The sequence below is a fragment of the Glycine soja genome, chromosome 18, assembly GCF_004193775.1.
Source record: "Glycine soja cultivar W05 chromosome 18, ASM419377v2, whole genome shotgun sequence".
NCBI lineage: Eukaryota > Viridiplantae > Streptophyta > Magnoliopsida > Fabales > Fabaceae > Glycine > Glycine soja.
Window position 1 is genome coordinate 21,925,453 of NC_041019.1, and position 72,089 is coordinate 21,997,541.

At 33.5% G+C, this 72,089-nt stretch overlaps 4 protein-coding genes and 1 long non-coding RNA gene across 7 annotated transcripts; 2 read left to right on the plus strand and 3 right to left on the minus strand.

Moving 5' to 3' along the window:
- Positions 1-915: 915 nt before the first annotated feature.
- Positions 916-1,290, plus strand: LOC114397094. Its single transcript, XM_028359217.1, has one exon. It carries the CDS (start codon positions 916-918, stop codon positions 1,288-1,290), a length of 375 nt encoding a protein of 124 aa, XP_028215018.1.
- Positions 1,291-25,230: 23,940 nt separating this feature from the next.
- On the plus strand, positions 25,231-27,824 carry LOC114394503. 2 transcript variants are annotated; one of them, XR_003662782.1, is made up of 6 exons: positions 25,231-25,397; positions 25,491-25,578; positions 25,728-26,437; positions 26,884-26,983; positions 27,057-27,123; positions 27,334-27,824. It is a non-coding gene; the product is annotated as an uncharacterized LOC114394503 (long non-coding RNA). The 2 variants fall into 2 exon arrangements; XR_003662781.1 differs by having other exon boundaries at positions 25,231-25,578.
- An 8,263-nt stretch (positions 27,825-36,087) lies between these two features.
- Positions 36,088-36,950, minus strand: LOC114395747. Its single transcript, XM_028357592.1, has 2 exons — positions 36,607-36,950; positions 36,088-36,534 (listed from the first exon to the last, which is right to left on the minus strand). The coding sequence occupies exons 1-2, from the start codon at positions 36,883-36,885 to the stop codon at positions 36,148-36,150; spliced, it is 666 nt and encodes a 221-aa protein (XP_028213393.1). The 5' UTR covers positions 36,886-36,950; the 3' UTR covers positions 36,088-36,147.
- A 7,163-nt stretch (positions 36,951-44,113) lies between these two features.
- On the minus strand, positions 44,114-48,235 carry LOC114395390 (cysteine-rich receptor-like protein kinase 3). 2 transcript variants are annotated; one of them, XM_028357157.1, is made up of 9 exons: positions 47,720-48,235; positions 47,192-47,610; positions 46,105-46,218; positions 45,880-46,019; positions 45,722-45,805; positions 45,595-45,616; positions 45,272-45,506; positions 44,910-45,054; positions 44,114-44,778 (listed from the first exon to the last, which is right to left on the minus strand). In XM_028357157.1, exons 1-9 carry the CDS (start codon positions 48,097-48,099, stop codon positions 44,452-44,454), a joined length of 1,866 nt encoding a protein of 621 aa, XP_028212958.1. In that variant the 5' UTR covers positions 48,100-48,235; the 3' UTR covers positions 44,114-44,451. The 2 variants fall into 2 exon arrangements, with proteins under 2 accessions (XP_028212958.1, XP_028212957.1); XM_028357156.1 differs by having other exon boundaries at positions 45,595-45,805; positions 47,720-48,234.
- Positions 48,236-58,757: 10,522 nt separating this feature from the next.
- LOC114394706 (high affinity nitrate transporter 2.5-like) lies at positions 58,758-61,878 on the minus strand. Its single transcript, XM_028356376.1, has 2 exons — positions 60,265-61,878; positions 58,758-59,320 (listed from the first exon to the last, which is right to left on the minus strand). The coding sequence occupies exons 1-2, from the start codon at positions 61,422-61,424 to the stop codon at positions 58,948-58,950; spliced, it is 1,533 nt and encodes a 510-aa protein (XP_028212177.1). The 5' UTR covers positions 61,425-61,878; the 3' UTR covers positions 58,758-58,947.
- Between the last annotated feature and the right edge of the window lie 10,211 nt (positions 61,879-72,089).

Below are 72,089 nucleotides of genomic sequence, written 5' to 3' on the forward strand. Positions count from 1 at the left end.
TGACCACTTGTCAAGACTAGTAAATGAGGAAGTGACCTTGAAGGAACTGGAAATAAGAGATGAGTTTCAAGATGAATCGCTGTTAGTGGTGAATGAAAGGCCATGGTTTGCTGATCTGGCCAACTTTAAGGCAGCAGGAATCCTTTCAAAGGATTTGACATAGCAGTAGAAGAAGAAATTCTTGCATGATGCTCGCTTTTTTGTCTAGGATGATCCACACTTGTTTAAGATTGGAGCTGATAATCTTTTGAGGAGATGCGTAACAAACGAGGAGTCTAAAAGCATATTGTGGCACTGCCATAATTCACCTTGTGGAGGCCATTATAGTGGAGACAAAACAGTAGCCAAGGTCCTGCAATCGGGATTCTTTTGGCCATCACTTTTCAAGGATGCCCATGAACATGCAACTCAATGCGATCAATGTCAAAGAATGGGAGGAATCTCAAGGCAAAATGAAATGCCCCTACAAAATATCATGGAGGTAGAAGTCTTTGACTGTTGGGGTATTGACTTTGTAGGTCCACTTCCTCCATCTTATGGGAATGAATACATCCTTGTAGCTGTTGATTATGTGTCTAAGTGGGTTGAAGCAGTGGCTGCCCTTAAAGAATGATGCCAAAACTATTGTAAAATTCTTGAAGAAGAATATCTTTTCTCATTTTGGGGTGCCGAGAGTCCTAATTAATGATGGAGGCTCTCACTTTTGCAATAGCCAACTTCAAAAGGTGCTAGGTCATTATAGAGTCACACACAAGGTGGCCTTACCATACCATCCATAGACAAATGGTCAAGCTGAGGTTTCCAACAAGGAACTGAAGAAGATTCTAGAGAAAACTGTGGCCTCTACTAGAAGACATTGGGCAAGTAAGCTGGATGATGCATTGGTGGGCTTATAGGACTTTCTTTAAAACCCCCATGGGACTATCTCCATTTCAAATGGTTTATGGCAAAGCCTGCTACTTACCAATAGAGATGGAGCATAAGGCATATTGGGCTTTGAAGTTTCTGAATTTTGATGAAGTTCTATCGGGAGAGAAAAGGAAGCTGCAACTCTTGGAGTTGGAGGAAATGAGGTTGAATGCATATGAATCATCCAGGCTATACAAGCAAAAGGTGAAGGCATATCACGATAAAAATTTGCTGAAGAAGGACTTCCAGCCTGGCCAACAAGTTCTGTTGTTCAACTCAAGGCTAAAGCTGTTCCCAGGCAAATTGAAGTCTAAATGGTCTGGACCATTTACTATCAAAGAAGTGAAGCCATATGGAGTAGTGGAGCTAATAGATCCTTAGTCAACAACTCCTAAGAGAAGCTGGATTGTGAACGGGCAAAGATTAAAGTTGTACCATGGTGGGAACATTGAGCGATTAACTACCATCTTGCATTTACAGGACCCTTAGAGGTGACACACGTCAAGCTAGTGACGTTAAAGAAGCACTTGCTGGGAGGCAACCCAACTTTTCTTATCTTCCTCAATCATTTTATGTTGTTTTAATGCATATTAGTTAGGTTGTGTTCATTTGATAGTGCTTAGAGTAGAGTGAAAAAACATAAACTTAAATGAAAGGGGTTAGCAACAAGCTTCTATGAAGTTAAGGATGGGTTGAGACTTAGAAAATTTTTTCAGTCATCCAACTCGCTCAACGCGACACCTACGCTAAGCGAGACATAGCCTATGTGCTGAGCGAGTAATACTCTCGCTAAGCGTGCCAACCCCTCATCTAGTGGTTGATGGGGCCTCGCTAAATGAGTACATGCGCTAAGCCCAAAACCTTCTCGGGTTGTGCATTTAATGAAATTGAGCTAAGCGAGCCAGCTCGCTAAGCGCGTCAAATTGCCTCGCTAAGCGCACCTACGCGCTAAGTGCAAAACCCTCTCTATCTAGGCCTTAATGATACTTGGGCTAAGCGAGTCTGTCTCGCTAAGCCCAAAAGTCTCTCTGGAATGGCAATTGTACTAAGCGAGACTACCTTGCTAAGCGCACCCCCACTACTGCATCAACACTCATTTAATCCACTAAGCGTGCCAAGGCCCGCTTAGCGGAAGTTGCAGGCCAATCAGAGCTATAGAACTCGCTAAGCACGCATCTATGCGCTAAGACTAAAAACCTCTCGGGTTAACATTTTAGATAATTGGGCTGAGCGAGTCTGTCTCGCTAAGCGCGTGAATTCAAATTCTGAAAATTTAAACGTCCAAGAGTGCTCACTTAGTGTGACACTCGCGCCTAGCAAGCAAATCGAAACCGCAAAGGGAAAACATAACTGCCTTAGGGCAATTACATTACCATTCTCTATAACTGCACATCATTCCCTTTTTCTTCTGCTCATCATTCATATTCTGCTTTCGTTGCATCACACTACTCCATACAGTTCCAAGTAAGTTTTTTTTCCCTCTTTTCTTTTGTTAATTTCTGTATTGAAACCTTAGGGTAGAGGACTTTAGAAGTTTCCTTTTGATTATGTAATTGTGTATGTTCTGTTGATTGTTAGTATTTGTCTAGTTAATGTAATGTTAGGTCTATGCTTTAGGTTGCAATATGGTTTGGTTAGAAGGGCTAAGCCTCAAGCTTCCAAGCCTGAATAGTGGCTTAGGAAGTTGAGGCTGACAAGCCCCAATTTTTGAGTTTTGCGATGAACTCGCTAAGCGAGGGTGCTCGCTAAGCGAGTTCATATGTTTTTTTGAATTTCTGGGTTTCAGGATGAACTCACTAAGCGCGCCCTGTTCCACTAAGCGAGTTCATCAAGTTTGTTTGAATTTCTGCAATTTAGGATGAACTCGCTAAGCCATTGCACTATGGCTTAGTGAGTCCTTAATGTTGGCTTATATTTTCTAGGTTTGTATGAACTCGCTAAGTCGACCATCTGTGCTTAGCGAGCATACTTAGATTGTCTGAAACTTAGAGGCTTTTTGCATTCCCTCTGCGGCTTAGCACGTCACACGTGCTAAGCCCAATTTTGCCTCTGGAATAAAATTGGGCTAAGCGAGCCTGTCTCGCTAAGCCCAAGGCAATCTAGTCTTTTGCATGTTTGTTCGCGTGCTAAGCGCAAATAGCTCTCTGTCATGGAATAAGGCTTAGCGAGGCTACCTCACTAAGCCACCAGTGTCATTCATAGTAAGTCTTGCTAAGTGCCCATTGGCGCTAAGCTGAGTTAGATAGATGCGCTAAGTGCAATACTGTTATTTCTGTAAGGCGCGCTAAGCGAGCCCATCTCGCTTAACGCCCACCCTATGTTACCTCTTATTTTTCTTAGGACAGTTTTCAATAAAATCCTTACTAACTTTAATCTTTTTCTGTGTTTTGGTGCATATGGCTTCCAAAAAGAGATGTGCTTCCTCTTCCAGGCCTCAGGAGCCTTATGACATGTCCAGATTTGTGTTTGAGACCGCATGGGAGAGATTTAAGATGAACGTGCATCATAGGAACATTCTCCCAGAGAGAAACATGGAGTTAGCTTACTCCCATTATGATGAGTTCCTCCGGGAGCTGGAGCGCTGTCAGTGGCATAGGAATCTCACACGCCTGATGGAGAATCATATTAACCTGGCGTTGGTTAAGGAGTTCTACTCCAACCTCTATGACCCAGAGGATCGCTCCCCCATACAATGTAAGGTGCGGGGGAAGACGATCAAGTTTGATGCCTCCATGCTAAATACCTTCCTGGAGACATCGGTGGTACTCGAACCTAGGGAGAGGTACTCAGCATACTCCCGCTTCTGCCACACATACCCTGACCCTCAAGCTATTGCAGCCAAACTTTGTTTACTAGGGCGTAGGTTTATCCTAAATGTTGAGGGGGCACTGTGGAAGCTGCTGAGGAACGATCTGACCACTCTCGCTCAAACATGGAGTGTCCTATCCTACTGCAACCTCGCTCCTACTTCTCACACGTCTGACCTTAAAATGGACAGAGCAAGGTTGGTGTACGACCTCATCATGAAGATGGACATGGACCTGGGCTCAATCATTTTAGGACAGATTTCTAAGATGGCCCAATCCAACTCCCCTAGGTTGGGCTTTCTTGCCCTTATCACAGCCTTATGCATAGCCAGAGGAGTAGTGTTTGATTCTCTGACTTTCGAGTCTCTTAACCCAGCCATTAATTTGGCCTATATCAGGAAGAACTGCTGGAACTCGGAGGATCCTTCCATCACATTCCCTAGGTCCCACAAGGCCAAGGCCCGAGCCCCTTCAGACGTTCCAACACCAACACCAGTCCCTCCACCTCTAGCACCTATTTCTGCTCTAGCCAGCCCCTCCGCACTGAGCAGTGATGCAATCGTGCCCATGCTGTAGAGCATTCATCACGACCTTATCACACACCATTGGAGGCTGCTTATGAGGGAGTCTCAGGCGCAATAGAGGCAGATATTAATGATGACTATGTAGAAAATGTCACTGCGGCACAGGGGACTTGGGACCCATGGCCCACTCTAGGTCAGGATGATTGAAGCTTGATAGGACCCTATTTAATTATTTTGTTTTTTGAACAATTTTTTTTATTATTCTAGTCATTTAGTTATTTAGTATTTTACTGGTTTTGAAGTATTTTACTGCTTTGGAAGTTGAACAGTGGTTTAATTTTGCATTTCATGATTTTATTCAGCAGTGGTGTTTGTTTTGATATTTGATTTAAACTGAATTGATTGCATGATATGAGTGACTTATGCTGCTAAATCATATACCTAGAATAAGTTTGCTTTATGTAGAAGAGAAAGGGCATGAAAATTAGGGGCGTGAGTGAAAATATTAGTTTGCATGACAGGAAAATAGTGAAGGTGTAACCAATTGCTATAACCTAGTGAGTTTAGTGAATCTAAAACTATGAGAGGACGACTAGCATCAAGTACTGATTTTTGCATGAATCTTTGAATACTGAATGAATGCATGATTTGGAAATGATGAAGGCCATGTTGAATTGATTTAGCCACTTAGCCAAATAGCCTTACCATGTTTATGAATGATTAAACCCTTGCACCCCTTTTGAGCTTAAATATGAATGAATGAGTCATTGAACCATGAACCTAAATGTAAATGTTATCTTTGTATATCCTATCTTAGGTTATAGGAGAGCATTGTATGGTTTAAGAAAAATTTGTCCCAAATTTGGAGGAGTGTGTTTGGGTGAATTATATTTTAGGAATGTAAGTAACAGCTACACAGAGAGTCAAAATCTCAACCATTAACAGTAATTATAAACTGCTAAAATAAAATAAAAAAAAGAGAAGAGAAAAAGAACATAAAAAACAAAGGAAGCTTTGTGTGTTATTAATTGCGCTGCTGACTGTGGCATGTCAATAAAAAGTGATCTATGGATGAATGCTCTCCTAAAACCAAAGTTTTGCATCCTAGAAAAACCATAAATTGTTCTTAGCCTAGCCTCATTACAAGCCAAAGGAAGTCCTTTAGATTCATTTTGTGTGTTTATGACTGTATGGAATGAGATGAAATGCAAAAGTTGTTAATTGTGTTAGTTGTCTATCTCAAGAACTACTTGAAACACCTGTGCATATGAGAGAAACAGTGGCTGTGAGGATTAAACTTGGTTGACCTTCCTTGATACTTGTCATGCCTACTAGCCTATTTCATTTTTGCTACTTAATGCACATGCTAATGTCTTTGAATATAATGCACTTCATTTCGGAAGGTTATTGGTTGATGCATGTTTAGTCATCTCTGTTTGTGTGATTGATGCATACGAGACAAGCACCATTTTGGTTAACCACTATTGATTCCTTTTGCTTGAGGACAAGAAAACTGTTATTTTCTTTGCTTGAGGACAAGCAAAACTGTAAATTTGGGGGAGTTTGTTAATTGCTATTCATGAGCTTTTATTGCATTAAAAAGAAGTAAAAAAAATAGCAATGTGCCTCTAATTTACGGTTTCTTTTGTGAAGATTGTAAATATTTTCATTCTTGTATGAATTTATAAAGTAGAAACTCCATTTTTGTGAACTAATGTTGAATTTAACTCAGTCTGTAGGCTAAAGAAGGAAAGGTATGAAATGCTGCTGAAGAACTCGCTTCGCGAGCCAGATTGGTTAAGCGCGCCTTATTCGCTTAGCGAGGCAGCTAGTTCGCTGAGTGAATGCAAAACCCTAGAAGATGTTTAGTTAGAGAGCAGTGCACTTAGCGTATAGCTAGCCCGTCCAACGAGGACATTGTCTCTACTCACGTTTAGCGTGCCCAGGCTCGCTTAGCGGATATTCACTTACTCTCGCTGAGCACACCTTCATGTGCTGAGAAGTCCAAAAGCCTTTAAAGCACTGAGTTGGTGGGAAATGAAGGGACACCAAGCATATAATACGTGAAACTGAAGGAAGAGGGCACTTAGGCTGGAGAGAAGACATTTTTCTTCATCCTTTACCATTTTCTTTCACAAAACACTATTTTCCTCTTTGTATTAAGTCCTCCTTGTTAATGGAGGGCTAGGAACTTCATTGTTGGGGAGTTATTCTACTGAGCACTCTTAATGTAAACTTCTAACTATCTATTTAATGTTATTTTCTGGTGTTCTTTGCTTCTATCTACATTTATTTTACATGTTAGTGGCTTGATCATCCATTTGTATGTTTAGTTAGGTTTTTAAGTGTTGGAAAATGCTTGGAATCCTTAGGACTTGATAGAGCAGCTAGGGGTCTGTTTATCTAGGAATAAAAGGTAGTAATCTAGTGTATTTTGTACTGTGTGCATACTGCAACTCCCTTAGAACGAGTTTGTTGAGGAATCAAGAACAAAAACTAAGAGAGTTAGGCTCATTCTTATGAGGAATCATGGTCTGAGTAAATAGGTGGTGCAAGAGCGCTAAAATAACGTTAGATAGAGAAAAAAATTTTACTACGGCAAGAGAAAGTTTAGTAGAAGACTCCCCGATGCTTTTACCTTGATAAGTATCACATTTTACAGGTTTGTGTTTATTTCGTAAGTTGATAAGTAGAGTAATTAATTACAGAAAATCAAATCATTGTTGAACCTTTTATTTCATTTCCAAAGTTAAAAGTGTTTACATACTAAATATTCAGCATCTAAGTGAAACAAATTCCATGTGGATACGATACTTGGTCTTACCGTTTAAATACTACTTGTGCAAATTGGTACACTTGCCAATAGGTTAACAGGTAGCCCCTTTACCATCTCTTATGATTCTGATGACTTTGATGATGAGTTCCTAAGGAAGCTAGATGAAGAAACTACCAAACAAAGAGGGAAAAATTTAAAAGCTGAAGCACTTGGCAAAGCCTTTGGCAGGGAAAATGTCAAAGTCTAAAGAAAGCAAAATCTGAGGGGGAGCTGAGCTTTTATGTTTGGAGGAAGTACAATATAAGTGGGAGCTCTTATAGTGAATTTTGTCCTATTTGTTTATTCTGTACTCCAAAACACATATCCTTGGTGTGAAAATATTTACATGAATAAAAGAGAGGAGAAATGTTTTTTGTTACCTGTTCAGACTTTGTCTTGATGTCTTATGATGCTTTAAGTTTTCCTTTTTGTCTTATACTTTCTTGCATCTAATAAGACTACTAATGTTTTTTTCAATGAAAGTCTTTAAGTTAGTATTCATCTTCTACATTTGTAATTGTTTGACATCATAAAAAAAGGGAGATTGTTGAGTCAAAAGGACGTCTTTTGTCTTAAAGATGAATCAAGATCCTTAATTATTTTGATTACATGAAAACAAATACAAAGATAAAATGTTGTGTGGTATTCGGTTGATATCTTTCTAACATCTACGTCTAATGTTTTTCAGACGATAGACAATTAAAGTCATGATCTGTTACAACGTGTGGTATAATCGTTAAAACTTTATTTATTACTCTGTATTTGAAATTTTGTTTCCAAAAACATTCTCTTAGGATCTGCTGAATCTTATGAAGAATAAATGAAGTCAAGATCTGATATGTCATCTTCATTATCAAAATAAGAGCTTTATTACGCAGGACCTGCTCTGACACAAAGATGTCACTTCTTGCTGAAATTTCTTGTACACCCAAGCCTTAAACAAAGATTTCTCTACATGAGGAAAGGACGTGCATTAAATGCAACCAATGACCCTTTTTTGTCAGACGTGGATCAGATGAAGATTTACCCGTTATGGGACAACATATACTTAAAGATGAGGCCTATATAAACTAGAAGCTTTGAAGACCAAAAGATTTGATCTCACACAAATATTTCTTACTATTCTCCTTTAACAAGACTCTATGTATACTCTTGCAAGACTAGAAAAAGCTCTCAAAACACCTTGAGTAAAGGACTAAGTGTTGATTTTGTTTATGCATCTGTAAGACGATTCTGTTTTAGTCTCTAAGTAGTCCTTAACCATAAATCTTGTATGATTTGTTTAGAGTTAGCAGTGACGAAAAATCTTGTCTGATAGAACAAAGAATAATGGGTGTTGATCAAACTTATGGTAGAGTTTCATTTGTAAGAGTCAGAAATGGTCGTAACATAATACTTGTAACTTGTGAAAAGTTAGTGGAACTTGGTGATTTTCCAAGAATTGGACATAGTCTCATTGGTAGAGACGAACCAGTATAACTCTATGTGTTTGTTTACCTTTTGCTTTCTTTCAACTTTTAACTGACCTTGGGTCTAAATTGTGTTTTAGTCATTTTAAGATATACTGTGTTTTTGTGAACTTGTTTTTCTTATCATCTGAAGCGCTCTTGTAATAAAGGTTGTTACATTTTCTTACAAAGTTATCTTCACAGACAAAAAACCTTGTCGATTTGAAATTTTATTTTACAATTGACTTCTTTAGCAACTTGCCTTTGTCTAATAGACCTTTTTGCAAGCATATACTTAACTAAATAGGTTGTGAAACCTCAACCATAACAAAAGAGTCAACAACATCATCAACTAAAGGATTACCAACATCCATTGCAGGAAATGTGAACTTAACCAGGTTAAAGTAACATTAACTTTATTTGATGGGATGGCAAGGTATGGTACATTAAGCTTCAGGAACTTAGTATACTTGGAATCCATAGTCTCAGTTCTCTTCATCATATCTTTGAGTGTGAAGTCACGCCTTTCAACCACACAATACAATACAAAACTCCTAAGCATGATATATAGAGGACCTATTATACTATTATATGAGTATGTAAATTATCCCATATGTTGCCCTGTGGCAGCATATTTACCATAATATTCCTTTTGAGGAAGGTACATATACTACATCGTTAAAAAAAAGGTAAGATCCAAATTTTGAGACCAAGCTAACGTCTTTCACTATTTCCATACCTACTTCGAGTTATGGGTTTCAAAACAACTATCACCTTAATAAGAGTTAATAGGGACATATATACTATGGCAAAATATAGTGTAAGAAGTAAGGAGTTATCAATGATGAGGCCAATATAATAACACATTTACCTTTGGGCTAAATGCACTTGTTGGGAAGATTCGAGAAATTCTATTCAGATAGGGAAGCATAAATGATAGAAAGGGGAGAGAGAGATCGTACAAAATATTTAAGTTTATTGTGAATAATAGAATTTACAATGAAGGGGTTCAAAGCACTCTCAAGCTCTTTGAATCTAGAATACAAAGCTTCTTATAAAGGAGACAACAACTAACTGTCTAATAAAAAATGGTTACAACAAAAAATAGAAAACAGTTACAATTACAACACAACTTATGTTAATGAACCACCAGCCTTAATGCTCCCTTCTACACGATTGGACGCTCCACCAGAAGATTGGATGATTAATACAAAAGAAAAGAGTACTGACCAGACAACCACTATTATTCACCCTATCTCTATTGTCTATCATCCAACAATCAATAGTTTCTACCTTGGTTCAATAACATTTCTAAATTACAAATATTTCAATTCATTTCCAACAATCTATGTTAAGTAGATCCAGACAATGCACAAACTTGCTTCTCAAAACAACCTTTGTAAACATATCAGTTGGATTCTCGCTCGTATCAACTTTTTGGACTTCGACTCTTTTCTTAGTATGGATGAAGTGATATCTAATGCCAATGTGCTTAGTCCTTTCATGATAGACTTGATCCTTGGCTAAATAGATTGCACTAAGAAGGTCACATAAAATGATTGTCTTTTCCTGTGGAAACCCAAGATTTCTAATCAAACCCTTTAGCCAGATCCCTTCCTTTGTTGCTTCTACCAGAGCCATTACTCTACCTCTATAGTGGATAAAGCCACTGTGGTCTGAAGTGTTGCCTTCCAACTGACAGCGAGAGCACATGGTTGTTGGATCGAGTGGCCTCAGAATAATTAAGAAGGGGGGTTGAATTGATTATTCCTAAATCTTTACTAATTAAAAATTTACTCTTCTAAGGCTTTTACTATGTTGTTAAGTAAATGAAAGACAAAAAAGAATCTTAACCAAAAGTAAAAGCGGAAATTAAAGTGCACAGCGGAAATTAAAAGAGTAGGGAAGAAGGAGACAAACACACAAGAGTTTTTATATTGGTTCGGCAACAACCCGTGCCTACATCCAGTCCCCAAGCGACCTGCAGTCCTTGAGATTTCTTTTCCAACCTTGTAAAAATCCTTTTACAAGCAAAGATCCACAAGGGATGTACCCTCCCTTGTTCTCTTTGAACAACCTAGTGGATGTACCCTCCACTAGAACTGATCCACAAGAGATGTACCCTCTTTTGTTCTCAGTCAAACCCAAGTAGATGTATCCTCTACTTGTACCGCAAAGGATGTACCCTCCAATGTGTTAAGTCAAAGATCTCAGGCGGTTAAACCTTTGAAACTTTATGAATGGGGATACAAAAGAATTCTCAGGCGGTTAGTCCTTTGAAATCTTTTGTATATGGGAAAGGGAAGAATCAAAAGAATTCTCAGACTGTGTCGTTTTGAATTCTTTGACAAGGGAGAAGGGAGACACAAAAGAATTCAGGCGGTTAGTCTTGGGCGAATTCTTTTTGGCAAAGGGAGAAGAGAATGAAAAGGATGAATAGCACAAGTTTTCAAGGTTTAGAAAACCAAAAAACTTTTGGAAAGCTTTTGGCACAAGAAGAAGAAGAAGTTCAAAGAGATTAAAAGATTGTAAAGGATTGTATTGTAAAGGTTGTTCAAGATTATTGAAATGCAAAACAAAGCCTTGCTTTTATAGACTCTTCATGTCTGGTTAAGAGAACCATTAGAAGAGTTATAACTTTTAGAAAAACTAACCAATTTGAAAAAGTCAAAAACTATTTGAAGAGTTACATCTTTTGATTTGTTTAGAAACTATTACTGGTAATCGATTACCAAATCAGTGTAATTGATTACACAAAGCTCTTTTTGTGAAAGAATGTGACTCTTAACTTTTGAATTTGAATTTCAACGTTCAAGCACACTGTTGTAATCGATTACAGCTTTTTGAAATCAATTGGAATGTTGTAAATTTAGTTGAAAACTTTTTCAAAAACATTTTGCTACTAGTAATCGATTACAACAATCTGGTAATCGATTACCAGAGAGTAAAAACTCTTTGGTAAACAAGTTTTGAGAAAAATCCATGTGCTACTCAGTTTTTGAAATAAATTTTTTCATACTTATCTTGATTAATTCTTCTATTTATTCTTGAATCTTGAGTCTTGAAACTTGATTCTTGATTCTTGAAATCAAATTTTCTCTTTGAACCTTGAAGTGTTCTTGATTCAATCTTGATTCTTGAGATCATCATGAAGTGTTCTTAACCTTTGAGCTTTTTTTCATCACCTTTGTTATCATCAAAACTTCTTTGAATCATTCTTGATTCATCATGAAGCTTGCTTCTACAATGGCGTGTCTCCATAGAAGACAAGTCTAATATCAGTTTTACCCTTAAGGTACCTGAGTATACATTTCATAGGTTACCAATGTCTTTTCCCAGGATTACATATATACCTACTCACAATACTGACTGCTTGTGTTAGGTTCGGTCTAGTGCATACCATAGCATACATGAGATTACCTACATGACTTGCATAAGGAACATGAGACATGTATTCCTTCTATGATTCTGATTGAGTAGTATTGAGTCTATAGACGAATGGACGCTATCAAAGGAGTACTTAATGGTGTTGTGGATGCCATCCCAAAATGACTCAACACTTTGTCAATGTATTCCTTCTGATACAAAAAAAGCTTATTCTAGACTCGATCCCTCTTGTTCTCTATGCTTAGAATCTTTTCAGTAGCTCCCATGTCCTTCATCTCAAATTCACTACTATGTAGTGACTTCAACTTCTGAATTGTCAAAAAAAATTTAAGATGCTTTGAGTATGTCATCCACATAGAGTAGTAGATAGATGTGGAAACCAGCCTCCACCATCCTATGATAAACACATGAGTCATAGGGACTTTTGATGTACCTCTAAGAGACAATAACTCATTAAATCTCTTATACCACTATCTTGGTGATTGCTTCAGCCCATAAAAAGATTTCTTCAATCTACAAACAACATTTTCCTTTCCTTCCACCTCAAAACCTTCAAGTTGTTGCATTAGAATGTCTTCCTCTAGTCTTCCATGAAGAAAGACAGTTTTGACATCGAGTTGCTCTAACTCTATGTCTAGAGTTTCCACAAGGGCCAGCAAAACAAGGATGGACGTGTATCAAACTACTAGAGAGAATATCTCGTTGTAGTCCATGCCTTCCTTCTGATTATAACCCTTAGCTACTAGACTTTCTTTATAACAAATTAATTCTTTAATGGACAATCTAGATTTCTTTTTGAAGATCCACTTGCACCCCACTACTCGTCTGCCTTTAGGTTGCTCAACTAAATCCCAAGTTTGGTTCTTTTGACGAGATTCCATCTCTTTATTCATAGCCATCGTCCATTCTTTAGCTTCAGATTAGGAAATTGCTTCTTGATAAGTGGTTGATTTGAATGAATCAATGTCTTTTGCTACCTATAGCGCATAAGACACTATATCAAAGCCATATCTTTTAAGAGCTTTGATTTTCCTTTATGACTTTGTAGGTGTTGTGGTTTTGGGCAGCTTCAGATGGTTTTGACATGTCCAATCAGTCCCCCAATTGATGTTGAGAGTGCATTAGAAGATCCTGATCAGTCTCATTAGGTGTTTCAAACTGCTTTTGATCACTAATGTTTTTGATTGTGGTGTTCTCAAACTCCACCTGCTTAGTAATGTCCTCAACCTTGCCCAAATTTTCATCGGATTTAGAATGAAGCATAAAGAGTCCTTCAAAGAAGACATCTCTATTGAGAATGATCTTTCTTTCAAATAGAGACTAGACTTGAAATCCTTTGATTCCATCTCCATAGCCTATAAAGGAGCCATTTTTGGCTCTGGGCTCCAGCTTACCTTCACTTACTTGCTAGTATGTCGAGCATACATACACCTTCAACATTGAGTATTCAGTAGGTTTGTTAGACCATACCTCAATAGAGGTCTTAAAGTCTACAGTAATGGACGATGAATGATTTAGGAGATAACATGTTGTGTTGATTGCCTCAGCCCAAAAACTCATATTCAAGCCTGAATTGGATAACATGCATCTAGACCTTTCCAATAAGGTCTTGTTCATTCTTTTAGCTACTTCATTTTGTTGTAGAGTATAACATACAATATATTGTATTTCTATGCCTTCATCTCTACAGAATTCATTGAATTCAGTAGAACATAATTCCAAGCCATTGTTAGTCCTAAGACACTTTACTGTCTTTCATGTCTAATTCTTTATAAGAATCATTCAATGCTTGAAAAAAATTCAAAGCTTCAGATGTTTGCTTTGTCATGAATACCCATGCCATCTTGGAGTAATCATCGGTGATGGAGAGGAAAGACCTTGCCCCTCCCAGTGATGGAACTCTCTCGAGAGCCCCCAACAGTCAGAATGGATATAGTCCAATGATAGAGCATTTGTAGTTTAATATTTTTATATTCTTATTAGACCAATTGACATATCTTTGACTCTTATTTTCTCACCTTAACCCAATTTTGGTCTAAGGCAAATGATTGAACTTAATTGAGAATTGTAGCTAAATTTCAGATTTTGTGCATGACCTATCCTCCTTGTGCAGGGCCTAGAGGACACTACCAAACTTCAAAATGGAACGTGTGAGTAGTCCCTGGAAAGATAAGAAAAGGATATTCAACTTCGTTACAAATAAGCTTTGGCCAATTCTACCATCTTGAGGGTCAAATTGAGCTTGGAAGACAGAGCCTTTGCACTTGAAGAATTGGGCTGCGAGTTTGGGCTTTTGTTTTGTGTAGTTAGTTAGGTAGTTAATTAGTTAGTTAGGTAGTTAATTAGTTAGTTAGTTACTAACACTCTATATATTAGTGTTAGATAGTTAGTTAAGAGTGAACTCCATTTTGGAGAAATTCATTGGGAGAAACACTTCACTACACTTCATTTTGTACTAAACTTGTTGTGCAAGCTTTCTCTTTTCTCTCTTTTTCTCTCAAGTGTTCTTCATTCTTCTTCAACTTTTCACTTCTGTTCCACCATTTTCTTACACAAATTTTGTGGCTTCTCCATTGGTGATGATCATGGAGGGCTAAACAGTTAATCAATCCAAGGATCCACTTCAAGCAAAGCTGATTTTGAGTCTTAGTTTGAGATTTCTACTCTTTGTGAATGTTCTTCTTTCTCTTCAATCCTATTTTCGTTTTTCATGATTGTGATTACGTTTAGTATTGAAAATGGATTAGTTTATGGATTCATTTCCTAATTTTGAAAATTAATCACAAATTGTTTGGATGATTGTCCACTCTAATTTGTGATTTCAAACAATTTAGAGATTTGATTCGATTGAACTTTCTCTAATGCATTTGAGTGAACTTTCACATTGAACATCATCTGTAGTGACTGTGATAATTCTAATTGCATTGGTTTGGCGAATTGGATTGATGCTTTTAATCTTGAATTGTATCTTGTTCTTGTTTTGTTTTGTTTCTTCAATTCTGTTTTTGTGTTTTCATATTCTTTTAGAGTTGCTCACAAACTGTTTGACAAAAATGCCCCTTCCTGTTTATAAGTGAATGAATGTAGGAACCATATTGAATCATATTTTTGAGTTCGACCTAGGCTAATCTTGTGCTACAGAATTCCTTGGTAAATTTGTTTTTAAATGATTCAACAATCGTTATCATCCAATATTGCCTTTGTTGTGTGCATAGCCTTTGGAAACTTTGTCTAATGTTGCTTCCTATAGACGCATTGCTCACAAAACTGAAGAGGTTCCACCTTTTCATTTCCAAGTAAGGCTTGCTTGCTAAGAATATCCAGACCTTTTCCACTCATGTGGCCAAGATTTAGATGCCACAGAGAATTATCAAATGAGTCATTGGACGCATGACTTTTAGATTGTGAAATAGTAGAGACAGAGCCTGCCACAGTGGACCCCTAAAGGATGTACAAATTTTCTTGCTTGGTTCACTGCATTACCATAGACTTTCCTTTCCCTTTGATCTGCATAACTCCACCTTCAACCCAACAAGAAAAAACTTTCAAATCCATGGCACCTATAAATACAACATTTTTCTTAAGCTCATGAACGTGATGAACTTCAGTTGAGGTTCTAACAACACCATTAATCATTTTGATTTGTATAGAACCTATACCTATAGACTTATAAGGAGCATCATTACCCATGAGAATGTTACCACCAGACATCTTCTCATATGTCACAAACAAATGTTTTTGTGGACACATATGATAAGAACAACCTAAGTCCAATACCCATTGTTTAAAATGTTATTGTAGTTGTTCACCAACAATCAGAACCAAATCGCTTTCTGATGAAGAGTCATCATGAACAAGAGCAACAACAAAATCTTTCTTTGGACAATCTCGCTTCTCGTGACCTAGTTCTTTGCAATAATTACAAATGTTCTTAGGATCAGCTTTACTCTTCCCTCCACCTTTTCCTTTCTTCTTTTACCCTTTAGTAGAATTAGTCACCGATAATCCAAAAGCAAAAGATAAAGTAAATGTTAGCATATATTTATAATATATAAAATCAGAGTAATGAAATGTCACGTTGCCATCCCAGATTTTTAGAAATACCACATTCTTCCAAATCAGCCTTTTTGCTTACGTGGCATAGTACTCCTCCCATTTCTCAATCTGGTATACCCTGTTTAGACTTTATGGCATATAGGTTACTATTTTTTTTCAATTGACAGTGTGAACCAAATGTTTTTCATTGGTTACTAAATTTCATTGAAATCTTCATCGTTTTCTCATGCATCTCTTCCTATTTCTCCACCTTCTTATGTTTTCCTAACTCCTCCATCATCTCTCTTTCCATTGATTCCATAGCAAAATGCTGCAGAATGTCACAAATTAAAGCAACCCTCTGCAGATAAAATTCAAGAACAGGTAAGCTTTCTCTTTATCCAGTCTCATTTTTGGCAATTGGATGACACATATATACACTAGACAGAGGATTACAAACAGGATATAGTTGGATTGTAATTTAATTTTCTCATTGGTCTCTTTCTATTTTGTATAAACCTGAAATCCAAATGGGGATTGAGGTTATGTTTAGCTGTACATACTTCCTTGAATATATTTTTTGAAAAAATACAGGGTGGCTAGGTTTAACTTAAGAGTGATATCTATAGATGTGGTTGAATATGATGTCTCTTTCTACTGGTGTAGGTGATATGACTCTTGTTCTGTGCCAATCTAGAGGTATACACCAAGAAATTGCATTTGAATTGGCACCAACAACAATATCTCCGAGGATTTTTATCCTTTATAATAATAATATGGCATTAGCAACATTAGTATTTCAAGGTAGTTTCAACTTTTCCTCAAAACTTCAAAATCTTAATTTTAAAAAATTGTAGTCTAATGGATGAAAGTATCCTTATATCATATACTTCCATTATGAATTGTTCATCTTCCCTTGTGTCCCTTGATCGCTCCTCAAATCTGTTGAAATCATCGACTATATTTTATTGGCTCTTTAACACACCTCGACCAGTCTTTTTACCCTTTATTACCTTTATAATAACATCATTCCACCTTTTCAATTACAATCCTTAAGACTAATTTTTGTCGATTATGGCAAACTACCTCTGCTTTTGGTCATGTGCGGACAACACACTAACACTTCACTAAAATGGTTGGGTGAATTTGCTAGGAATTACAAGTAGGCTATCCCATCCTAGGCGAGGACTAAAGTGGAGAGCTAATATTTCTATTTATACTCCACGTGATAATGTGGTTGCATTACATAATCTACTATTTTTTTGGTTTTGTACTGGAGGTTGTGTAGCCCAGTTCATTTATTTCTATAGGTAATTAGATTTAGTTTCCCATCTATTTCCATTGTTCTTTTATACGTTAAACTCATTGTCACTGTACCCAAACCTTGTAGTACTTGCGTTGATTTGTTTCATTCAAATAATATGATAATTGTCATTGTTATGTGTGATTAAGAATAGTTATTATTGAATAACTGATAATTTGAAATTGCATTTAACTAGTAGTTATATATATTAATGATTATATTAATTTATAATTAAGATATTGAATTCGATTAAAATGTCAGTTATAGAGAAATAATAAATAATATGTATACTAAAAATTTAGACTTAAAAAAATTGTTTGAATAATGATGAATTGCATATTCAAATTCCTTTTAACATTTTTTAAATTTTATATTGCTCGTATATTCATTTTTTTTAATGGATTACTGGTATATTCGTTAAATTCTTTTCAAATAATTGTTATCTATTTAAAGCTATCATTTTATGTCTCAAATTTTTTCTTATAATTTTCTCTTCATAAAACCTTAAATCAAATTCATTATTATTGCAATTCAAATAAAATGAATATAATTTTTTGTTATTGTAAGTAGGGGTGGGTAAGCGGGCCGGCCCACCCCGCGTAAGGCCCCCGCATAAACCCGCATTGGCAACGGACTGGGTCAGTCTGTCCCGCTTCTTCACGGACCAAATAAATTGGTCTGCCCCGCCCCGCGGACCCTGCGGGTCAAACAGACCGGTCCGTGGGCCTAATTGTAAAAGAATTTCAATTTTAATAAAAATACAATACAATGAAATTAAGTTCAATACAAATGTAAATAAAATCTCAATAACTCGTCAATTACATCAATAAAATAAATAATGTCTTAACAAAAGAAAATCCAAGCAATAAATCTAAAGTATGAAATTTAAACATCTTCATCTCTGATGTAAGCTATTTTTTATAATAAAAATATATTGAAATATCTTTAAAAATATTTATTTAACAATTATTTTTGACTTAAATGATAAGAATTAATATTTTTATTATTTATGGCTTGCAGACATGAAAAGAATAGATTAAAAGAGAAAAAAGATCGAGAAAATATCAAAAAGGAAGATTTTTAGCATGTTATCACTTATCTTTTTTATCTTAATCTTTTATTTTTATTATCTATCTTATTTTTTTTTATATTTATCATCTTTTAATTTAAATCTTTTATTTTTATCTTTAAATCTTTATCTTATCTAATATATTTCTTTATCTGTTGTTTTAAAAGAAAAGTTTAAAGTGAAAAAGAGAAAATTAAACCTAATATAATTGGGTCAAGGTCACATAAATCAAACCTAATGCGGGCTGCGGGCAACCCGCGGATCCCACAGGTCAAACCCGCATAGTTCGCGGGTTAAGCAGGGCAGGCCCAAAAATATGACATAACCATAGACTGTTTTAAAAAATTGGTCTGTAACCCGCGTGGACCACGGGTCCCGCGGACCAGTCCATGGACCTGAGCTAGTTTACCTACCCCTAATTGTAAGAGAGAGGGGCAAGAAAAACACAAAACTGAAAACTCGTATAAATCTAATATTACTAATAGTTAACAATAAATATTTGAAATCTAGATATGGAAAGATATCATTTGTTCAAGACTTAATAATATATTTTACATACATTTTTAATATATCGCTCATCTTGTGTCATATCTTCTAATAATTAAGAAAAAAAACATGCTTATATAAGACTTTGATAAAAGACATAAACTAAATCTCTTCCAAAGGTGACTTTGTTTAAATTTGAAAAAAAAAACAATTTAAAAAAAATACTTTTTAAAAAAACACTTTTTTAGGAAGTAGATAGAATTTGTTTTTTTTAGAAAAACAGAAAATAACTTATTTTTAGCAAAAACCGATTAAACAAAAATACTAAAAAATAAAAACTTGCTTATTTTATTAATTTTTTTTAACAAATAAATTTAAATAAATGAGCCCACTGGTAGAAAAAGCAGTTTCAACAACGGTGGAAAGAGACAAACAACGACGGTGTTTGACCGTCTTTGAATCTAATGTCGTTGAAAGTGTGTCACTTTCAAAGACGGTCGAAAGGACACCGTCTTAGAAAATATCAACTTTCAAAGACGGTGATGACATCATGACCGTCTTAGAAAACCAGGCTTTAAAGACGGTATCACTAAAAAGGACCTATCATCCAATGAGCTTAGTCAGTATCTATGCACTACACACATGTGTCCAATATATGGACTGTGACCCTGGACGCAAGTTTAGTGAAACATAGCATTTTGAGTGCACATGTGCTAAGACAACTGAAGTGAGTTAGATCTAGTTTGAAAAAGCCCATATCTTTTCAACTTCCCCTACGATCTCTTTCTCTCTCTTCACCCTAAACACTTAAGCATCACCATCATTCATCATCACATCCTTTCATGATCAAACCCTTTGCAAACCCCTTACATTCTCTTTCAGAAACCTCTCTGCAAACCCCTGACTAAGGATGATGTATATAATGTTGGCATGATAATGCTGCAATGTGGGTTGACAGATCAATGGCCAAGCTATCCTCCAGGTTTCCACATCCGATGCACAACTTCTATCAAATTCATGCCTAATAGAATAGCTCCAAGATTACCACCGTTGGACCTATGGAAGAAGAAAGGAAAAGTTCTTCCCCATAGCAAGGTTACGCCTAATCAAGGTTCAAAAGACAAGGTTGCCTTGTGTCCAATTCCTTATGAATGGAGTAGGCACTTTACCAAGGATGCGGCTACAAAATCTGTTGTGTTAAAGCTAGGCATTGAGTTTAATCAGAATGACACCATGCTCTTTTACTATAAAGACATGTATGAGAACTCTCACCTTTCTTCCACCTCTGACTACGATAAGGAAGAAAACTCCAACCACATGCATATGGTGCAAATCTTGCATCCAACCAAGACGTATCGCTTCAACAACTGACAAATGTGTTTTCTAAGGAAAAAAGGAGATAATGAGTTCTATCAACATCTAATTCATGATACTCCTCCTCTTTGCTCTCAGTTTGTCTTCAACTTGCATAGGTATTATGAGGATGCAATGAGAAGAGTCATGATCACTATCTGGGCAAGGTTTCCTACCCTTCAAGAACATCCATACTCTTCTTATAAGAATCCTTGGGTTCCAGGTCAAGGCATGGCAACTGAGCTTCAATGAAAACAAGACAAGTTGAACCGTTAGTTGATGGAGATACAAAAAGAGGCTGAAGCAAAACAAAAATAGAAGAAGCTTGAATCTAAAGAATTGTTCAACCATCTTCATGCACATCTTAGACCTTAAGTCGATGTTATTGAACCTCCACTAATTGAAGTTACTTTACAACCTCCACCAGTTGTGGATGATACCTTAGCCACCATTAGCACTTCCAGTACTCCTCGTGAGATAACTCCTTTGATCACATTTGCTCCAAGTGGTGTGGATGAAGAAAGGATTCAAGAACTATTGTGCCTTCAACAGGCCAACTTGGAAGAAACTATGGAACGAAGATTCATTGCTAAATGCATGGAGACCAACTTGTTGATCGAGAAAACTTTGGAGTCTTCACTCAAATCCTTCAACGATTTTGTTCTCTACAACATGAATCTGCTGATGCAACAAAGGTTGCCTTCATCTGTCCAACAACAGTATGCACCCACACCTCAACCACCTCTACCACCACCAACCACTATTGTGCAACCTCATCCTGAGGTTCCTGCACCCATGGTTCCTTCATCAGAGGCTACAATATTTGAAGATCATATGTCTGCACCATTGCCTTCACCATCAAAGTCATCACCTCCTATCCCTCAACCACCATCCACTGAAGGTTCACCATGATAATCAAGTCATTTCATCTTTCTTTTTGAGCCCGTGTCTTTTGATAATGACAAAGGGGGAGAAAATAGAATAGGAATTTTGATTTGAAAACACTTGTACTCATATGCCAATTTTAATAAAACAAGTGTTCTGGTGGTCACATATGTGTGTTTTCATGTTTTAAAAAAAATTTCTACACATATGCTTTGATATCTATAACATGCATGCTCTAATTGACACATATTCTCTAATACATGCATAAGGTAATGAACTCAAGGAGAGTTTCATATATCACAACATAATATGCTCATGTATACAGATAACATGTTTGCTCTGATTATGTTTTTGAAAGCTCTTATTATCCTCTGATGCTTGTTGTATATCAAAGTTACATTCTTTAGATACACAAACAAAGAGCAAGTGGTGTGCAATAGTGCACTCAAAACACTTATGGTACCTTGATCTTAATCTCTTCATCTTATCTTTCTTGGTATCAAAATTTATATTGTTTGTCATCATAAAATAAAAGAGATTGTTAAGTTTGATTGCACCAAAGTCACATTGAACTGTACCAAACAATTAAGTCCTTAAAGGTTTTGATGTTAACAAAGTACAAATTTAATGTGTTTACCTTTCATTCTTTAGTGATAGATTTTATCTATCTCTACAAAATACAAGCAGAATGCATGATTAGAAAGGCTCTCGATGATAGCTGAAGTGCTAGTCATTGGACAATACTACCTCAACGTCCAGTCCTAAAAAGACAAGTGTTTTAGCACTTGCCTCATAGTCCAAGGCAACGAAATAGTTACTCGATCCTCAAGAACTAAGAAGTTATCACCAAAAAGTAACGTTCATGGTTTAGTAAGCAATTCATGCCATGGTGCATAAAAAGGAAGTTTTGAATAGTTTTGCCTTGACATTCTTTATTCCTTTTCTCATATGCTAGTAACGATGTATTTAAATTGTACACTGAGAGCCAGCTTTGAACACATGGCGACACTAGCAAGATGTACTTCTCTAAAGATACACTCCAAAAGATGTTTATGGTCCCCCCACACTCTGTCTCTCAACGGATCGAAACTTTGAAGTCTATATAAAGCTTGAAGATGTTCATAATGAAGTTGTCGAATCACTAGAGAATCTTCTGAGTTAAAATGAACAAAGTGTTGTAACACTGTTAGTTTAGTTGGATGAAATAAACTTGAGCGAATAGAGTGAACCTTAGCTCTACTAAGTTAGCAAGTTTCCATTGTATTCGAACTTACTTTGTGAACACTCTTTGAGTGATTAGAGTACATATTCTATCAAACATTTATTGTTTGTGAAAGCCAAGAGTGACTTTGTGACAAAAAAATACTTTGGTCTTAATCTCAAGGGGAGATTAATGGTAGTGCCAGAAGTGGCCTAGAGAGTACTTGTTCTAGCCAGGAGAGGCATAGAGAATACTTGGTTGTAATCAAAGTATTGATTAGTGGAATCCTTCAAGTTTTGAATGAGAACTGGACATAGCCAAAAAGTTGGGGTGAACCAGTATAAAACCTCTATGTTTTCTTTACTGCTTCTATATAATTAGTTCCTTTCTATAGTTTACTTCTACATTATTGTGTCCAAAAGTTTTGGGAACTAGTTTTAAACACAAATTGATTTCGAATGCCTTGGACGAGACCCATCATCCATTGATATCTGTTCGAGAAAATCTTTTTAATTTTTGGAAAGTCTAAGGTTTTATCCATCAATTTTAAATTACATAATCATCCCCCCCCTATTTCTAGTGTGTTTCAGGTACTTCAATTTTAAATTCCATAATCATACTCCCTCAAAGTATCATAATGATCTTCCCCTATGGTAAAGTACATTGTCTACATAGAACTGATGCTAAGTTAAGTCTAAGAACATGAAAAGTGTAATATTTGCAATGGTGAATGAAGGTATGATGCTTACATTGCTGGTATGTAGTCCCTAGTGAGTTAAGTGAGGTCCTTTGTTGAACCTAAAGCTCTATATGTTACTTTAAGTACCACCAGTACCATAGTGTTATCTCTGTTGTAAAAAAAAATTCTAGTTTGAGAGAACTTAGTATATTTTCGATAGCAACCATTTTGACAATAAGGGATGATGTTAACTAAAAGTAATAGATGCAAGATGTCAATATTCCTATTGAAATACATTTTGATAAAGGTAGGTTTTCGATAATCCACTCAGCACGTGAAGAATGAAAATGCTCAAATGGAAAGTTCAAGTTTGAATTTGAATTCAAATTCAAAAAGGAAGTTGCTCCAGTTGGTGACAGAGATCAAGCAAAGACAATCAGATGTGCCAAGATTTAAGTAGTTAAGAAATTATTGTACACATGTCGAAATTCTAGAATTCAATCGTTATTAGTATGTCTATAAATAAGGTCACTGACAATCATTTTTCGTTGGATTGAATCACTACCAGTCAAATCCTCACATACTTTAATCACGCTGCTCACACAAAAATGGCTATTAGTTCAAAGATCACAGTCTATATATTCATCTCACTTTTAATGAAATTTTTTTTGTTTACTTTCTTATATCTTTGTGAACCATTATCTCTTTTCAATCACTATTTCTTCTCTAAACTTTGTTCTTATCCAATCTCAATCACTTATTACTATCAAAATTACTAGTAGTATTGTTATAAAATCTATTACTAAGTTTATCATCAACATTATTACTATAAAAAAATGTTACTATCAAAATCATTCTAATCTATCTATTGAAATTACTTCTATAAAAATTATCAATATGGATATTTTTATGTCTCACACCTAAACATTTATTTGTTAATAAAATCATTAGCGTGAAAATTATTGATTGAAGTAAAAACTCTTTTCGAAAGCTATTTATAATTTTAAGGATTAACACATAACCTTTAGAGTTGTTTGAAAATTCTAATGAATGATATTCTCCCTTATGTTTTGTGTGGATGAATCCTTGTACAACTACTATTGTTATGTGTTGTTTTTTAACCCTTAAATGTTGTAGTGCTTTCCCTATACTAATAGACTTGTAAAACATCCTATGCTTAGTGCCACTTATAAGGTTTTGCGAAAGGATTAAGGTTTAGAAAGAGAGAACGAACCCTCTAAAATGCGTTAAGTAAGTTAAACATTAGCTGGATCAATGTGAGTTTTAGGAATGGTTGACTCCTTGTGAGTTATAGGATTAGTTGACTCAATGTGAGTTTCAAGAATGGCTAACTCCATGTGAGTTATATATAGGATTAGCTGAACTGGCTCAATATGATACCTAGGGAATGGTTTTCATAAGTTATTGGATGGTTACCTCTTTTCAGAGTTACAGGATGACAATTCAAGTATAAACAATACATACATGTCGTAGCACAAGCTTACACTTATTCCTTATTTTCATTCTTGGTGTCAATACTATGTGGTTGTGAATATTGTGGATGAGTATGATGAGAAAAGTAATGCATAAGAATTGTGATGTTTGCCTTTGAATATCTAAACATGCGGTAACCTATGGGTCACTTGTCCTTACATTCTTAATTGTGTAAGATTAGACTTAATTGGCTTAATCATGTTTCACGTATTAAGAATATATGATGCAATGATTAGGTTAGCCATATGATTTATAATAATTTTGGGCAAGATTAAACTTAATTGGCCTAATCATGTTTCATTTAACACCAAGGCATATTTATAAAAAAAAATTTAAAACGTTAGAAAAACACAAAGGTAACAAGAACTCAAAACAATCTTAAAAAAAGAGAAAACAAGAACTCAAAACGTAGAGAAAAGGACAATGAACCAATGAGCATAGGGACGAATGACAGATAGAAGTGAAACCCACAAGTCACAACATAGCAAATACAAAAGTGTTTTTTCTCTTTTTAATGGGTTGGAGAACTGTAAGAGAGAAGCTAAATTTATACGGTAAATGTGAATGAAAAGTTAAAAGAATCTAACTTTCAAATAAGATCTATATATAATAATATATAATAAGTCTTATAAATGAGATGTCTATGGAAAAGACTATTGTGCCCATACCTAGGAGCCTGACACGTGTACCCCTGTAGTTGACAAAATTGGAATTTTGAAAAACTTGCAAGATTGACACGTGCTTTGCTTATTTCCATTTTTCTCTCTCCCGTGGAGTCTGGAAAGCTTTCCACGTGCTTTGCTTTTTTCCATGTTTCTCTCTCCCGTGGAGTTTGGAAGTGTGCGTTCCCAAGCCTTTTCGCTTTCCATTTTATCTTTCCATTTCTCTCTCTCCCGTGCTTTCTAGAGCTAGTACTCTGGGAGGAGTAGCGATTTGGCGATTGAAGATGCGAAGGAAGGCACCACACTAAGTAAGGTTGCGAGAATGGAAAGCGTTTTAGAGGTTGTTTCCTTTTTGTAGCATTTTGGTGTTTTTTGTCTCTTTATTTTGACCTATTTACAAAATTCGTTGTTTTGTGCTTTGTTCTGTGTTCAGAGTTTCATGGGGGCACAAAAAAAGTTTTATTTTTGTTGATAGAGGGTTTTACTCGGTTGAAACGTTGCTGCTTCTGCTCGCTCTTAAGGTGATATTTTATTCTTTTTTCTATATATGTTGAGATCTTATAGAAGAGGCAGTGTGGTATAGTCTTATTATTAATACACAGAAGAGGCTGTGTGGTAGTCCTGTAATTTTGACATGGGTTGAATTCGATCTTTTTGTGATGATGAGCAGGACCCAACTCAACATACTGCTATTGACAACTTAATGGTTCAACAGCTTGATGGAACTGTTAACGAATGGGGTTGGTGCAAGCAAAAGGTGCTTAGCTGATGGAACTGTTATTCCACGTTACCACGGGTTTGAATAATCATTTTGTTTATGAATGCATGTTTGGATTTCCTTTTATTTTTTTCCAATTATATAGGTAACCCTTAAATTTTCCCTTCAGTTTATGCATGTTTGAATTTCCTTTTATTTTTTCCAATTATATAGGTAACCCTTAAATTTTCCCTTCAGTTTATGCATGTTTGGATTTCCTTTTATTTTTTCCAATTATATAGGTAACCCTTAAATTTTCCCTTCAGTTTTTTGAGTTTATATATGTATTCCCTGAATTGATCTAACATGAATAGCTTTCTAAGGGTACTCTTCTCGGGATGAGGCAAACCATTTTTGAGTTTATATTTGATTCCCTGAATCGAAGGTACCCTTCCTTCAGTTTTTTGAGAATATATATGTATTCCCTTTTGTGATCACAACAATTTGGTGCTGTCAAGTGGGTTGGTGTTCTTTTTCTCAGGGGATTGCAACAGCCATAGATGTTTAAACACATAGATTGCTAACCAAGATAGCATTGCTGGAATTTCTCGCATGAGGTTTGTCTGCACAACTCTAGGATCCGCAGCACTAATATGCAACAATACAGAAACTGAATGTAAAAGGTGAAGTAGAATCCATGAGACAAGAATAAAGCTTTATACAAAAAAGTTTAATACATTTTGCACCTCTTTTTCATTTGTCTCATTTTTTTATTCACTTTCACCCAGAAGATTGGATCCTCTAATCTAGCGACCCAAACCCACTCCAATAAAGCCATGATTAGTTGTTACTTAGACAAATTTAGCTTAAAAACTGATCAAAAGTGGATTTATATAAGTGTAGCAGGTGCTATTTAAACCTTTTTTCCTATCCAACTCATTGGATGATTATGCAGTTACAATCTGGTGCATTTCTTGTGGTATCACTTAGTTTTAATAAAAATTATTACCTTACTAGAAAAACCACTTTTCAAGCAACTCATTTTTCCTAAATATTCTTAGATGTTATCCCGATAAATTAACAGTGATTTCCCGATTAAAACATTATTCAAAGGAACTATTATTTTCAGAGAAACCTTCCCAACTGGATTCCAATGCTCTATGTATTCAGAGGATGCAGTTCATAATGGAATTAGAGATTGACCTTCTAGCTTTGGATCAATCGGAGAGGTAATGGAAAAATTATTGGTTGTTTTTCTATTTCATTAATTTGCTAAGCATTGATGGATTTTGTGCTTTACAGGCTGCAGACATATTTTCTGGGCTGGAATCTCTTAATGATTTTCTCACCTAAGCTGCCACTGATAGAGGTGAGTTACTATATTCCTTGTAATTTCCCAAATTACATCAAATCTCTTCATACATCTTAATTTTAGCTTTCAAGAGCATCGCTTTATTGTGTTGGTGCCTTTAAATCTCACTATTATGGTTGACTGGCTCCCAACCAACTGTAATTTGTAAGTATGTCAGACATTGTTCTCCTGTTACTAACTGGCTCCCAATCAATCGTGCCTTTTCAGGAACATTTGGTCCATTTTGAATTATCCATTCTGCAAATTGTGTTTTAAAGTCTGAATTTGCAGTTCTAGACTTCTGGTATGGATTTATTTGGGGAAAATAAAGATCTATATCTTGATGGACTAATTTGATAAGACTAGGAAGTTAACTTTAGCTTTCTAGAAAAAAATAAATAAATATGTCAATTCAACTATGCACACTTCTTTCAAACTACAAATTTTACCTCTTGGCTACCTTGGTTGGATTTATGCAGGCCATGTTGAATTAAATTGTGGCTGAGTTGAAAGGAATTGTATGATTTTGTTGCCAAATCTATAGATGATTTAAGGAGATAATGTTACATGATGCATGTTTTTCCTATGTCTAAGTTGGTTTTTCCTAGAAATGTTCTAAAGAATCATCAACGCATGTTGCGCGCACCTGGGAGGCTGAGACAAACTCATCCAAACATTGTATCTCAAGAGAATAGTGCACCACCATTTCCTTCTATTTTTTAAGTCTTTACTTCACCTTAATAATTGAAATGGAAAATAATATAAAATAATGTTAAAATACAAACTAAATTAAAAGTTACAGATACAATAAAAGGATGAGGAAAGTAAAATGAAAAAAAAATCTCAAAAGTTTCAAATTACACTCTTAAACTCTACGGTCAACATATTACATGAGAGAAAAAATGAAAAGAAAAGCCATAAAATTTTAAAGATTACATAGATAATGACACTCTTAAACTTTGCTATGAAGTCAAAATTAAAAATTAAAAAATGGAATGATTAAAAATTAAACAATCAATTCGAAATTCTCATGTGAAGAAGGAATTGGTTGTTTACTCAGTGTATTTATAACAACAATTGAATATTTTGAACTGAATAGTTTGATTTTACTCTTAAATGCATATTTCTTTGCCTTAATTTTCGTTTTAACCCTTAGGTACCCATACGTGACTAGATCCTCTGTAGTCACTATCAAATACAAAGATGGGATTTGTGACACCCTCTACCCCTCACATATATATTAATAAAAGAATAAAAATTCAAATATTAATTAAAAGTATTTTTAAAACATTTTTAAATACAAGCCTTTCAAATGGGTAAAAGGCTCACATTCACTTTCTTCTACATCATATTCAAACATGTCCAAATAAATAATAAAGTCATCTCGACTCAAAGAAGGCCATCTAAGTTTCATGCAATATAGAACCTATATCCTAATGTCACATCCAATCAGAGCATTGTGTCCCGACGTCCTTCAACACAATATTCCTTAAAGCAGTTCACCTAGTCATCTGCTCCCCCGAACCCAAAGTTCAAGATCATCACAGGATCCAAACACAAACAACAAACTGGGAGTGAGTTATCACATTCCTAACTAATAGAGAAACAAGACAACTAGATATACATATCATATAAACCAAATAAAACTTACTTACATGTAATTCACGTAATTCCACCACTTTGTCATTCAAAGTTCACTTTTCATCCATCAATCACATTTTTCAATCATCAATCACATTACACAAGAATCACACGCTCTGATCAAGACATAATAACACCTCAATTTCATAATAAACAATTAGCAAGCGCATGAGACAATTATGCTAAGACTCAAGCCTACATGCAATGTGGTACCATGTCAGTGAAAAACCACCCTGGGGCGCTTAGGAGTACATAACAAGACACACCACACAATGGGTTTGCCAGGTCACTCTCACTATGTAAAATCATAGGGAGACCAGTTAGGGTCACGATGTTTTGCGAGAATGCTCCAACCATATGGGATCAGCATAGGCTTAAAGGAGCACTCAAACCCGGTGACCCCCAAGGCCTACACTCCGAAGAGTCCGTCAGGGCCTCTCCCTCTTGATTCTGGTCCAACCCCTAAAATCATTTTAGCACACAGACACTGCTCGTGAATTATACAATACCCATGACCTCAAACTCGTGTGTTAAACACGTACAACATATTGCGCTACAATTTAACACTGGTTCCTAAATAGGAAACCTACACTTTCTCTTTAACACTGCGCATTTACACTTTTCTCAAGATAACACTGGTCGGGTTATTGTACAATTCACAGCTTACAACACAAAAAATGTCACATCAAGAGTTAATCACACACTTATTTACAACCAAGACTTATTCACAATTTCACATCTCATAATGTCACAATCCACCATCACATGTTTTCACATAGCTCACAATTCAACACATGTTCTACTTTACACTTTTACTCAATCTCAATAACAATATTATAATCTTAAGGCAACATGTTATTTCACAATTTATCACATATTCCATTTATAAACACTGCTAGTGAATTACACAATACCACGACCTCACACTCATGTTTCAACACATTTAACACTGGTTCCTAAATAGGAGACCTACACATTCTCTTTAACACTGCGCATAAACAATTTTCTCAATATCAACACTGGTCGGGTTATTGTATAATTCACAGCTCATAACTCAATACACACATCTCAATACACATGTATCTCAAATTTAAACATAGTATTCTCCAACTCCAACACTTGAATAATTTTTGGAATCACACAATAACAACACTATAACATTATTTACATAAAATATTAATATAAATAAATATATAACTAAATCTATATATATAAATCCAGCAACGTATATCATATTTGATCATGAATTTAAAGAAAGTTTTCAATGTACCAATTCTAAATAATTATACAAACGCTTTCTCATATATATAAGTATACATGAATTCATATATATATTATCTAAGAATACAACACATAGTCTATTAGAATTCCTTTCTCAATTTCAAATATAATATCAATTTTAAACTATAAAAAAAACTAAAAAGCATGAAAAGTGGAAAATACAAACTCAATATCTCCTTACTTAATTTCATCAATTCATACTACGGTTCACACTCAACACAAGAGCACATTAATTTCAAAAAAATTTCTTATTGGGACATCAAATGATTCATCAAACATATATAATTTATATATAACTCATAGTTATAATTAAAAGGATAAAGTAAAAATTGTAGAAACACCCCAAAACTCATTCCAATTGATACTTTAAGGATCTCTGCACATGTTCTTACTAATCCCCAATCGTGAATAACTCATCCCTTACCTCTGGGCGGACTCATGTGTCTTTAGCCAGCGATAATAGCATCTCTAGTGGTTCCTTGAGATTCCTTCAGTTATTCCTTCGACTGCTCCGATTGAATTCCCAAACGTCAAAGAGACGGAGAAGAGATTGAAACCTTCACTTGTACTGTCTTCATGCGATTCTTTTTTCTCCCTCCACGATTATTATCTCGCAAATCTCAACGGTGGAAGTGTGCGTAATTGAATTTCTAACAACATATCCAAATTTCATGACAATCCAACGGTTAACGAAACCGGGATCATAGTTTTACCGAGACAGTTTTGGGTTTCTGCGGGAAATTTAAAGGCTATAATGAAAAGGGTTTTCCTATAAGCTCAGACATGATTTTGAAATCCCCAACGGCGGGAATGCTCGTAATTGGGTTGTGAACCTGGTGTTTGAATTTCACGACGATCCAACGGTGAACGAGTACGAGATCGTCGTTTTTCTGAGACAGGTTAGGTGGCCTACGGGAAAAAAAAGAGGGTTTTGGGAGAAGAGAGAAGAAACAACATTGTGAGACAGAGGAGGCTCAGGAGTCAGTCTGAAAACTGACCTAGCATGTTGTTATTTATAGCTAGGGGCATTTACGATCTATTGTTTACTCTATTTATTTATTTATTATTTTATAAAAACAAACTTTATTTTATTCTTTATCAAACAAATAAATAAAATACCCTTTTTATTTTCTCTCAAATCATTATTTTAATTAATAATTATATCTCCTTATTTATTTATTTATAAAATCTCATCATTTTTTTTAAACTCTATTTATTTATAAATAACAATCCTTTTTAATCTAGTTTACGAAAATTGGGATGTTACAGGATTCTAATGGCCGCTGACATGGGAGGTTTGATATTTAATCTGGTTTTTGCATATTTCTTTGCGCTAATTTTCATTTTAACCCTTAGGTACCCATACGTGACTGGATCCTCTGTAGTCGCTATCAAATACAAAGATGAGATTCTAATGGCCGCTGACATGGGAGGTCTGATATTTAATCTGGTGGCTTCGAGACTGCTGGAGAAGGAGTTGTTAAAATTTGTCGGGCCCTCTTTATATTTTGGAAGTTTTTGTTGTGCATGTAAGACATGGGAGGGTGTTGTAGTTGTCATGTTTCATTTGTAGGGAAGGTGCATGATGTGGAATCTGAAAGTAACCATAATAATGACGATGGTGCATGTGAACAATTTGAATATTTAGTAATATAAATTAATAATTAAAATTTTCAATTAATCTAAATCAATATTTAGTAATGTGTTATTATCATCGTTATTCATTAGGTTAGTATTTAAGGAAATATAATAATTTTATATCGCATGATTGAAATTGAGCAATAATAATATTTGAAATATATTGAACTTATATCAATTAATAATTAAAATTATTTTTTCAAATTATTGTATTTTATGCATTAATAATTGACCATTCAATTTCAATAATTCAATATTTAACTTATGTATTTAATAATTTAATTTATCAATTGACCATGAAATAGTTAATTTGATATTTTATTCCAATATAATTATTTTAATTTCAATTAAATTATTTACAAAAATATTTTCCATACTAATTTTTTTAATTAAATACTGATACTGAATATAAATATGATTGTGAAATTTTTTAAAATTAGAAGATAAAATTAAAAAAATGATTTACATTCATTAATTATAAAATAGGATTTATAAAAATTAATTACTTTAATTATAATTACAAGTATAAAAGATTGATTTCAATCAGTTAATCATTTAACTTGGAGATAAATACGTAGACATGTATTTCAATTTAATGGATAATAGAATTATTCTTCTTATCATTTGTTAACTGAAAAGATATAAAAAGATAGAAAGGAATGCTTTAAGATTAAATAAGATATAAATAATGATAATTAAGGAAAATTATGAAAGCTTAATTTGAACTGGTCTAATTATTTTTAAAAAATTATACATGTTTATATTTGGATAGAATAATCAAGGGTGTAAGGGATGGAAAGTATAGTAGATAGTATATATATATTTTTATACTGAACAAGGTAGGCAAGTAGCAGTATACATCTATAATAATTTTTTCATTCCTTATGATATTCATTATATTGTGGACACCATTTTGATAAATTGTCTTTCTATATCCTTATATTTCTTTGTTCTTTATTCGCTTATGTGATCTCTGCTCTTCACCATCAGTTGGTTAGGACAATCACGGGATTTGAAGACGTTAGTGTTCTTCTCATTTTTAACTTGAATTTTTTTATACAAAAATTTTCGTACTCTGTTACACTCGCTGCGTATTGATTTGCAATTGCCTGATTTTTGTTTGTTGTAAACATTTATATTATAAATGTTAAAATTATTTTTATTAGTTGTTCAATTCTTTGGTTTTGAAATAGGTAACAACAATTCCTAAAGAGAGAAAGAGCCAAGAAAAAGAAATGGGAGAAGAAGATAACAAGTTCTGCTAAAAAAACATTTATATTATTGTTATTATTATTGTTATCATTATTATTATTATTTAGGCTCTATTCTTCTATAGTTTCTTAGTTTATTTTCTAATCATAGAATAAATAAAAAAGATTAGGGGAGAAAATAAATTGTTGATTTGTTGAGTGGATGTGCAACTTGAGGTGCAATATCAGCAAAAGAAAATATTATTATTATTATTATTATTATTATTATTATTATTATTATTATTATTATTATTATTATTATTATTTAGTTATAGTTGTTTGTTTCATATTTTTCCTTCCTTATTGATTTTTCCCGTTTTTTTCCCCTTTCTGATTTTCCCGCTTGCAAGGTGATCCACGAAAAAACATCCAGTCAACAAGTTTCTTTCTTTATGCTTTGTTTTAGGCATGTTTATTATTATTATGATTATTATTATTTTGATGGAAGGTTCAAGCTATTTGAGAGGTACTTCAACTTCAAATTTCATGCTATTCTACTATGGATATATGTCTTCTTTCTTCATTCTTATTAATTCGTGTTTCATTTTCTTCTTTAAAATTACAATCATGTTATTCTCATATTTCTTTGTTCTTTATTCGCTTTTGTGATCTCTTGTCTCCACCATGAGTAGGTCAGGGCAACCACGGGATTTGAAGACGTTAGTGTTCCTCTTATTTTTTCACTTTAATTTTTTTAAAAAAAATTATTTCATGCTTTGTTATACTCGCTGCGTATTTATCTGTAATTGTCTAATTTCTGTTTGTTGCAAACATTTATATTATAAATGTTAAAATTATTTTTATTATTTGTTCAATTCTTTGGTTTTGAAAGAGGTGGCAGCAATTCCTAGAAAGAGAAAGAGCCAAGAAAACATTTATATTATTATTATTATTGTTATTATTATTATGTAGGCTTTGTTCTTCTATAGTTTCTTGGTTTATGTTCTAATCAAAGAATAAATAAAAAGGATTAGACAAGAAAATAAATTGGTAATTAGAAGACAAAAGGATTGGGATAATAGTTATACTAATTAAATTACCTTTTGTAGTTTACAATTTTTTAGAAATGTTTTTGAATGATGTATTTTGAACAATTAGTTAATTATAAATATTAACTTTCTTCATAATTCACTTCTCGATTTAATTTTAAGCCTATATTGCAACTTGAAGAGCTATACCTAATTAATTGAGCTTTTACCGATTTTTCTTGCTTTCTTTATTTAATCGTTATAAATAAGTTCATATACAACGATAGCATATAGTTTATATGCAAGGATAACATATGCAGGAATGATTTATTGTAAACAGGTCATACATTTTGGTGATAAGTTCATCCTAGAAGGACCAATTGAAAGGTATAGTATCAGCATTTATTTTTAGCTCTTTTCATTGAACAGTGGATCCGAATTATGTACTATTAACAATGCTTCTTCTTACAACAAAAATTAGTTATTGTTATGTTTCAAGACATTTTGCTTGATCCTAGACATTATGTCTTTGTTGCTTTAAGTAAAAGAATCATTTAAATATGAAGGATTTTTCCCTGGATTTTTTATTTGACACTGGTAGTAGTCATTTTTTGCTGATCCAAAGAATCTTCAAAAGTTTGTTCGGATTAATGATGTTAAGAATCATTCCTTTGTTTTGCATGTTTACTTTATGGAAGTAGCTAGGTTGACATATGTATATTTGACAGTAAAGTGAAAGGGAAAGAAAATGATATGAAAATGGATTATAGAAATTAGAATTTACGGTTAATAATTTATAGTTTCAGACATAATATTATTATAAATAGTAAGTTTCTTTATTGTTACACACTATATTTCATTTTATTCCTATTATGTAATAAAAAATAAAACAATCAACTGACCTGTGCGTACACGCACGGGTCACCAACTAGTATTGTAATAAAAAATAATAAAATATCAAAGTATGAAGAAAGAGGCTGCAAGATAATAGTAATGGCACGTAGTGTTATTGGTAGTTATCAATTCCATATGTTGTTATTGAGTATAGGTATGTTTTTTTGTTTATGCTGCTCGGGGTCGGAGTTAAGTTGTGTTAGGTGTTGTCACTATTGCGTGTTGTAGTTAAGTTGTGTTAGGTGTTGTCACTATTGCATGTTGTGGAGGTGGGCTATATCCTTTTTGTAAGCCCGTGTTTTTCAAAAAACATATACCATAACTATGTGTTTGGATGAGGAATTTAAAGATTTCTAGGAAATTCAAATTCACAGCATTTTGATTGCCTTGATTTAAATTCCTTTCATTTTGTAAATATTTTGTTTGGATGAGGCAATTCAATTTCTTGTATTTTAATTTCCTTATTTGGATAAAGTAATTCAATTTCAATGAAATTCAAATTTTCATTTTTAAATATTTATTTAAAAATTAAAATTTCAATATTGAATGAAAATAAACATGAGTCATTTTTTAAATAGTTAAATATTCAAAATAAATTTAATGTTATAAAATATATAATAATAAATTTTTTTAATATTTAATAATTAAATAATCAAAATAATTTTAATGCTAAACAATTTTGAATCTTATACAATATTCTTGTAGTAACACAAAAAAACTTGGATTAAACAATATTGCAAAATTAAAAGATGAATGATATGTAATTCTTTATTCTTGTTTAAAAAATTAATTACCTAGTCTTGCAATAATTTTAAAAAACATATTAAAATTAAATAATTATGTAATTTAAGGACAATTATCTCGTACAAAATTCAAATGATATTAATTTCATTGTTCATACGGGAAGAAAATTCAAATTGTTAATAACGCATCAAATTGTTAATAATGCACCAACGCATAAACACGAATCAACACAAGCATTACAAGGTCCTAATTAATCAAGTTCCAAACAAAGATCTTAAACAAGAATTACAAGGTCCAAATTAAAAAAAAAACAACGTTCTTCATTCCATAATCTTCATTCATCATCAAGTGTAAAAGGTCGAGGAACCTGAATAATTAACATCCAATGCTGCCATTTAGGGGAGAAGAAACAAGATAATATAAGTCACAAGAGGAAAGACAAATAATTATAGTGAAAATATGAGCTCAATTAGGCATAAAAAAGACAAATTTATAATTTGAAAATTGAAATGGGAAATGTAGACAAAAGGTTACTCACCAAGTGGCATCTTGGATGGGCTCTCACAATAGCTAACTGCTTTGGATCGTCAGCTAACCATTTAATAGCTATAGCCCATTGTTGTCTATCAAGAAGGAATAACAGCTTCTTGAATATCTTCATCATCAACTTTACCATCCATTTTCTCCACCATTCGGTTGAAAGATTTCGCTATTTTATCCAAAGAAGCTGTTATTCCTTCTTCTTCTCCCATCTTTCTCTTGTGAGGATGTGTGCCAGAAGAAGTCGAACCTTGTCTTTTTCCTTTTGTATTAGAGCTTGGTTCTTTTAAATCTATGGCAGTAGCACCTAACCCCATGAATTCCACTTCATTTGTTTCTCTACTCATCACTTCATCAGCATCCATAGCTATCTCAGCTCCATGACCGGTGGCTCTATCTTTAGCACATATATCCACTATATCATACCAATTTTGAAGCACCTTGAATTGAAACGGTTTAGCCGATTTATGCGACTGGAAAACAAAGAAAAAGTCAAATCCAATCTACTTTGAATAACAAATAGCAACATATTAAAGAATACTTACAATGCAATATTCATTCCAAGCATTTTCATTCTCAACTGTGATCATGTGCTTAGTGCCATCCCAATCAAATCCACTCTGGCCAAGGATGTCACTTACAATACCATACCATGATCTCCATAATTTGATACGATTTTTGACATTATCTGATGTGACATTAACATTGAAGCTTGTAGATAACACTGCGGCTGCAGCATTCAATGCTGACCTTTCCCAACCTCCGTCACCCTTGTTGCCCAAATTCCTTTGATCTCTAAGTACATCAGCCAATACACATTCCATTTCCAAATTCCATGTAAAATAACTTCTTGTTTCCTTATTATTTTTTCCTAAAACTTTTCTTTTGTTCATCATTTTTTCATTAGATGACTCCATTGAAGTTAATGTCACTTATTCAACCTGCACATAATAAATATTAGATATGACCTACTTTATTCATTTGACTAGTCCACTGCAAAATCATAGAAAATACTTCAAGCAAAGTTTTTATGCAATAGCAAAGTACATAAAAGTCTATCTTCAATAGAAAAGTACAATAGTAACAAAGCACACAAAGTTTGTCAGCAATAGCAAATTACATTTAAAAAAGAACTATCCCTAAGCAAAGTTTCTCCTAACTTGATAGTTAGCAAACATATTCATAGCTAATGTATCTCGAAATCTTGTCCATTCCTCGGTAGCTTGAATAGTTGTGATATCATCTATGACATTATTTTGAACTTCTTCCCTTGATTGATGGACTAACTCTTCATCAACAACAGATAAAAATTCTAAGTCTTGAACTTCTAAAAGTTGATCAGCTTGTTGTTCGTCTCTTATGAAATTGTGTAACACAAAACAAGCATTGATAATTCTTATTTGTGTCTTTATATCAAAAAATGAAGGAGTTCTTAATATACTCCATCTTTTTTTCAAGATCCCAAATGACCTTTCTATTGCATTTCGGGCACTTGCATGACCAAGATTAAATAACTCCTTGTAACTTTGAGGGGTGTTTCCAATCCACTCATTGAGATGATATCTAGTCCCTCGATATGGTGCTAAAAATCCCGGACCATTGGTATATCCCGCATCCACAAGAAAATACTTACCTACAATGTTTAAAATAACAAACATAGACTTAAACTAGACCAAAAAAAAAGAAAAAAAATTATTTCTAAGAAATATTACCAGTTGGAATTTCAAGTTTGTTTTGACGATGTAATGCATCTCGTAATACTTGAGAATCTCCTGCAGACCCTTCCCACCCAGGTAACACATAAATAAACCTTAAATCTGGACCACAAGCAGCTAACACATTTGTAGAGACATCACCCTTTCTATTACAATATCTAGGTCTCTCATCAGGAGAAATTGTAACCGGGATATGAGTCCTATCAAGTGCTCCAATACATCTCTACAAACAAGACAATTTTTTTAGATTCTAAGAAAATTTTATAATTAACTAATTTCTCCTAACAATTGATAAACTTACCTCAAACCATCTCCACTTGTTTGCTTTCGCACCTTTTAAAGTACAGGGTTGAAAATTCAAATAGTCTTTGCTCACTTTCATTACCGCTCTCAAGACATCATTAAATTGCCTACTTATGATTTCTTTAGATCTACAATAACTAAATTGCACTACCCTATATTTTAGGTTGTGAGCAAGGATATGTAAAAACATTGCTACTGCTTCAGTTGTTGGAACATTTCTTGTTCTTACTAATCCACCCTTTTCTTGTAAAATTCTACAAAGGTTAAAAAATGTATTTTTACTAAGCCTCAATTGTTCAATGCAATCTTTATTTGTTCCTCTATAAAGACGATTAAGGAAGCTGTGACGTTCTAGTTCCCAATTACGGGTTGGTTCCTTAACAAAATAGTTATTATGATACCATGTCACTACACCAATGACCATATGAACAACACAAGCAGCAGCTAATAAGATTATCTTCTTATACTCTTCTCTTTTACATTTTCTTGAAGTCATTGCAGTGTCAACTATGCTATGATCCATTTCTTCTCAATCCAAACTGCATGATAATGATATAAGATAATATGTGCATATATTATTTGGAGATTTAAAACAAATATCTAGGTAAAAGATGTAAAACAATGATACTAGTGCAATACAAAGATGATCAACTAAAAACAATGATACTATTAAATCATGTCTTGTTCTTTTCTCTCCCTGTGTATATATTGATATTAGACCAGACCAAGTTAACGCTTGTACCAAAAAGCTATTTTGGGCCTACAAATACAAATGTGTAACTTGATCACAAAACAATGACAACATGGGTAACAATGAAACTGTAGTGTGAATCACGTGTTTTAGAAATTCATGCATGGTATTTCTGATGGGTAAATTTTTAAAAGACTAAAACTACATTAAATTGTTTTATTTTTTGGAAGGCTTACATTAAATTGTATTTACAAATAGTAATAGAAATTTATTTCACCTTTATAAACTAGTAATTAATGAAGGATGGAATTGAAGAGCCTGAGATAATCTGTCACCTTCCTTAGTTGTTGCTGCTTGTTTGTATTTCATTTATCGCGCTGCATCTATGTTTGACACTTTGAGATACTGCTAGGAAGGCTTTGTGGGTTGGTAGTTTTGTGTGTGAAGCCAGATAGTTCCATTGCATTCATTTGATTCTTTTTTTGTTTCGCAATTGTCAATTGCAAACCTGAAACTTTTATTCAGAATTTAGGTTATCAATACTGGGAGTCAGTCAAAATGTTTGTTGCAACTACTTTTTTCTTTTAAATTTGGAAAGTTTTGAACTCATTCATGTGATGGTGTTTTTAGATTGCATTTGCATGCATATTTTACTAGTGATATAACTTTTTTTGTTGGATGTAACATCTTAATTAAGCCTTTAATTCTTCTGTCATAGTAAGTCACTAAAATTTTGACTGTGTATCTATGCACTTGAAAACTGGAAACATGTACATGTGTTTCATTTTATATATATTTATAGTCATATTCTAGTTTTCTGAAGGTGGAAAACTCATTTACTAGTTAGCAGAAAGCTCTACATCTGCCAATTGAATAGTTAACATTGTTACTTGTTATTCCAGCATTGCTTAAAACCTATTTATTTATTCATTCATTCAGTTTTAGCATATTCTTTTACCCTTACACCTTTTCAGTTTTTTCATTTTATAGTTGAGAAAAGAAAGTGTTGCTTAAGCATTAAATTGTTTTGTTTGCTATTGTGGTAATCATGTTCAGGAAAGGCTTTCTGGACTTCCCAGTGGCAGTGCATTGTTTGTAGAAGCTATGACATCTTAGCAACTTATGCTTTCCATTCAAGAGGAGGATTTCATAGAATTGAATGATATTGCACGAATTGATTGGCTTTAAGAGATAATGTGAATTCTAATACTGCTCTGAGGAATATTTATCACCTGAAACAATTGTATTCAGAATGGATTATTGGCCCAGCTAATGGGGAGAAAGATTTATGATAATGAGTAGCTATTATTCTACTCAAATGAAGAAACATACTGTTAGATGGGGTTGAGGAAAATGTCATGGAGTGGTCACTTCGCATGTTAAGGTAGTTACTATAGATCTTTTTATGTTACTCTATTGAGCCCTACTTGAGGAAATATTCAGCAGATCTTCTTTGTTTTGGGAATGCAGATTTTCTCCTGTGCCTACTGTAGGGCAATTGGCTCCAGAGGGATAGAGTTAGAGTTAAATATTGGTATTGGTAATTGGAATATGCGATTTACTCTAGTATTCTATGAGCAACTTCACCGTACTTCATGCTTTCATTGTTCCCTTGATCGACCTATTCATGTTTAAATTTTATTAGCATTTGTGGGACCATCAGAATTTCCTCTCTCCACTATAGTAGCAAGACCTATTCGTTACTGTTTGTGCTACTTTCATTTTCCAATCTTGTTCAGGAGGCAAATCAGATGAATTCCAAATTGTAAGTGCTACACCATAATGATAGTTTATGAATTGACTTAACCTTCTTTGTACTTTTGAGGTTAAGCTGACTAATTTTATGTTCTTCATGGTATTTTTGTTTGGATAAATCTCTCCATAAATACTTATGAGAGAAGAAAATAAAAGAAAAAATGAAATAAGCTTCTCCATAAACTAAAACTAGTTCATAAACTAAAACTAGTTTATGCATAGGTTAAAAATTAGCTTTTGGAGAAGTAATATGAGAAAGCTTCTACTCATTATCTTATGGAGAAGCTTTTTCTTTTTAATTTTCTTCTCCTATTAGTGCTTATAGAAAAGCTTATCCAAACAAGGTCCACTATATATTCTGCAATCTGGTATTGTGCCATATATATGGATGGAGGTTTTGGACATTTGGATTTTTGTAGTTGTTGTTAATAACAATGATGCTTATGCCTTTGGGCATAGGTTTGGACTAGTTGTATCAAACTATGTTTGTGTATTGGTATTTTGGGGGAGGATTTCCACTTGCTTACTGCATTTTTACATGTATATTATGTAACTGGTTTCATTTTTTTGCTACATGTAAGGTATAACTATTTTGTATTTTAAAGCCATTGCATTCCTTTTTTATTTTTTTGCTAAAAGTTTAAAGTTGGCACTGACAGGCATTTGACTCGGTTTAAATTCCACTTGATTTGTAGAGATGTTGGTGCTTGAAAGCTCCAAACCTGCAGATTCAGTTCTAGAGTTCTTGGGTTCGATGCTCTTGTCATTCTGCAAGAAACACTCTCCACTCAAGGTAACTCACATCCCCACAGGTTCTGAAGCTGTCTCTAAGGGTAAATAATCCCTTACAAAAGCCTAAAGAATAGATAAATATCATTCCACAATTTTTTTTGGCAAAATCCACAGTTTTTTAAATAAATTGTTTCCTTAAACTAGGTTCTAGATCCACCACTAGTTCAATTTGGTGTATTAGGCTAAGCAATTGTTCCAAGTGTGACCAGCTTACAAATTGTCTCATACCTCTGATAAATCCCTCCATATCATCTTCCCCTCATATATGTTATATGCTTAAAATGTATCAACTCCCAACCAACACCAATCATACTATTATGCAGACACTGCTTCAACAGAAAAAGCTCATGAACTTATAACGCAGACACAGTTAAACAAGCCAGCGGATTTGCATACCAACTTGACAGAGGATAAACTAATGAAGCCCTGCTTGCTTCCGTGACCTTAGTCAGTTCTAGGACACAAATTAATCTCTGTCAATCAAAACTTTCCCTATGAACATACTTGTAAGCATGTAATCCCTTGAACCCCATCAACAAATAACCAAAATGCCAAATAAACCAATTCCCTTGAACCCCCAGAAAATCATACAATTCAAGAAATTTAAATAGATTTGTTTCTCTATTTCTCTTTGATGCATATTCACAAACATATGGTGCTCACAATCTATCTCAACTCCAAATCCATTCAATTCACACCCACCAACATATCAAAATCACGGAAACAAAATAAATAAAATAGAAAATGAAACATAAATAAAAAAAATCAAGCAACCCTTATAACTAAAAAAATGAAATCAAAATCAAACAAACATAAAATTGAAAAAAGAAAAAAAAAACAGAGATGACGAGGGAGAGAGGAACTTACCAGCGAGAGGAAGAAAAGCCACAGAGAGGGAGTGGTAGCTCGTGATGCTGTTGAGAGGGAAAGAGAGAGAGAGAGCTTGTGATGGTGTGCTGAGAGGGAGAGAGAGCTCGTGGTGTGCAGTGTGCGATGAGAGAAAGAGCACGTGGTGTGCTGAGAGAGGGATACAGGAATTTTAATTTCTTTGCTTTTTAATGAGAATTTCAAATTCTCTCAAATTAGTATATTAAAATACTTTGTAAAAATGACATCATTTTAATTACTTTTAAAATACCCCATCCAAACATATTAGATTATTGAAAGGCAATTTAATATCTCTGTTGAAATACTTTACCTAGTTAAATTTCCTCATCCAAACACAGGGTAAAAGAAATTCATAAAGTCTCGGGGGAGGGGGGGCATGGCCCCAGTAGGCACCCAGTCGCTCTGCCCCTGCTTTTATATTTTGATGTAAAAGCAATTTTCATGGAAGTAGAGCCATGTGACCTTTTGATTAACTTTCAGAATTATGTTTTAAGCTTTAGGTTTTGAATCTTGCGATTTCATGATCGACTAAAAAGTTTATTCCAAAGCCTCCACTTAAATTGAATTCAGATCTTTAAACCATAACTATCCAACTTGTATCTAAGAGTCATAGAGGCTGATGCCCCATAAGAGATTTATAGAAGTACATGTATATTAGATTTTAGTAAAACATATTTAATTGTTAACAGGTACCTACGATTTTTCATCTGCTTCTTGATTTTGTTGCTGAGATTTTCAAATGACTCTTTGAGTTTATTTCACTGTTTGATTTCCAAACTTAATTATAGGAATTTTTTCTTGAACTTTTAAGGTTTATGTATGCTATTTATTGAAAAAAAAAATACCATTTTTTATAATAGTTTTACCTAAAGTTGTTCAAAATGACTAAACTAGTTTTACCAGTGAGTTTCAACACTAGCATGGCATGTCCTTACATTAAATTTTTAAAAAAATATGTTTCACGAATTAATTTAAAATTAATGGTCCATGCAGAACTCAAACTTATGACTTTCAAATTATTAGCACAATACTCTAACCCATTGAGCTAATAAATCTATTATATTTTAAAATAATTAATGTCGCTATATATAACACTAAAATTTCTAATATATATTTAATACTTTTACATAATAAATTTTGTAATAATTAATTTTGATTTAATAATATTTTTTTACATATATAAATTTTTATGCAATCCGTATGAGCTTTTCAGAAGGTAATATTAGAATTGTCCAAAATTTACTTGGTATACAAGAAAAATGCTAGATGCACCAAGAAAAACCCCAAACCAAAGCCAATCCACAATCTATATAAGGGTGAAGTAAGTAAGCCCACATTTGTTTGACCTTGAATTGTAAATTACTATTTATACCTCTATGTTTGCTAAGTACAACCCTCCTTGCTCAATATTTTTTATTGCCAATTATAAATTTTATTTGTTAAAACATAGTTCTAGAAATTACTTTCTAGAACAACAATATCAACTCCAAAATTAATTTCCAGAGCTATGTTTCATTAGAATACAAGTTATGCATCTAACGGGAAGGTTTTTCTTCAATTGTCAAAGGCATAGGTACTGAAATAAAAGGGATTTTTATTACTGAAACCAAAGGCTGTATGTATTTTGTAACAAATTTTAATAAAGTTACAGTATTTAGCATATCATAATAAATAAATGATAGCAACGGACAATGGAGTAGGAGTTAGATAGTTTTCTGTAGACTAAAAAATAGTAACAATAAAATAAGGAACTTAAAATAAATTATGTTAAATAAAAGAATAAAAGGTAAATAAATAATCACTGGTTGTTACAAGTAAAATTTTTGGAATCCCTGTACCTTTCATTCTAGGTGTCTGGTAGAAAACTCAATCAGGTATTAGTAGAGAACTCAAACAGTTAAAAAAACATGGTATAAATTTTGCATAGATCAGCTTATTGATTCTTTTCTGGGTGACCTGTGTTATAATGGAATGTACAAGTTTTCGGAAAAATTTAACTTTTATACCTTGCAGCCTTTTGTGAAACTGTGATCTATACAAATAGCAACCAGTCCTAACTGTTGGCAGATGGTTCATATGTGGGGTTGTGTCACTCCCCTTTCAATTCAGAGATGTACAAGGGAATGCCTTGTTGATAATTGAAACCATACTTTTTCAAGAAAGCAAACATGCCAACAGCTTTTATAAGGGTACTTGGGGATTGTGAGCACAAAACATGGTCCAGGAGAAAGGATGTGTAATGTAACTTATCTAGGCTCAATCTCACTTTCACTTATGGTGTTCCCTGAAGACTGAGTGTTGGATCCAGGCTGAAAATTATATCCAGGTAAACCAGATTTGCCAAATTCTGAACTACCGGAATTCATGAACGGCGGTTGTGTTGGCTGAGGAATTTCGTGATCGTTATTAACCATTTTAACTACTACTGACATTGATGGTCTCAACTCTGCAGATGCTTGTGCACAAAGTAACCCTATCTGAAGCAGTTGGCATGCTCCCTCTGCGGGAAAAGCACCCTCTAGGGTCGGATCAACAACTTCAGATAGCCTATTTGATCCATAGAGGCTCCAAACCTTGTATAAAAGGAGAACAGAAAAATGATCATCAACTAAGGACAGTTCTAAGACTTATGAGAATGTTTGTCTTGTTAAAAGCATCAAATGAATTAGTATGTAGTAGCAACATGTCAGATGAAAACAGTTACCGTATGTAGGAGAGAGGACGAATTCATAATATAAGCACTGATTTTTTTGCCAGATACAATTTCAATAACAAGAACTCCAAAACTGTAAACATCTGCTTTCTCAGTCAACTTCCCACGAACAACATACTCTGGAGCCATATACCCCCTAATATGAACACATAATAAACACTGTAAACAGTTGGTCTTTCACAAAGCTAGTAAGTAATAAATATTATAAAACAGTAAATTAACAGAAGACAGGGCAGCCAGTATTTTGATTAATGAAAATTCACCTTCTAGTCATTTAAGGCCTATGCAAGATATTTCCCTTATTAACAGCACATACAGAACAACTAAGACGCAGAAGAGGGTCATGCACTTACAGTGTGCCAGCAATGGCTGTGCTAATGTGAGACTTGTCTTCAGGAAATAATCTAGCAAGTCCAAAATCAGCAATCTTGGGTGTAAAGTCCTCCTCAAGCAGAATGTTGCTCAATTTTATGTCTCTATGAATGATTCTCACATGTGATTCCTCATGAAGGTAGGCCATGCCCTCTGCAATTCCTGATAAAATTTTGTGCCTGATTTCCCAAGTCAGCGGTTGAGAAGTCCTTCTTACTAGAAATTTTCAAAGAAAACGCAATAAGAAAAAGTTAATTTTAAAGGAAATTTCTTTAAGACAGGATATCAGATATAAAGTCACAACCAGAAAAGTGATCATGGAGGCTCTGGTTAGGCACATATTCATAAACAAGAAGGCTTTCAGGTCCTGTGATGCTGCACCCTAAAAGTTTTACTAGATTTTTGTGATGAATGCCACTAATCAAATTGACCTCATTGAAGAAATGATCCGCCCATTGCGTTGTGTTGAAGCTAAGCCTTTTTATTGCAACGGTAATTCCATCTGGCATAACTCCCTATATTGGAACAAAAAACATTTAGTCAGGCAATATGTAAGCAACAATAACACACAAGATCAGAAAATACTTACTTTATAAACAGAACCTGATCCCCCTTGTCCAAGCTTGTTGGCCTCATTGAAGTAATTTGTTGCTTTTTCAAGAACCTCGTAAGGCATATTTAGCTTGGACTTATTCACTGAGTCCAGAAGAGCACCAAACTGTCTTCTTTCTGAGGTAAGAACAACATTACAACAACCTTCAGTTCAGTATTTACAGTTTTAATAGTCTCAGTCCTAAATATCAAATATTGGTACCTCTTCTCCTTGTCACCACATTCTTCCTTATAAAGAAAACAACTGTTGCAATTACCAGCAGAAGAGCCAAGGCAGCAGAAGACGCAGCCAGAATTTTAGCTAGTCTCCGTTTTCCTAACATAACATATTCAGCAACACCGCTTTGGGGACATTTTATCAGAAAGGTGATCTTTCCAAGTATTTTACTTGTTCACAGTAATGCCAATTTCAAATAAACAAGAAAAGTAAATTCCATAACAGATACAGACATCAAGGGTAAAAGATCCACCTGAAATTTCTTTGAGGAAAAAAAAAACCTTTCTTTGAAAACCACTTAATAAAATAAAATAAATAATACAAATCTATTTAAAATACTGCATATACGTTATATCTTAGTCTATATAGGTTTTACAAAAAGGTTACCCAAGGTTTTTGGGATCTCCACGACCACAATTGCAACCCATCAACAACATTTGTCTGTAATTTTTCACAATATCAACAATTGCAATGAAACCTCAACTGCCTCGCAATTTAAAACACCTTGGTCGTATTGTCTACAAGTGACATCAAATATGCATTTCAATCCACATCAAATTCAGATAAACAATTACTAGGATGGGAGAATCCATATAGGGTAATTAAAATCCAAGATCATAAAGAGAATCAAACAAGAACCATGTGGCGAAACCATGGTTTTGAAAAGGGTCCACAACTGTGATTTCGCAACTTCAAGGATTCCGGACTCATCCTATCTCATCTCAACTGCAATTGTGGTAATTGCAATCACATTTTCCTCTAATTTCCCACAAGAGAAATACTAGAAACACAATTTCTGATACACTCTTTTAAGTACACTTTCTCTTGTTCAAATTGATTAAAAATCACAAAATTTTGTAAGTATCACCTCCTATTTAATGAATTTGTTTCATGATTATATAATTTTCAATAAATTTTAACCAACAGAGAGGAGAATTAGTGTTAACAGGAGCGTGTAACGTGTTAGAGAGTGTGTTGTTACGGTTCCTTTTTCCTGCAATATCAAGTATTATGACGATATCGTAACCTTAATTTAAAACCTTGCCCAAAACAGAGAGTACATACAACTCACCATGTTTTCCAGCGGTTGCCACAACGCTCGAATTGTTATAAAACTTCTGCGCAGAGTACCTCAAGTAACAACCAGCATTCAACACCCTGGCTTCTTGCGTGGCACACGAGCCAATCCTCGTGACAGCATCCGCCAAACATCTCTCACAAGCACTGCCATTCACATACTCCCAGCACTGAGCCAACCCGTAAACACGCACGTTCTTTCTCTCGACAGACCCCACGAAAAACCCATCGCTTTTCGGCGCCAACTCGCTCAGGTTCAGAACCAAGGCCATAACATTAGCCTTATAAACACCGCTACTACTATTAGTAGCACTATTAGCAACACTGTTAGAATTGTTGTTATTACTATTATTTCCACACAGGGTGGTATCTTGGTCGCTTCGAGTTTCGCCGAAGAAGTTGTAGTCATCGTACCTGAGATAGCAGCCGGAGTTATAAGGTTGACTTAAAGCGAAAAAAGGATGGTGCTAACAAAAAAAAACTAACAACTAAAAATTAACATTTGTCCATAAAAAAACAAAACCTGAGGTAGCAGCCGTCGAAGAACAGGCGGCCGCCACGTGTCCCTCTCTGGAAAGGGAGGCAGGCGAGGAGCTGCGTCTTGCACTGAGCCAGGCACAAGTTGCAGTCGTTCCGCGAGAGGTCCCTCATGCACTCGCCGAAGGCGTAAACGGTGGCGTTTTGGGAGCCGTTGGAGACGGCGCCGTGGCCGTGCGAGGTGGTGAGAGGCGTCAGCGCGTCCATCGCCGCCAGGAAGTTCGCGATGAAGACTTGGCGCCGGGAGAGGGATAAAACGGTGCGGTTCGTGCATAGCAGCGCGGCTCTCTGGGCTCTTGGGTCGGAGAGGGCATAAGGTAAGAAGAATGAACAGTGGAAGAGAAACAGAAAGGAAAAAGAAGGCATCGAAGTTGGATTTTTTTTGTATTGATGGATAAGCTTGGAAACTTTCGTGTTTGAACTTGAAGTACGAGAAAATAGTAGGTGTGGAGTCAGAGAGAACAGGGTGGGGGAGAAATGAAGGAATGTAGATGGTAGTATTATAATAATGGTGATAGTACAAATTACCTGTTTCAATTAGTAAGTACATAGTATTTTTGATGTAGATTACATTACCTGTCAAAAATTTAATTGTAAATTTGAATATTTATTAAGTAACAATTACGGTTTAAATCCTTGCTTTTGGGTAAGTGAAATATCTAGGGTTTTTTCTTTTACCGAAACAACATGCTTAGGTTTAAATCCTAGCTTTTATTTAGAAGGATAATTTACTTATCATTTCCCTGGTACTTATGGATAGAAAGTATTTAAAAATTTAATAAGATTTATTTTTGGTGCTTTTTCCAAAAGACGTTAATTATATTCATTTTTAAAAATAAATTGACTAAATGATTTATAACTTATATAATAAAAGTTAAAAACTGCGTGATAAAAAATTGATTTTATTATAAGTTTATTATTATAATAATTTACAAAACATTTAAAGTCAATAGAAGATGTCGTTTTGGTTCAGCTAAAAATCGTTCTGTTGTGTCTGTCTTGGTTTGACGAGAGTCAGAGATTTGAGGGTGACGAAACCGAGTGAGGGGCACCAAGGTCAACGGGTGGTGCAGACAAGGTCGGTCAGGTCATGGGTATGCGTATGCCACATTTAGAAGGCAGCGTCCAGAATGCGTTGTGGTGGACTAGTCCGTGGGGTCGTTGAAGGGTAAATGATTATATAATTTAGTTAAAAAAAACAAAAATTCTGATTTAATGTTGAAATGTATAAAAGTTTAATAATTATGTTACGTTATTAAATGTTGTGAGACTATTTAATTATTAATTTTTTTGGATTTTTCTTAAAATTAAATTGTAATTAATTTACACATTTAACTACTAGAATAATCATTTATCATGTCGTTGAATGATTAATTAATGGATAGTTTTGCAAGTAGCAGCAAAGTTTACGGTTGGGATAATAATGGTAAGTCAGTATGTAAATGGGGAACATTGTTCACGGAGCCCATAGGAAATGTGGGTGGACGGATGACTGATTGTTTATAGGTATGGCAAAGTGTATTCAGATTTTATGAGAATAGATTAAAATGCAAGCAAAAAAGGTATTTATTCGTATATTAGAACTGAGTACGAGGATGGATACCGGTACTATGGTTGATTTATGAAACTGAGACTCAAAATTGTAATTTGGTCTTGTTTTAAAAACCAATAAATTCTTTTTTATGAAAATTGATTATTTTTTGTTATAACAATCGAATGTGAAAAACAAAAATTTTGTGTGAAAGACATTGATATTGATGTTGAAGAAGATCACCAATGTGTGCGTTGCAAATTGTTTATTTCAAGGACGGAGGACAGGGGTCGGAAGGAGAAAGTTCGGATGACGATGTGAATGTCGAGGCTTTGGCCGATGTTGGTCAGTGCACGGGCAGTGGTGTTAGAGATGCACCGACTAATAAAGAGCATGTTAATAACTATGATTAGGTTGACGAAATTATATTAGAGATAAAATCTGTGTATACAAACCAAGAGACTGTTATTGGTTTGAATAAAACGTGTGTAGGGTAAAGAGAACGAATTTAGTGGAATTAGAGTCGTGCGATCCCGAGGCCAGCTTTTGTCATGCCAGGGTTTCAGGCTCGGAAGACTTCACTTTATGCATGAGATTTTGGCGGAGAGGTTCGAGGTAGTAATATTTCCATTAATTGACTTTCAGTGTGTTGTTGATACTTTGTGCTGTGAATCAATTGCATCCGAATAGGTGAGCATTCGTGAAGGCTTTTGAACTTCTTTATGAAGATTCGAACAAAGATTAGACTCCTGATGTATTTTTCGTTATTTTGGTGTCCAAAAAATGCAGAAATTTGGTTGGGTATATTTAAATATTCGCCCTTAACGTCGGCTTTTAAAAGCTTTTTCTGACAACGTCAAATCTTTTTCTAAAAGCTTTTTTTCGAGTAAAAGGTAGGATTAGTTGCCCTAAGTTATTGACGAATGATTTTGGTGTTCCCACCTTTCCTTTGTATTGGTGTCAAAATCCTGGGATTCATAGAACAATCAAGGATATTTTATGAAAACTTAATTATGTTTTTAATCACTTAATTTTTTTAGTCTTTTATTTTTAGTCCTTGAACCTTAAATTAATCAATCATATCATGTTTTAGTTCATTAATGATTTTAGTCTCAATCATTAAATCTTGTCGATAAATGATAGCGTGACGCTTGATTTATTATTATTTAATTACATTTTTCGACGGTTCATTGTTGATGATTAAAAACCATAAAAAAATTGCCTCTTGTCTTTTTCCTTTTCTGGCCATGTAAAATTTCCAATAAAAAAAACTTGCTTTCAATGTAAATAAGATTCAATCACAAATTTAACAAAAGTTTCAATCCTAGACTCCTAGTGATAAATTCCTAACTCAAGTGGTATTTAACCCTTTTACCAATAAAACCATTGTCCCCTTTCACTTTATGCCTCCATTGTAGCTCGTAAGCAAAAACAATCAACATCGTGGTCAACAAAATTAGGACTACTAGCATTCGTACATGATTTGGAGTAATCTATATTTGAAAGAACAAGGATAAGTAAAACTTGTTGGTTGAGTGAAAGTCAAACATGTCATACACTCACTGTAAACTGAAATGGCAATTGTATAATTTTTTGTTTGTCAAAACCCTCCATAGACATATCTTTTTGAGACATTGACAATTTATTCTGACATCACTTTACTTCTTTTAGGATCATTAACTGTCCTCACAAATCAACACGAAAATTTTTAGTGTGTTTTGTTCTCCTCACTCATGTTTTTTGGAAAACTTTTCAGAATGTCACACATCTCATAATTGTTCCAAGTCAAACACATTTAACTGTTGAGTTCTTATGTGATAGGCTATCAAAAAATATATGAATTTTGTTAATTTAGGTAGTATCAATTAATTCTTTTAAGTCATCCTCAATTGTATAGTCTCGTACGTCTCTTTCATTTTGGTGTCATTTGTCTCGGTGTTACATAATTGAATTCATGATAATTGATAATGATTTAAATCTTATCATGTTTTATCTTAATATATCTTGAAGGAAAATAAAATATTAGACAATGTTAATAATTAGATATATCTAGATAATAGAGTAGAAAAAGATAAAGAAATATTTAATTAGCCAAATTTGCTGAGAGTATATCTCATGTGGCTCAATCTTAAATCATATATTCTTGTACTTATATAAGGATAAACAATTTTCTTCTACTAAGATTTTATAAGCAGTCTCTCCAAGAAAATAGAAAATTAGTAGATCATATAGAATTGAGAAGAATGAAGAAACAAAGAGAATCTTATTGACAGACCCATTAAATGAAGAAGGGGAATTATAAAGGAAGAAAGTATGAATTACTATGTGCTTCAAGAGTTGAGTAAAACAACTTTTTTAAACTTTCATGATACGTTTTTTATAGATATGATTTTTGGATCCCGGATAAAGAAGATTTTGTGGTTAGTGAAATTAATTGAATAATTCTTGATTGCTTATATGTACTGAGTGTGACTTCCAATTGGATTGAATTGTTTGTATATATGCATTACATTGGGTGTTGTTTTTTCGTGTATACATGATATTAATTCTACTTTATTCAATTCCTTGATTCATGCCTCGATGAAATATACATTGACGTTTTTCCGTGGTCTGTGTTTCTCTTATTAAAATATGTATACCCTACATTACATATAGATACTTTTAGTCCATATAATTCTCACACAAAAGAGTTTGTTTACATGATGGTGCTTTACAAGCAATTAGCTATAATATTGGTTTATGTTAATAATTGTTTTCTATGATGTTATAATGTTTTGGGTATTTTATTATAATATTTTGGAATTAGAGAATTTATTCAATAGTTATTTGGAATGATATTTTGTAATTATGTGTAAGTTGGCCATAACCTTTCTAGGAAGGGATGAAAATGTATATCTATTTTGAAAAATTAATATGAGATACCTCTATCTCGAACGAGGATGAGATTTATAATAGATACCTCCATCTAAGATGGGAATGAGATTTACAATAGATATCTCCATCTGGGATGGGGAAGAGATTTTGTATACCTCCATTGCATGAATATGAACTCATAGACCCTTTGAAGAATCTGAGATTTACATCGACTCTGAGAACCAAAGAGTTGAGTCTAGTGATTCTAGGAATCACTGAGTTGTGATGTGATAATTTGTTTGTTTGTTTGTTCAAGAATTAAATGCAGTGAAGCATTGTGTTTGTTTACTAGAATGTTATTTCTCTGTGTGAATAATTTGTGGTTGTTTAATAAGTATGAATATATTATTTTTAATTTAATTTTGTGGATGTCATGATTGGATTTTCTAGTTACTGTACCAGTTGAGAACAATACTATTTGCGAACTCTTTTAAAACTTGTTTTATTCATTGAAATTATTATCTTATTAAAAATGTTATTTTTAGAGTTCGAGTAAGAAACTTTTGAGATGAAGGAGAATTAAAGACTTAGTTCATTATTAATTAAACTTTGAAGAAGTCCATATTTGAGAATAAAATTGTTTATTAATGTAAGAACTCATTTATTTATAATATTTGAAGTATTTCAAACCATTGTAATTTCTAAATTCTTATTTTATGGACGTTTTAAAGTATATTTTTATTACAGGTTGTTATTGTAATGAAGGGCGTTACAAGCTCTATTGCAGAGACAGAAGAACAAGCACAAACGACGATAACAGTGGTAATGAAGATAAGTGCAATCAACTATGAATGACACTCTCATGGCGACGAGAGTGGCATCGTGAGGGAGTTCCTTTTCGTGTCTTAGTGGAGACAATTCAAGAGGGAGAGTGAGTGAGAGTAAAGCACAAGGGAGTTCCTCTTTGTGTCTTAGTGGTGTCAATTCAAGAGGGAGTGTGAGTGAGAGTAGAGCGCGAGGAGGAGTGAGAGTATGTACTGGGTTCTTAGAGTACCTAGACTAGTTTTTGTATTAGGGGTAGTTTTGTAATTTCACACGCATTAAGTGAATATTTGATGTGTGTGGTTGGAAATAAATTTAATTGAATTGGGAGAAGCCCAATCCAATTAAATTTTAGAGGGGGAGGTGAGCATTTGCTTGTTACACCCTATTATCACATCATATATAGTCACACTTTGTGCATGTCCTTCATGTTTTACATGCCTCATGACACCTAAGCACACTTAGTGGAGAATCTTGGACTTGATCTTGGATTAGTGGGCTGAACTATAGCTAAAATTCACTAATCATAATTAGTGAAATTGGCTCCAAAATTTGGCTCCACAAATTCAAGTGAAATTTGAATAGAAATTCAAATTTTCCTTTAATTTTGTGTGACACTTAGGCTACAAATAAAGGCCATGTGTATGCATTTTTTTCAACTTTGATCATTTGAGAATTACACTTCAAAGTTCAGACCTCATTTGAGGCACAAAATTTCGTGCTCCTTCTCTCCCTCTCCCTCCACTCATCTTTTTTTACCTTCAAGCTCTTATTCATGGTTTCCTATGGTGGTGAGCTTTTTCTTGACTCATCTTCTCCTTGAAGTGGGGTCTCCAATCATCTTTCTTCCTTCTTCATTCCACTACCATTAATCCTCAAGAAGCAAAGGACTCCATTGATGAAGAAGATCCAAGGCCTACAAGCTCCACATGGAGCTGCATCATGTGGTATCAGAGCATCTTCATCTAGGTGATGTTCTTTTGCTTCCTTTATCTTTTTGTTTGGTGAATTCACTTTAATTCCTTGTTCTTCATCTTATTATCCATGTATATCCTCCATTGTCTTGTGGTTTGGTGATGTTTAGAGTAGATTCAAAAAAAATAAACTGATTAAATCTTAAATCTACACTTGTTCTTGCATTTCTATGGTTCAAATTTTATAGATCTACTCTTGAATCATGTTTTTGTGTTGATTTTAGGTTCTATCATTTTTCAGTCATAATCTTCTTGTGCTGAACCTCTAGATCTAAATTTTCTTCCAAAGTATTGATTAGTAAAAAAAATACAAAAATCTAAGTGTAAATCACTTAATCCATGTTGTCTTAGAGTTATGTTTAGTCATAATAATTGTCACATTATATTCTAAGTTTGTGTTGAATTTTGATTTTGTTGATTGAATTCTAGATACATTTGTTCATGTATTCTTGTCATTCTAAGCCTATCTTTTGAATTTTGAGTCTAATTCATGCATGTTATTTAGTTCATAACATGTTCTAAATCAATTCCTAGAAGTAGTCTTGTCGTTGAACTTTGTTTTGTTTTCTAAGTTTCCTGTACGATGCCTATGAAGAAATTGAGTTGTGGTGCTGAGTTGTGGCTGGATTTGTGAATCAAAATAAGTTTTAAGCTCTCTTGGATTGTGTTATTCAAGACATTTGAGCATAAGCAAACACAAATTGTAATTATACAAGCCTTAAGCAACATAAACACTAGTCTTGATTTGTAGGTTGAAATCGTTGGTGCTGGTAGCTTGAACATATGAACTTGTAAAAATGACTGGGAATTGGTCAATCTGAATTTGAGTTGAAATTTTTACTGAAATTTCTAGATATATGGAAAAAAAATTAGAAAAAAAGAAACAAGTGATTTGGATAAAAGTGAAAAATACGAAAAATCACACAAGTTGGCAGGAAAGTTAGTGTCTAGGAAGAAAAAAGTGAAAAGGAAGTGTGCTTGTTGCTTTGTCTCGAATTTTGTTCTATAATTGGTGCCTATTTTATACCAATCTTAGTTCTGAAATTTCAATTGAAAATTAGTGTCAAAACAAGTGCCAAAACTAAAGGTTTCTTGAGTCTTTTTTGTTTTTGTTTTTTTACTCTACTCTAGAGCCATTCTAGTTTCTCTTTGAGTCCTAGCTTGCTTTTGTGTGCTTTTCATTGCTTTAATTGTTGAATAATGCTTGAAAATTTGTCTTATTAAAACTCTATTGGTTTAGCTTTCATTTCATTTTTTTGGTCTTTGGTTATTGCCTGTCTCTTTGTTTCCTTGTTTGTGAGTTGCCATATAGGGAATTGGAAAGGAGGATTGGTGTCATCCCTTGATGAATTTGAGTCAAGAAGCAAGGGGCCAACCACCTTAAGAGCTATTGGACTAAGAAGCACTCTAAATTGAGTGAATCACCAAAGGGAGAACAACCACCAAAATTGAGGACCTTTTTGTTATTTTTTTAATTGAGAATTTACTTACCTTCATTGCTTTCAAAATAAATGTTGACATGTGGCAAACCAGTCATAGCTTGTTGATTTTATTCATTTCAGCTATTTTATTCATTTAAGCTATTTCTATTTTATGTGAATGAATGTCTTGGACATTATGTTGTTGAATGTCTAGGCAATGGATTTCTAGTATTAGTGTTTCCTTATACACTGTTCAATTGCTAAGAATGAACTGGTGTTCATCATGACTACTAATTCAATGCCAATTTTGTTATATCATTGTATAATAATCTGCTTAAATATCATGATTGAATGCGAATTATATCAGAATTAACAAATGAAGAGCATGGACAATGCTGTGAAATGGCCAAGATCATGTTGAAGGTCGCGGTTGCACCAGAGGCTATTTTAAACACCGTTAACGCCAAGGACCAGGTCATCTTCATTTTGATTTAATTAACATATTATTATTCTGTTATTTTGTGCAACTAGCCAACCTATTTGTCTCATTCTAATTTTTTATCTACTTCAAATGTAGATTTACGGTGAAGTTAGTAGGTCATTTGCTGTGAGGTGGAAAGACGTACTTGACCTTTTATGGAATTTCATTGACAAGGATGGAAATTTTCATACCGTTGTCTACAACCAAGATTTGGACAAACCAACCATTGTAGCTGGGTGGACAACACTAAGAGATTTCTATCACCTGACCGGAGATCATCAAGTGTCGTTAACTCATTATGGTAAGAGTGTATTCTTTCTCACCATATTCAAGAGCAGTAGCCATCCAAAATCATGCCCAAGATGACACTCATTATATCATCAAGTGTCAAATTCTGTCACTTTCAAGGTGCATCTCACTCCGCACAAAATTACCTACAACAGCCTGGTAAGCAACTTTCCAATTTAGTTGCCAGCAATTATTTATCTTCCAAGTTTTAAATTTCATAAATTGCTGACATAACATTATTCTTAATATCAGAACGTTCCAAGCACCATGTATTATTTTCTTAAAGACAAAGGCTGGACTCATTTGAATTTGGAGGACATTGCAGAATGTCGGATTGTGTTCAATCACTAGAGAAAGATAACTAAAATTGGAGCTAGATGAAAATATTTTTGTGAAACCCAATCCTTCAAAGCTGGCATGGAAATTGTCTTTGAATTCCTTGATCCAACAGTTAATCATGTTTTATTTTGGTCATGTTTATGAATTAAATTAAACATTATTAGGACTTAGAACATTATTAGGACTTGGAACATTATTCCTTTTAATTATTAGGAATTCCCTAACTATGCTTTTGCTACAAACAATTTGTCTAATATTATCCCTTTGTTAGTTACCAGTTTCATATATAATAGTTGTTTTACTATGTGTTGATCACAAATTTTTTGCAATATTGAAGTAACATTGTGCGACAAACAGTATCTTTTAGTAATTAATTTAGCCATGTTTATGAATTAAATTATTTTCAATTATTCACTAAATTAATTTTTAAGCAATCTAATGTTAGTTATAGTAATTTTTAAAAAGTTTATTTATATTATAATTTTTTTAACAATCTAATTACAAAATACATTTTTTTATACCACTATAAAATAATATCACAAAATCAATATTTTTAAAATTGCTAAAATTATTAAAAAAAATTCACACAATTGCTAAATTTATTACAAAAAAATTATTTTTAAAATTGCTAAAATTATAATTCATATAATTTTATTCACAATTAAAAAAAATTAGAAATCTATGGATCATCAATCCGTATGATTCATAAAGATTGTTGATCCATAGGAACCATACAGATTGGCAATCCGTATGTTCATACAGATCAACAATCCAAATGAACCATACGAATTTCCAATCCGTAGGTTCTTAAATTTTTTTCGCGTTTCTCTTCTTCTCCGGTAACGAAAACCGACCAAACTTGACCGTATACTCCTGAACAACGCTCGTACACCACCGGAGATGAAATACGCTTCAAAAATGACCTTAATGAAAGCAACTTACACTAAGTGACTAAGATTTCATATAAAAAAATGATGTTGTAGAAATGAAAAACTACTCCTGCGATTTATAACCGAAAATTGGTAAGAGTATTTTCAGCATTTATGAAAACTGTTGGGTGCCCCAAGCAAAAACCTATCAAGGGGAGACATGGAAACTTGGTAAGAATCTAAGGGAAACCCAAACATTGAAACATTGCACTTTCCATGGTTATGACATGACTTAGACCATCTTTATTCTGCATCTTTAACTTTTAAATTTCATTGGGTTGAAGCCCATTAGGACCCTAGTATAAATACTTCTTTTAAGCTTTGAGTAACAACGACTCTAAAGGCGAGATTTAAGACAAATTATTCTCTTTCATTCATTCCTACAGGATTATTAGAGCTTATCAACAGGATTGGTGATAATTATATTAGCATGTTTGGGATAACTAAAATATTGTGATTTCAGTTTTTTTTTTCCCTTCAAAATAAGTTGTTTGCAAAAAATCTAGATGTTCAGGAACGCAACTTAAATTTAGAAAAAATAAAAATAAAAATAAAAAAATAAGTTGTTTTTTGAATATGAAAATATGTAGTTTATGATTATTTTTCAACAACTTTTTTTTCTTTTCAGCTGTTTTCATACTCTTATAACATGTAAGAGCTGATTTTTTTGTTGCATCGAGACAAAATTAATTATTTTAAAATATTTTTCAGCAAACTTATCTAAACAAAAATTGTTTGTGATTATAATCGATTATTGTTATAATTGATTATTGAAATAAGTTAATTTTTTCTACTATTCCAAACACACCCTTATAAAGTAGATGTTCTTATTGAATCTCTCCGGTTCCATTAGGTCCATGCTTGAGTAGTTTTTAGAATTGGGCGTTATCGTACTGTGATACGTTGATGAGGTGGATTAATTATTTTCACTCTTTTGTTAATGTTTGACTATCTTTTCATTTAATTCATATTGAAGTTTATTCATGTGTATTTACTGACAACTTATTTACATCATGTGGATATTTAGATATTTAGATAGAACTTAGAGCTAAACCTAAATATTGGACTTGTAAGAATTGAACTTGAGACTTAAAAAATCAGGAGAGTAGGTTTAGTCTTTCAAAGAACCAATGAATTATCACTAATCCTAAAGAGTCCAACTAAAATTCAATTACCACAAGAATAGGAATTAGTTTAATTGAGCATTTCTTGTATCACAAAGGAACTTATTTTCTAAGTGGGATTAACAAAATTAAATGATTTTAACTGATTTTTTTAATTAATGTTAAGTAATTTTTAATTTTGTTTATAATCGAGACCAGAGGTTACTAAGGGTGGGATGTTACCGAAGACTATACAAAGTTATCAAATCAAAGCTTGTGGATCTAGAGTAAGGAATAACAAGATATCAAATCAGAATGTTTAAACAGGCTTGGAACCATTTCACTTCCCAAGGAAAGCTTCATTATACAGCAAACATATGAACACACATTGATTTGATATCACAAACTTGAGGGACAGACTTAGTGAAGGTACAAGGGTTAACATTAACAAGTTCAAGAGGCAAGAGGAGCAATCAAACATGTGGGGGTGTGATTTCCTCAGTAGGCTCGGTCGAAGCATTCAGTTTTCTGCCCCTTTCACTTCTGCTGTTATCAGCAAATTTCAAGCTTGCATGATGAGAGCCTTTCTCCTTCTCCTTTGAGTTCCACTCAGCCAAGTAGTAATCTTCTTCTGTCACTTTTTTAGATGAAGGACCAGAAAACATGCCACCCCATTGTGGAAAGTAGATTAAACATATTGGCAGGGTGCATATTATGATCATGGCTCCCATTAGAGTGATTCCTCTTTCTTTTGAAAACTTGGATCCTTTGAAGAAAATTAACTGGGTCACAACTGCACCCACATTGCCTCCTCCTCCTGTCATTCCAGATATGACCCCTAATGACCTGAAAATATATGTGTATGCTAATGCATATTGTTAGAATTAATCACAAAAGAATTATTGGCATAGAGCTATGCACTTTGTTTATATATCTCTTTTTGTAAACAAACTTTACCAGCTTTCACGCTTGTGTTAAGTGTGCATGTGACTGTGATTGCACATATTTATTGTGTTAAAATTTATTGTCAGCTTTGGAATCACTTGTTGGTAAAAACAGAGCTGTTAAGAATTATCTTTACTGCTAGTCTAAAAAAGGAAAGAAGATGCATGAAACATGTGCTATGTGTAAGAGAATCATTTGTCTTATTAACCTGTTACATATATACTTAAGGATGACTTTGCTTGCTGTGCCCGGTGATCTGATAGCTTATAACAAATTAGACTACTAAATTGAGATTTCTTTTGTTCTCATATTTTCTCCCCTTTGTGGTTAATCTGAGTCTGACACTTAACTATTGACTACTATAATGGAAATATTGAATTTGCAAAATTTGCTAAATAATGCTATGGGTATTGGGTAGAAACAATTGCTAAATAATGATTTGTACATAGTGGAGAATAAGCAAAGCACTTTAATAAGCACATGTTTGATTCGCTTCTCACTTTTTGGTTTTAAAATCTGCTTTTAAAAATAATTTCATACTTCTCAACAATCAATTTCTCGTACAAAATCTTTGAAAACTTTTCCAAACAAATGTTTTAAAAATCAAAAGTAGACAATTGAGAGATGTTTTCTCATCCTCTTCTTTTGTTTTGTGTTTCTAATTCAAGGATGACCCAGAGTGTTGTTGTGTGTGAAGAGACAAGAACTCGATGTCAGTGTTCCATTTTCTTTGTTGTTTCTTACAAACTACAAACAATTTCTGGAAATAGAAATCAAACACTTCCTGAGACTAAAGATAAAAACTCAAGTGAGTGTGATTGAAACATAATGACTCAAAAACATACCTTCTGGAGACAAAAGGAACAATCCCAAAGGTCATTCCACACGCGGCTTGGACGAACACAGAGAATATGATCATAACAACCACGGATACACTTAGAGATCCCACCAGGCCAAGAATTATGCAGAAAACACCAGCCAAGGTTTGGCATATCCATAAAGCCCACAATCTTCCCCTCATGCCAAACCTCTTTGCCATTACATCAGATATATAACCCCCACCAGGCCTAGAAAATATGTTAGCCAAGCCAAAGCTTGCAGCAATGATTCCAGCAGTGTGGAGTTTCAGATTAAACCTGTCATAGAAGTACTCAGCTATGATGTTGTCTATGGTCAACTCCACCCCAAAGCAGTATCCATAAGTCAACGCCAGAATCCATCCCCTATAGTTTGTAACACCATGATATAAGACTCTTGAAAAATCATCTTTGGCTTTTTCCCCTGACTTCTTCAAGCGGCGGAAGTTCCCATCAGGCATGTCCTGACCAAATATCAGAATTGAGAATGCTGTGAGCATTTGGAACATGGCAGGGACAAAGAATGCAATCCTCCAAGCGGTGAATTTGGTAGCCCCAATGTCGCGGATGAGGGAGAACACAAGGGGCATGATGAGCTGGGTAGCCCCTCCTCCAAGGTTTCCCCATCCACCGGAGAGTCCGTTGGCCGAACCGACCACCGGAGCAGAGAACATGGAGCTCATCCAGAACTGCGTGGACACAAAGGTGGCGAGGGAGAAGCCGGTGAAGAACCGGACTAGAAGATAAGAGGTGGCTGAGTTGATGATGGAAGTGAAGTAGACAAATGGTGCTGTGAGGAGGATTAATGATGCAGAGGCGAGGCGCGGTCCGACCAAGTCACAGGCTGTTCCCATTGCAATTCTTGCAAAGACAGCACCTGAGACTGATGCCACACCGGCATTTCCAATGTCAGTGGCTGTGAGGTTGAGGTTGTCGCGGATTATGGGGAGAAGAGGTGGTGCAGCAAAGCTAGACACAAAGCATGCGAAGAAAGAGACCCATGATAGGTGAAAGGCTCTCATGTGGGGTTTGGCAAAGGAAAATAATCTGAACACAGTTGCCTTGTTTTCAGAATCCACAGGTAGAGCAAACTTTTGTTGTTGAGATTCATTCACAGTTGCAGCATGAGCAGGGAGTTCTAGATCCATGTTTTTCTCTTAGATTGGACTGGCCTAAGAAGATACAAGGGTCAGTGTTGAGCTTTTGATTTGGTTTGGTATATATAACTATAAGACCTTTGTGTGTGTGTGTGAGTGTTACATTACACACCAAGTTTGTTTCACTACTGTTATGGGCACCAAGGTAAACTAAAACAAGCCAACCACTTTTTCTGTCTCTTAGTAGGAAAGTGAATGAGAAATGTTCATGTTGATTGATGGAATTTAAAATGGTGCTAACTGCTAACAGCTAAAGTCTACTACTCCTCTTTCTAGGGTTGTCTGCAATAACTATTTTTTATGTCATTGTCTACTAAAAATCTGGCATATTCTTTTGATTCATATGAGGAAGAGTAATAGAGATATACCAAGATAGCTAAGAAAAAGATATAAAAGTAGACGCTCTTGTCTTTTGAAGGCTGGCAGTTTTTGAAACTTCAATTCAGTAGCAGATTGGCTCAGAAAACTGAGACTCGGAGAATTGTGTCTGTAACAGATGACTTTTCATATGTAAGAGAGGCACAGTTGGGAGGTTAAACACTCCTCCGTAAGCCGAGTCTCATTTTTTTATTTTATTTTTTACTTTGTTTTTAATGTGGGAAGAGTGAACCAGTTGGAAGTCAAAGACAAAAGAAAGGGACTTATGAAATGAAGCGAAAATTCAAATTTTGACTAAAAGTTGATGAGACCAACTAGTTGTATATTGTACGATTCATTTCAGGCCAGGGAATTGCTTGAAGGAACGATTCTTGCAAACAATAGCGAGCATTGACTTTGGAATCTGTTTGAAGTGTGAAGTTGAGGAAATCGTATTATTGATAATGTATGAGGTTTTCTTTTGGTAGGTTGAGGTTGCTTCTGTGCATAATTAACTATTAACTAAGCATTTTTTTCTCTCTATGTTTGTAAAATGACAATGGTATCCTAACACTTATGTGCTACTATCATAGAGCACAAGCATATTAGGTAGCTCTCAAATTTCCACGGGAGGGTTAATTTTTATAGCATATATTTTTGTGTTTTAAACGTGATGACTATAAGGTTTAAGCAAGAAAAATCGACTTGTAATTATAATTAATTATGTTTAGTAGACACAAAATCTCACATCACTTAAAGGTCCAGACCAATAATCATTTATAAATATCATTCCTCTCAACCCGTTAAAGCATCCTTTACAAGGATAAAATTGTAATAGTCCACTAAATACCTAAGTGAACATTATTTGATTTCACCTTCAATCAATATTTAATCCAGATGGAGGATATTTAATTATGGTGGAAGAAGTTAGGTTCCTTTCTCAAAAGAAATTGTTGAAGAGGTAAGTCACAAATGGTTTTCCATGTCCACCCATCATATTATTTTGTGTCTAGTTAGATACATTGTTTTCTAGACCATTGATTTGAATTTTGTTACATTTGACTTTTGTCTCCGCCATATAATTATTTTGCTTTGGAAAGTTAAGTATTGCTTATCATTTTAATATTTTAACAAATAATATTCTATTCTTTTATAACATTTATTGGAGAAACAATTATATTTTTATTTGTTTTAGATCAAATATTTGTGTGTTATTTATTTTTCTTTCAAAAGGTTTTCTATTATTACTATTTTAAAAGTTACAAATAATTACAGTTTGTAATTAAATGATTTTATTAACCTTTACAAACACTACATATAAGATTGACAACTTAAATTTTAAAATGCATCAACAAAACACTATATCTTTCTATCATTATTTTTTTATATTTTTTTGTTTTTATTGTATGATCTTCGTTCACTACTACAAAATGTAGATTTAACATCGCTAAGTTAACATCGGCTTTTGATAAAACCGATGTTAACAAAAACTCGGTGGCATAATGGCAAATAACGTGAGTTTCTTAACATCGATTTTTTAAATAACCGATGTTAACACATTAGGTTAACATTGGTTTTTAAAAAACCGATGTTAATATCACTTCGATAACATCGATTTTTCAAAAATCCGATGTTGGAAAATGATAAAATAACATCGGTTTTTTTAAAAAAATGATATTAATCTTCACATGACTTCCTTAACATTGATTTTTTGGACAAACCGATGTTGGTAAATGATAAGTTAACATCAGTTTTTTTTAAAAACCGATGTTAATGTTCACATCACTTCCTTAACATTGGTTTTTTGGACAAACCGATGTTGGTAAATGATAAGTTAACATTGGTTTTTTTTTTGTGAAAACCGATGTTAATGAACTCGATTTTTCAAAATATTATTGGCTCCACAACCTAATTCACTCACGTTTGTTGTGTATCTTTGTCATTGCCGCAGCTCTAGTGTCGCCCACGTCATCCTCTTCGTCGCAACTCCACCATTCATGGTTCATAACATCCAAGTCTTGCGCCTCCACTTGTTCCTCTCTATCATAAACTCTCCACGTCGTGACTCTTCGTTCTCACTACCACTTGCGGCCAGTTTTGCTGCCACTGTCGTTGTTGGTGTCGAGGTAAGCTTCTCTTACACATCATAATTATGTATTATTTCTGTTTTAAATGGAATGGTTTTCTTCATGGACTTTGTGTGTCTGTTCCGTGTGTCAAACAAAACCAGTTATTTGTTTTTTGTTGTTGGGCTGTTTTTTTATTTTCGTGTTTCCTTTGTCTTCATGGTTCCTTTGTTTAGTAGCTTCTTTGATTTCTATTTTGTCAATGACAATGAAATGAAGCACCACTCAAAATTCATGGAATGGTTTGAATGGCTACTTATGTACTATTTCTTCATTGTGAGTTATAGCTGATAACAAACATTGTAAAACTCAACAACTTTACTTGAGAACAACATTGTAAAAACTCAAAATCTAGTTTCATACTTTTTTTTCTTCTTGAAATGGCTTTCTAGGCTGCTTCTCTTGTTCCTGCTTGTTTTTCGGTTCTTAAAAAGATTTGCTTCAATCTCCCACATTGTTGTTTGTTCTTATTCATTGTCTTATATGCTTTTTTCCAAAGAGATAATTAAACCATGACTTTTGTGTTTGCAGGGAAAGAGTGGTGTGTCTCTCAAGGACTCCACCTTATTCAATCTTTTATTGTTAGAACCTATCAATGCTAACTTCAGCTCTTCGGCATTGAGGTGCAAGGTAAGTTAAACTAAAGCTTTTTGCTTCTTCTTAATTCATCATTAAGTTTTTTCTTACTTATCTCTGAGTATATTAAGGTATTTTACTTTATTTCCTTTTAGAAGGACTTTATGTTTAACAAATTATACTAATCATTGTGAGGTTTTTTATATTGATACTAACCTTTCAGAAGGAATACATGGTGTAATGTGTTTCTTGGATAGCAAGGGTTGTCACCGTAATATATAACTATATGTATATAAAGAGTAGCGGTGTAATGTTTTTCAAACAATTAAAGGGGTTAATGTAAGGATAAAAAAGATAAGGGTATTGGAGCAAATTTAATGAAACCTTAGTAGGTGTTTAGTATAATTTGTATTTGCCTTTTGCGGGTCTTCACTCTTCACTTCTAGCATTTCTCTAGCTATGTCGTCATTGTTGTTGTTGAGTTTTTTGTGTTGTGGATATGGCATGACCAATTTTCTGGGTCTTTAGAAGAATTATATTGATGGCATTTTATGACCACGTTGTTGTTGAGTTTGTTGATGGTTGAAACTGTTATGATTAATATCTTTTAGACTTGGATGGTTGAAACTGTTAGATATTACTGTCTATTTGTTAGTTCTTTTAATTGTTAATTCTGAGTTCTGATCAAAGTTGTTGATTTCACTGTTTCTAGCATATTTAGGGTGTCTTGACTTGGTTGGTTTTCTATTGAGCCTTGACTTCCTTACTCCCACTCCAGCCAGCTTCACACTAGTTTGTTGCTTGAATTGTTGGTAAGTTTGTCAATCAACTTTTGTATGTCACATGTTAGCAATATGGTTGATGATTGATGTAGGTGGGGAATTTTTATATCTAATGTTTTTGGGAATGATGATTGATGTAGGTGGTGATTGAGTTCTTTATTAGATTGTTGCTCTGTTTTTGGACCGTGTTGCTCATCATCATAGGTACAAATATATTTTGTAAACTTTTGATGTTGTTGTTTGTTACCAATGTTTTTATTACTTGCTCACTGTGATTAATGAGAATTGATATATGCTATACAAGTTATGTTCATCATGAGTGAACCTTAGATTCCCGTTTGAGATTGAATACAATGATTCTTGTGGATAGTTTGCATTAATCATTGTATTAAATCTTGAATTGTCCGTTTGGACAGTTTGGGAAGTGTCATATTTTTATGGTAAATTCATGCGTTAAGGTTAAAATTATTTTGTTGAATTTGATGAAATTTCGGTATAATGCATTTCGTCGGGAACATCAATATTTTAATTGTACAATATGCATCCATGTTTGTATTGAACAGTGCTTTGAAAGGATTTGGCGATACTTCACAAAGTAAATCTAAGGTTGCTGCTAGGTTGATTATTGTTAAAGTAAGTCATTTAAACAATATTTCTAGTTATATTTTAATACGGTGCAGACTGATTTGTACTTAACATTGAATATTTAAATTTCATAATGTATTTAGTGTAATAGACAAAAAGGAAGCACTGAGTATAGGTATTACGTCATGCACTGGATGTCAACTATAATCTTAGGAAGTTTCAAGAATAATTGGGAAACAGTAATTATTTAATTCAAACGTATTTCATTTTGTTATAATTGGTATTATATATTATTAACTTATATTTTATTATATCATGCAGTATTTCAATGATGCTAGACCATTGAAACTAGAGAGATTGAAGGCGCTTTGCATCCAGTGGGCAAACTACTATTTGAAAGTTAAAAATGAAATAATTAGTGTTTAAGTAATTTTGGAATTGTAGTTTAGTTAATTTACAATATTTACAATTCATGTTATATGCACATTAAATATTCTTTTAATTCATAGTAAATATTCAATTTTTATGAGATTTCTGCTAAAAATTGTTTGAAAACAGAATGAAAATTATTTGTCGTGGTTCTGTTTTTAAATTTGTAGGTTAATTTTGGGTTATTAAAAAAAATAGACAGCACATTAAAAAAATCCAAAAAACAACATTGGTTGTTAGTAAAAACCGATGTTATATGTAAATATTAACATCACTTTTTGAAAAAACCGATGTTAAGCTTCATTTGCAACATTGGTTTCTATAAAACCGATGTTGTTGTTGAACATACAACATCGGTTTTTACCAAAAACCGATGTTAGTTATCAGACAACAACATCAATTTTTAGTTACTAAAAACCAATGTCATATGTATAAGTTAACATCGGTTTTGGTGAAAACCGATGTTGATGTGAAGATATATGAACTTGTTTTTTTAAAAAAAATTGATGTTGTAATTTTTATGTTAACATTGGTTTTGGAAAATCGATGTTAACGATATTACTTTCAACGTCGGTACTTTCAACATCGATTAATAACCAATGTTGAAAGTCCTTAAAAACCGATGTTAAAACTCTATTTTGTAGTGGTGGTTCTTAATTCTTACCATTGCAATGTTTCACTATACTTTTCATCTTAATGCATGTTTCACTGTACTTTTCATCTTAGTGCATGTTTCAAGACCAATGTGCTACGTACATCTTAAGACAAATTAGATATCTATAAGTTAAACTAAAGGTATCATAATTTGCTTCCAAAGTTGTAGCTAGTATCAGAACAAATATTTTTTTCTTCAATTTTTTCAACTTTATAAAAGTAAATTCTTCTTTAATTTTTTAACATAAATATCCATTCTTATAATAAATTTATTAAAATTCTTGGTGACACATGAAATTGGTTAATGTCATTTGTAATTTAAGGTCTTCAGAAATAGTTTTTTTTTTTCTGAATGAAAAATATATTTAATATCTTCTATGTAAATCTATTCTCTATTATAGATTTTTAAATCATTTTAGAAAATATATAAATATTTTGTATGAATTTAATGCTTATATTTTTATTTGATTTTGTCCCCAGTTATTCAATCCTCGCCCTGAGTCCTTCAACAAGTTTATAAGTTTTTAAATGACTTAAAATGGCGAAAATGAACCGTATGTAAAAACAAAAGGGAGAAAATAGGGAAGACAACACCAAAAGAAAGCAACAATTGTGACACCCTCTACCTTGGACATACATATAAACAAATAAAACATATAAAAATATTGATCAACAAATTTAAGTGAGTAAAAGGTTCACATTCACTTCACTATTACCGAATAAGACTTATTAAAAACATATTCGACTCAAAACAACACCGTCAAAGTTTACAAAAAAAATGTTTTGTTAAATCAGTGAGGTAAAATAAAATAAAATAACATCATGCAATTAAAATAAAAATTCATCCCCACTGTCACATCCTATCAGAGTATTGTGTCCTAACGTCCTCTGGCACGAGGTTCTTTAAAGTCATGCACCTAGTCATCTGCTCCCACGAGCACAAGATTCAAGATTATCAGAGGATCTAAACACAAATAGCACACAAGGAGTGAGTTATCACACAAAAAAAATAACAAAACAAATAAACAAGACGTAATCAAAATAAATTATGGAAATATTTATAACACAACTCAACTTAATACAATCCACGTCACTTCACCACTTTATCTTTAAAATTTATTTTTTGTCAATCACTAATCATATTATACATGAATCACATACTCGAGTCAAGATGCAATAACACTCATCAATTTCATAATAAACAACTAGCAAGTGTTATGCAACAATAATACTAAGACTCAAGCCTACATGCAATGCAATACCATGTAAGTGAAAAACCACCCTGGGACGCTTAGGAGTATATAACAAGACACACCACACAATGGGTATGTCATGTCACTCTCACTAAGTAAAATCATAAGGTGACCAGTCAGGGTCACTTCGTTTTGTGAAAATGCTCCACCATATGGGATCAACATAAGCTTAAAGGAGCACTCAAACCGAGTGTCTTTACTCCCAAGGCCTAGACTCCAAAGAATCCGTTAGGGTCTCACCTTCCTGATTCAGGTCCAACCCCTAAAGTAATTTTTGCAAGCAAACATTGCTCATGAATTATACAATACCCATGACCTCACACTCGTGTTTTTAACACGTTTAACATATTACGCTACAATTTAACATTGGTTCCTAACTAGGAACCTACACTTTCTTTTTAACACTGCGCATAAACACTTTTCTCAATATAAACATTAGTCGGGTTATTGTATAATTCACAGTTCACAACACAATTATTGTCACATCAAGTGTTAAACACACACACTTATTCACAACCAAATATCATGCCCACAATGTAACATCTCATAATGTCACAATCCACCATCACATGTTTATATGTATCTCACAAATTAACACATGTTCAACTTTGTACTTATACTCGATTTCAACAATAATATTATAAGCAGGCACTGCTCATGAATTATACAATACTCACGACCTCACACTCATATTTCAAACATGTTTAATACATTGTGCTACAATTTAACACTGGTTCCTAACTAGGAAACCTACATTTTTCCTTTTAACACTACGCATCAACATTTTTCTCAAGATAAACATTGGTCGGGTTATTGTATAATTCACAGCTCACAACACAAGTAATGTCACATCAAGTATTAATCACACACTTATTCACAACTAAAACTCATGTTCACAATTTCACATCTCATTATGTCACAATCAACCATCTCAATGTTTACGTGTATCTCACAATTTAACACATTCAACTTTGCACTTATACTCAATCTCCATAACAATATTATAATTTCAAAGTAATACATTATTCTACAATTCATCATATATTCAATTTATCACTTATATACAATTTTATTACAATGATATATTTCATTGCATGCAAAATATTTTTTTCTACTAAAATATACATACAAATATAAATTATTATATGCGAATAGACTTTTTTTTGAAGAAATTAAGTTTTTGTTAATTTAATGCTTGGATAAGTTAAAATTAGAAATGGAAAAAAATTCCTTCTCACATTAAATTATTTTTTTTGGGCCCCCTATAGTCATGGGGTCCCTATCGTCCCTCCAAACAATCCTCATGGCGACACCATATACATAGTCTATGCTCAACAAAATTAACTAAAAGTTAAAAAACTAGTTGAAAAGTTAGATGAAAAATAAAAAACTAGCTTAATAAATTATAAGTGTCCAGTAAAAAAAATTGTTAAAGTAGCTTCAAAGTTAAAATGACAAAAATGAACTTATTTATATGGTTTAATTTTTTTTTCGTCCATGACAAAAAAATATTTGTTTTGTTTTTTGTTCCTAAAACGCTTTAGATAACACTTTTTTTCTTTTACTTTTAGATTAATTCTTTACTGTTCAAAGCGCTTTAAACACGAAAAATAAAACAAACACATTCTATAATGAATAAAACAAGTTTTTTTTTTATATTCTTTATAATTTTTTTACATTCATTTATGGAGTTTTTCTTTCTTCAACAAGTAATATAAATACTATGAAAAATTTAAATACTTGACAATTAAGAGAATAACAAAAAATAGAAGCATGGAGGTAAAATGCAAGAAATAAAAGGCTAAGAATGACCATGGAACGAAGACAAAATAAATTATCTAAAAGATGAGTAAGTTATAGAGAATACAAAAACAATAAAATTAAAATGACAAATAATACAGGTACACAGTATGATTAACATCTAATGGCAGTTTAAAAAAACCTAGAGGAGAGTAGTGAGATATTTTGGAATTTTAAAATTAGAAAATAAATTGTAGTTCATTTAATAACAGTGCTTTTCGCTAATTTTTTCTTTTCAAAAGGCAATGCTTTTCATTATTGATTGTTAAAATATGAGGAAATGAAGAAGTTAAAGAAAAACTACTGTATCCATTCAAGCAATTAACAAATATCAAGTTGGTGCCTCCAAAAAGTATAATTATGAAAGTGAAAAGAGAAAGAGTAAGAACGAAGAGTAGAAACAGAAGGAAGTGTGACATGCTCCTTGAATATTTAGTTAAAGGGTATTAAGAAATTAACTACACTAATACCTAATTGCATTCAATATATAATTATCAAACTATTATATGAAGTAAGAAAAAGGTAAGAGAAAAAAAAAGAGCATGTGAGCGAAGAGAAATGTTGATATACCTTCTTCACAATTCAACTTTGTTTCTGCAAAAAAATAAAAAAGTTCGACAAATGGCCTCAATAACTTAAGAGAGGGGTGAATTAAGTTTCAAAATTCTCACTAACAAACTTTAACCCCCTTTTAAATGATATATGATAGGCTCAGAATGCAAAAGAAGACACAATGAATTTAATAATGTTCTTTTAACTGCGCAAGACAAAGTAATCTACAATAAAATAACTGAGATAAGGGAAGAGAGAAATACAAACTCAATTTATACTGGTTCAGTCACTTCCCGTGCCTATGTCCAGTTCTCAAGCAACCCACTTGAGATTTTCCACTATCTCTGTAAATCCTTTACAGTCTTTGAACACACCTTGAGATCTCTCACCCTTGTGTTCAATATTCTCACAATCCAAGAGATAAACAATCTCTTGATTACAACCGAGTTTATGAAATGAACAGAAAGATTTCTCTCCTTTAGAGTAGATGATACAAATTGAAGATCTTAGACGAATTTTCAATAGAATTACAAGTGTTTGGTCAATAGTTGTTTAGAGAGAATTTGACAATTAAGTTCTCTGAATAATCTCTCGCTTGTACTTTTCGAAGTCATACACACATATATATAGACCCATTGTGCCTTTTAAAAATAGTTTGAAGAGATGTGTCTTTTCAAAAAGTTTTTCTGAAATTTGCTCACTAGTAATCGATTACAGGATTCTGGTAATCGATTACACAGTTATATTTTGAAGGGTCATGACTTTTCAAAGTGTTTTCTGAAGTGTCATTACTGGTAATCGATTACAGACATTTGGTAATCGATTACAAGATTTAAAATTCAAATTTTCAAAAACCCTTTTTGAGAAGCCCATTTACAATCTGTATCTAGTAATAAATTATAATACCTGATAATTGATTACCAGCGCCTTGAGTTGTTGAAAATAATTGTTGAGGCCAAAACTTATCAACCAGTGTGAGATTCTTTTAACAAATAAACTAAAGCCTTATCTTTTTCTTGATCTTGTCTACTTGACCTTGAATTAATCTTGAAGCAATATTTGTTTGCTTAACCTTGAATATTTCTTGAAGCAATCTTATTTGTTTATTACTTTGACATCATCAAAAACCCGTATACATACATTCACATTTTTTCCCTTTTTGATTCACATTATCAAGTAAATTATTTTGGTATCATGAAAATTTGCATGATTCACAAAATCAAACAATGAATAAACAAAAGCCAAATTTACCTCGTAATAAGCAATATGTACAAGGCTAATTCCTTCATCTTAGCACCTCCATTATTTTAAATCATCAACATGTCCCTTAAAATATCTCTTTAATTTTTCAGTTCTTAGTGACATCAATATACATTATCACAACCCTGTAAAAGTAAATTGATTAAGAAATAATTCCAATGAATCAAAATAGTGGGAAAAAGTTAATCTAAAGAAGAAAATGCTAATGGTTAAAAACTTCTTAATTGCATTCGATGTATCTCCAATAGCATAACCAAAAACCAAAATTTACCTGGGGGATGA

Coding starts and splice junctions, on each gene's coding strand:
- LOC114397094 (XM_028359217.1), top strand. CDS start 916: ATGGGACTATCTCCATTTCAAATGGTTTATGGCAAAGCCTGCTACTTA.
- LOC114395747 (XM_028357592.1), bottom strand. CDS start 36,885: ATGGAATGTGTATTGGCTGATGTACTTAGAGATCAAAGGAATTTGGGC. Junction 36,535..36,606: donor CTTGGAATGAATATTGCATT/GTAAGTATTCTT, acceptor TTTGTTTTCCAG/TCGCATAAATCGGCTAAACC.
- LOC114395390 (XM_028357156.1), bottom strand. CDS start 48,099: ATGCCTTCTTTTTCCTTTCTGTTTCTCTTCCACTGTTCATTCTTCTTA. Junction 45,806..45,879: donor GATCAGGTTCTGTTTATAAA/GTAAGTATTTTC, acceptor GTTCCAATATAG/GGAGTTATGCCAGATGGAAT. Junction 45,507..45,594: donor CCTCCATGATCACTTTTCTG/GTTGTGACTTTA, acceptor GAAAATTTCTAG/TAAGAAGGACTTCTCAACCG.
- LOC114394706 (XM_028356376.1), bottom strand. CDS start 61,424: ATGGATCTAGAACTCCCTGCTCATGCTGCAACTGTGAATGAATCTCAA. Junction 59,321..60,264: donor GTTCCTTTTGTCTCCAGAAG/GTATGTTTTTGA, acceptor ATATATTTTCAG/GTCATTAGGGGTCATATCTG.